The sequence below is a fragment of the Ascaphus truei genome, chromosome 19 (genome assembly GCF_040206685.1).
Source record: "Ascaphus truei isolate aAscTru1 chromosome 19, aAscTru1.hap1, whole genome shotgun sequence".
Taxonomy (NCBI): domain Eukaryota; kingdom Metazoa; phylum Chordata; class Amphibia; order Anura; family Ascaphidae; genus Ascaphus; species Ascaphus truei.
This window is the reverse complement of record NC_134501.1, coordinates 19,760,147-19,832,235: the sequence shown is the minus strand read 5'-3', so window position 1 is coordinate 19,832,235 and position 72,089 is coordinate 19,760,147. Positions and strand designations below refer to the sequence as shown.

Below are 72,089 nucleotides of genomic sequence, written 5' to 3'. Positions count from 1 at the left end.
ATTTTACATGTCATACTCAGTTCTATTGGGGGACAGTTCTATTTTAATATATAAAAGTATACTGCTTCTTAATTTGCCTTTCTCCGATTTATTTGGTTGTGCTGCATTGTGAGCTCTCTTAGGGGAACTCACGCTACAGGAGACTGCGGAGTTCTCCAGCGGACGGCAGCAAGAGACTCGCAGTTCCATTTAAAACAGAGGACAGCGCGAGCGCGGATATCCTTGTGTGTGGTCACTGTAGTATTGGGCTTTTGCTAGTCTTGGTTGCCCTGTGCATGTATTCCGCAGGCATCTGTAGTTATTAAGCTGCTTGGTAGTGCCAGTTACTTTATATGGTTACACAAGGCATTCCTAAAATGGAATAGCACAATAAGGCCGGTTGTTACCCATGGAACGGTTGGCCCTCCGTACTCTTATTCTGCATAGTGGGGCATGGGTATCACAGAGATTTAAGAACTCTGATTGGAAATAATCAAGCGCAGAATCAGTTTCAGATATTAGGCTGATTCTGTACCAAGGGTAAAACCAGCTACAAATAGTTGTAGGTTAAAGTTCCTAAATGGTCTAGTGCAGGGGAGCAACTCCAGTCCTCAAGACCCTCCGACAGGTCAGATTTTTAGGATAACCCAGGGTCCGCACAGGTGCCTTAGTAGCAGGCACTGAGCCACCTGTGCTGAAACAGGGACTGATTTAACCACCTGTGCTGAAGCAGGGATATCCCGAAAACCTGACCTGTTGGGGGTTGGGAGGAGGTGGGGAGGGTGGGGGGTGTAATCACCACTGCTGTTGATCATTGTCACTACAATTTGGTTGTTGCTGTTATAATTCTGTCAATTTCTGTGCTATCAATGAAAACGAAACCAGGATCAATAACCCGAAGAGGTCAACAGTGTGGCAAGGTGACGTCACTCGATTATTATCATTAATATTTTGAATTGCTACTATTGTTCTAATTACTACCATTATTAGCACCATTGTTATTATGTTAATGATGTGATGTATATTGACAAGGTCCCAACATATTCTGCATAGCAGAGCAACTGGGGGTTTTAAAACATTACAACATACAGGAGGTAAGGAAACGCCCTTCTCCGAAGAGCGTGTGAGCTCAACGGAAGAGGGCATTTTTCTTACAGCCACAAGGTATGATGTGGGAATGAGATGTGGGGCGACCTGTCCTTAGAGAAGCTAAGGTGCACGCATGGCTGGTGTTAACATAGAGCAGGGTTGGCCAACTCCAGTCCTCAGGGGCCACCAACAGGTCGGGTTTTCAGGACATCCCTGCTTCAGCACAGGTGGCTCAGTCGTCATGACTAACTCTTGTTTGCAGGGGCCACCAACAGGCCAGGTATTACGGATATCCCTGCTTCAGCACAGGGGGGCTCAATCAGTGGCTCGGTCTTTGACCGAGCCACTGATTGAGCCACCTGTGCTGAAGCAGAGACACGGCGAGGTAGAGCCACGAGGAAGAAAAGATTATGAGTGGGATAGCCTGCCACACTCTCACCTTTCCAACGATATGCGGCAGATTTGAGATTTGCTCCTCTAAGATGAACATCTGATTCCACATCCAATCTCTCTTGACGCGCCGGGAGGCGCCGCGGTCTCCTGAGCGACGTTCTGCAGCGTTTGCGTTCGCCTCATGACCCAGGACCAACGGGGACGAGACGTACGCCGCGACCAGGAGCTGAACCCACAGCAACTTCATCTTCCCTGCAGGCCCAGCGATCTGCAAGACAGCGCACAGTGTTACGATCTTGTGTCTTTAAAACTAACAACATCTGTCCGCAATGCATCGCAAGCACATCTGGCAGGAGACGTCTCAATAAATACAAATATCCTGGCCCCACACTTCACACCCAGGTTTTTGTGATATCCGTGGTGTGATAAAAAGCAGCAGAGTACATGCACATTCCCTGCCCCACCCATCTTTCTCTCCATCACGTGTTATTATGATCAGTTGTTTTTAATATTCCCTTTGGCACGTGTGTGCGGCCTCTGGCCGGGAGCCCTCTGATGATCACAGACCTCTCATATCAGCGACTTTTAGGCCCATGCTTTATCCAACAACTGTTTTATCTCCTTGATAAAGTACGAAACGCGTAGGAGGCTTTTCCTCTATGCCATTGTCTTCCTAATAAATCCTATTTTTTTGCATTACCTGGACCCTTCTCCTTCATTTTTTGCCCATGCGCTAAATCTCATCTCATCTCTGGACTTCATTTTCGGGAGCTGCACGTCTTCTCCAGTAGCAGGATGTGGGGGATTGTGAGTACATATTGAATTGGACACTCCTGATGAATCAGAGGGGTTGGGATCATTTCTCATAGACCCTGATTTCAGGGGCTCTGTGTCATCTCTAGTGTTTCATGGACATACTCACTTCAATTTTATATATGATTGTGGTTTCACTCACTTTTCCTAAATTCTGGAGTTATTCCTCAGCATTGGCCCTGTATTAGAACGCCCTTACCACGTTTTATATCCACATTTATCCATGGAGCACACAACTGTTTATCTCGCAGGCGCAGGGCGGCTTCTCTTAGCTGTTTTGCAAAGTCTAAAGCGTAAGCTGATTTACACGTGCTTAACCCCATAATGTAGAAAGGAAGATCGGGGAGGGGCGCTAAACTCCAGTTTTCAAGCCACTCCCCCCCCCAAAGGTCAGGTTTTCAGGATATCCCAGCTTCAGCAGAAGAGGCTCAATCAGTCCCTGCTTCAGCACAGGTGGCTCAATCAGAGGCTCACTCCATAACTGAGCCTCTGATTGAGCCAGCTAGATATCCTGAAAACTTGACCTGTTGGGGAGGGGGGGGGGGGGGGGGGGGAGGGGGGTTAAGGGGCTTGAGGACAGGAGTTGAGCACTCCTGCAGTTAGGTGACTTCTCCACAGTCAGCCAGACATAATTCCAGAGCCTCAATATACACACCCCTGCCCTGTCCTTGCGGAAACAGATACTGCGTAAGGATAGAACCTTCCCTGCCTACTAGAGCAATGGATTCCTTGCTCCTTCCGCAGTGAAAGGGTTAATAATTTGTGGACAAACAGAACATCCTTTTCAATGCATCTGTAGCGTCTTCCCTGTTTTACCTCCATTGATGGCACCTACAATTGTATAGGAAGCAGGGGGTCTCTGAAGCCGAACCGCATTTATTTCAGCTTTGGGGACCCCCTGCTTCCAGAGATACTTACCCTAGAATATGCCCCAGGTACTGTCCTGTCTCCTGCAGGGGGGGAAAAATGGTGGTTTAAATTCCCGGCATCTAAAGCGGCCAATCGGAAGTCGTAATGTCATCCATCACGGCTTCTTATTGGTCTGCGTGATGTGGGGTTTATTAAAGCAGCAGTCCAAGCTGCCAGGGGTTTTTTTTTTTTAATTATTTTTTCCCCTTTAATATGTGCAGCAATACAATCTACACAATGATAAGTAATTAGCCAAATTGCCGATCGATCTCCTGTGATCGATCGGCGAAGATTCGGCTCGGGGGTTCACTAAATGGCTGTCAGAGCAGCAGAAGAGGACCAAAGATGCAAAGTTCTGTGGGGAAGATCATGTGACCAGGCAGCCACTAGATACATTTGGTGCACTGCTAGAGAAAGGGCAGGGCTCAAACAGGGGTGTGCCAGAGCCTGTTTCAGAAGAGGAAGGGGATGTGACTTTGGAAATGGTTGCTATAGAAACAGAAAATGCTTGTTACATTATAATACATTAAAAATGTAATTCGGAGTTGTTTAAAAAAAACAAATGCTACAAGTATTTTCTCATAGTACAGAACTGATTTATTTAAAAAAAAACACACATGTAGGTTATTGTTTGGTCTGCAGCTTTAACTTGCATCAAGAACCAGAGACACCTTTGGAGGTAACTATCTAAGAAAGCAGAGGGTCGCTGAAGCAGAATTTATTCAGCTCCGGAGACCCCCGCTTTATATAAAAGTATAAGGGGTAATTTTCATGAAATTTTTTTTTTCCTTTAAATGCTTTACAGAAAAATATAATGTTTAAGACAGCCCGGAAATTCACTGGAAAGACTTACATTTAATTTACAATTCCCACATGAAAAGCTAATAAATTGTTAAGCCTTGCACATTCATATTATACACGTCTTACTAAAACTGATACTGGGCTTTCTCATGCAAGGTTAATGCAAGGTTAAATGGATACTAATATCGACTGGATTATGTCAGTTAATAAAAGTAAGATTTGACTCCAGACAGTAATATTTTATTAGTTATATTAGATATATTAGTATAGGCTAGGGGTAGCCAACTCCAGTCCTCAAGGGCCACCAACAAGACAGGTTTTCAGGATATCCCTGCTTCAGCACAGGTGGCTCAATCAGTCAGACTGAGCCACCTGTACTGAAGCAGGGACGGATTGATATGCATTTGCATGTTTCAGACAGGTCTGCAACGCTGTCTTTCCCCATTATCGCTTAGCACAGGGGTGCTCAACTCCAGTCCTCAGCCCCTCCCCCCCACCCCCCCAAACAGATCAGGTTTTCAGGATATCCCTGATTCAGCACAGGTGGCACAATCATTGGCTCAGTCTTCGACTGTACAGTGCATATAGTAATAGAAGAATACATTGTAATTGCTGAGCTACACGGACTGAAGGACATATATATATCTCAAACCATTGTATGTATGTCAGTCTGTCCGTCCTGTGTCTCCCTGTGTCTAGGGGCAATCACATTGGACCTTTGGCCCGTCGCTCCGCCTCAGGCCAATGAGATGGCTCCCTTGGCCCGCCCGCCCGCCCCCGCACACCTCTCATTGGCCGGTGTGGTCTAACAGAGACACACACACACACACACACACACACCCCGCCCAGGTAAGTAACTAAACCGCCACCTTCCCTCCCAGCGCACACCCCTCCCGCTGCCTCAAACCCCTGTGCCTCCCGCTGCCTCAAACCCCTGTGCCTCCCGCTGCCTCAAACCCCTGTGCCTCCCGCTGTCTCAAACCCCTGTGCCTCCCGCTGTCTCAAACCCCTGTGCCTCCCCTCCCAGCGCGAAACCCCTGTGCCTCCCGCTGCCTCAAACCCTTGCGCCTCTGCTCCTCCCTTCCCGCATTGCCTCCAAGCGCACACCCCGGCCGCTAGAGTCAGCGGGGGAGCGTCCGCACGGGAGCGAGAGCCCGGGACACAGCGGGGGAGCGGACAGCCGGCCGGGGGAACGGCCAAAACACGCTACCTCCCGCCTCAGATCCGCGTGGGAGCGGGCGGACGGGTGAAGGAGCGGCCGACGCATGCAAGCGCCCCCGTCTGCAGACGTCCACAACAGACGGAAGGTTTCGGGGGGGGGGGAGGGGGAGGGACAGACGACCGGCAGACAGTGGGGGAAGGGGGAGCAAACGGCCACAGGATACATTAATTGTCACTCACCTCCCGCACCCCCCCTCCATCCCCTCCCCCCCTCCCCCTCCTTCTCTTCCCCTCCCCCCTCCCGCCCCCTCTTCCCCCTCCCCCCTTCCCTCCCTTCCCCCCTCCCCTCCCTCCCCTGTGTGTGTGTGTGAGTGTGTGTGTGTGTGTATATATATAGATATATATATATATAGCAACTATAAATATTTACAGTTGCTTTATGCTTTACTGTGGAGGGTTTTTGTCACTTTTTTTACCCACCATAACCTTAATGACAGTGGTATATATATATATATATATATATATATATATATATATATATATATATATATATATATATATATATATATATATATATATATATATATATATATATATATTGTGTGTGTGTAGCCATGTATCCTCTTGGCTACTAATCTGCCCTGCCTAACACATAAACCCTGGTACCAGTGCAGGCAGTGTTAGGGTTAATCTGGGTTCCATTGCAGTAAACAACTCCCTTGAGTGGCAGGGGTGGGCTTGAGGCCTGTATGCTGCCCTATCAGGGGCTCAGACCTAGGACCCTCCCCCTGGGTACAAAAGGGACTGCAAATCTAAATTTAGTAGTTGTTGGAAGTGTGGAGCCACGGTTCTGGCCACGTTCCTTCCCCTCCTGAAAGGGAGTGGGATACTACCCCTTACTCCTGTATGTGTGTATGTATGTGTGTATATATATATATGTGTGTGTGTGTATATATGTATTTTTTGTTTAGATATATATCCAAGTTGCTTGGATTGCCTCTTTACAATGTGGGGATCGAGGAATTGAAAGTAACAAAAAAGTAACCATTTTAACAGCTAAACAAAGGTTTCATTTTGACACCTCTTAGGCCGAGCTTATAGTGTCAGAGTTGCTGCACACGCACGCACGTCAAGCACACGTCAGTAATTGGCTATAGCAGTTGGCCAAGCGCCTGCGCGCCTGCAGGCGAAGAGGCGCGTGGACGCGGCAGCGTTTTTGAGGAGACCATACATTTTGGATTTGTGATAAAGATGCTGGTGTTTGAAGTGGGACAGCTCAGTTGAAGGCAATCCTTTTGTCTATGCACCAGACACTAAAACTTAGACTGCTCTCCTGGCCTTAAAATCATAGTACAGGCAGTCCTCGTTATCCAACGTTTCACTTTACAACGAATGGCACATCCAACGCTAAGGGCCATTTTTCGACGCCGGAATGCGTTATCCAACACTCACCGCCACTGATTAACATGGGACACTTTACAACGGTTTCACTGTCCAACGCTACTTCCAGAACGGGTTCCGCTGGATAACCGATGACTGCTTGTATTGCATCCTTTATGTGGCAAAGTTTTGCACAAAGCCCAATTATAACCCAGCGTAGACAGGTATAAATCAGGGGATAGTCTGTGCTGGGACAGATGGGGGCTGCAGTTTCATATCTGACTTTGGTCGGTAAATACAAATGGTTTGTCCACTTCTTGTTGCTTCAATTAATTGTGTGATTCATGAGTCAGCAGGCCGGTGGCAGAGATAGATTCAAGAGTCCAAATTGGTTTGATCTGCAGATGATGATATTGCCGCGGTTCCAATGTGACGGCGAGACTCTGTAATCTGCCATGAAAACTTTTAACTCCAATCGCTGGTGGAAGGAAATAAAACATGTCAACGGAAAAGGGCTCTCATTGTATCGGAGATAACTCCAGTACGGTAGCATGATCCATTACTCTCGTACCAATTACTCACGGATAGGCAGAGCTGTATCACAAAGCATTCTGGGAAAGATGTATCAATGGAAAGAAAGCACAAAGGTTTGTTTGTGATGCACTTAAAAAAAAAAAAAAAAAATAGGTTTGAGGCAGAGAGGGTCTCCGGAGCTGAACTGCATTAATTTCACCTCTGGGGACCGCCTGCTTCCCGAGATACTTATCTCAGAAGGGAGTGTCGGTAACAGCCCAGGCAGGGCTTGGTGTGGCTATCGAAATGGCGGTTTAAATGTCCCGCACACGGGGGACCAATAGGAAGCCATGATGTCACCCCCCTGCAGCTTCCTATTGGCCCACATGACACAGGTGCTTTAAACATCGCAGAGATACCAGCAGCAGCTTCTGAGGTAAGTATCTCTGGGAACAGGGGGGTCCCCCGAGCTGAAATTAATGTGGTTCAGCTCCGGAGACCCCCTGCTTCAATCCTATTAAAAACAAACAAAAAAAACAGAACGTGTCCCCAAGAGAGCTGCTTTAAATCAAGAGTTTCCCACATGTGATGCAAATTGGAAGCCAGAGGCGCTGCCATCTCCCTCTAACTAACCGTCTATTTTTTAGGCTGGGAACAGGAAGGTGATCTGGAGCTGAACCCCAAGAATATCAACTGCGACGGGGGCCATCTGTCCCCAGATATTTATCCCCCCCCCCTCCTGGAAGTAGATTTCAACCAGGTAACTCCCCCGGAAAGTATCTCGTGATTCAGGGAGGGGTGTTCCCAGAGATGAAAATAGTGGGGTTCAGATCAGAAGCTACCCCCACTTTCCATCTATTAAAACATGTGGGGGTAAGAAAAAAAATGGGGTAAAGGGTAAATCAGCGTCGGTGTGAGGAGGCGCGAGGAGGCGTTGCATAACGCAGGTTAGAATGAGATGTATCAAACTGCATCACACAGCAAGGCAACTTTAATCCAATTCAGATGTATAAAAGCGAACAAAGTGATGCAATGATTATACATCTCATTCTAATCTGTGTCATGTATCGCCTCCTCGCACTCACGCTCTCTAATTCACAGGCTGACGGGGAGGCGGTCGCTGGAGCAAAGGCGCAGATACACTGATGCGGAGAGACGTAGGTACGCTGACGCTGGAGATACGCAGATACACTGACGCGGAGAGACGCAGATACACTGACGCGGAGAGACGTAGATACGCTGATGCAGATACACTGACGCGGAGAGACGCAGATACACTGACGCAGATACACTGACGCGGAGAGACGCAGATACACTGACGCGGAGAGACGCAGATACACTGATGCGGAGAGACGTAGGTACGCTGACGCTGGAGATACGCAGATACGCTGATGCAGATACACTGACGCCGAGAGACGCAGGTACACTGACGCTGGAGATACGCAGATACACTGACGCAGATACACTGACGCAGAGAGACACAGATACACTGACGCGGAGAGACGCAGATACACTGATGCGGAGAGACGTAGATACGCTGAAGATGGAAATACGCAGATACACTGACGCAGATACACTGACGCGGAGAGACGCAGATACACTGACGCGGAGAGACGCAGATACACTGACGCGGAGAGACGCAGATACACTGACGCGGAGAGACGCAGATACACTGACGTGGGGAGTGACGCAGGTACACTGACGCGGGGAGACGCAGATACACTGACGCAGAGAGACGCAGATACACGGACGCGGAGAGACGCAGGTACACTGACGCGGAGGGATGCAGATACACTGACGTGGAGAGACGTAGATACACTGACGCAGAGAGACGCAGATACACTGACGCGGAGAGACGCAGATACACTGACGCGGAGAGACGCAGATACACTGACGCGGAGAGACGCAGATACACTGACGCGGAGAGACGCAGATATACTGGCGCGGAGAGACGTAGATACACTGACGCAGAGAGACGCAGGTACACTGACGTGGAGAAACGCAGATACACTGACGTGGGGAGAGATGCAGATACACTGACGCGGAGAGACGCAGGTACACTGACACGGAGTGACGCAGGTACACTGACGTGGGGAGAGACGCAGATACACTGACGCGGAGAGACGCAGGTACACTGACGTGGAGAGACACAGGTACACTGACGTGGGGAGAGACGCAGATACACTGACGTGGGAAGAGACGCAGATACATTGACGCGGAGAGACGCAGATACACTGACGCGGAGAGACGCAGGTACACTGATGCAGAGAGACATAGGTACACTGACACGGAGAGACGCAGGTACACTGACGCGGAGAGACGCAGGTACACTGACGTGGGGAGAGACACAGATACACTGACGCGGAGAGACGCAGGTACACTGACGTGGGGAGAGACGCAGATACACTGACGTGGGGAGAGACGCAGATACACTGACGTGGGGAGAGACGCAGATACACTGACGTGGGGAGAGACGCAGATACACTGACGCGGAGAGACGCAGGTACACTGACGCGGAGAGACGCAGGTACACTGACGTGAGGAGAGACGCAGATACATTGACGCGGAGAGACGCAGATACACTGACACGAAGAGACGCAGATACACTGACGCAGAGAGATGCAGAGTGACGCAGGTACACTGACGTGGGGAGAGACGCAGATACACTGACGCAGAGAGATGCAGGTACACTGAAGCGGAGAGACGCAGGTACACTGATGCGGAGAGACGCAGATACACTGACGCGGAGAGACACAGATACACTGACGTGGGGAGAGACGCAGGTACACTGACGTGGGGAGAGACGCAGGTACACTGACGTGGAAGAGACCCAGATACACTGACGCGGAGAGACGCAGGTACACTGACGCAGAGAGACCCAGGTACACTGACGCGGAGAGATGCAGGTACACTGACGCGGAGAGACGCAGGTAAACTGACGCAGAGAGACGCATGTAAAGATGAAAGTGATGCAATTCTGCATCAATTCTGCTCTGGATTTCCCTTGATACATCACCCCCTGCATTTCTTGACGTACCACTTTTCTTCTCCTCAATTAAGCCCTGAGTGATTTCAGTTGGAATTGACAACTTTAAATAATGGGCAGCTTGTCCCTGTATTTATAGTCCGACTTCTCGGAAGTATAGAATGGGATTGTAAATTATTAGGCCAGACAGACTTGGTATCTAACAGAGCTTAAAATATGTTAATGTCATTTTAATGCCTAATAATGCAGCAAAGCAAACGCATAAACTACAGCATACAGTATACAGCCAACACCATTAATACTAACTAAAAAATTAGGTACAATACATCACTATGGCAACCCATCCAGGGCGGCCCGAAATGGGTTAGCTTGCATGTTATTATACAGTATGACTCTGCATCTTATTATATCGCTCTGTATGTTGTTATATCACACTGCGCGTTATTATATCACTATGCATGTTATTATATTGATCGGAGTGTTCCTATATCGCTCTTGATGTTGTTACATCGCTCTGCGAGTTATTATATCACTACACATGGCATTATATCACTCTGCAAGGTAATATATCGCTCAGTGTGGTAATATATTGCCCTCTGCATGTTATTATATCACTCTGCATGGTAACATCGCTCTGCGTGTTACTATATTGCTCTCCATGATAATATATTGCTCTGCATGTTATTTTATCGCTTTGCATGTTATTATATTGCTCTCCATGGTAACATATCGCTCTGCATGTTATTATATCTCTCTCACTTTTTAATATATCGCTCTGCATGTTACTATATCTCTCTGCTTGTTGTTGTATCTCTGCATATTATTATATCACTCTGCATGCTAATATATCGCTCGACATGAAATTACATCAGTCTGCATGTTAATATATTGCTCTGCAAGGTATTATATTGCTCTGCATGATATTATATCACTCTCAATTATAATATATCACTCTGCATGTTATTATACCACTCTGCGTGCTATCATATATCTCTGCGTGTTATTACATTGCTCTGCATGGAAATATATCGCTCTGCATGGAAATATATCGTTATGCAATACACTGTTGGCCATTTTTGTTTATTGTCTCATTTCTCTGACACCGGAAGGTAATAAAGTGCTGAATTATGACAAAAGACTTCTCATATTTCACTATGAAACATGCCGAATGTGCAACTTCTTTAAAAAAAAACACAGAAATAAAAGCGCAAACAGTGTTTTTCCCCCCATTGTGGTGACAGATTAAATAGCCCTCTGACCCTAAATGAGTGGATGCACGTAAAAGGTGGTTTTAATGTCATAAGATAATATTGGGAAAGCAGAACATTGTATTGCTACTATATCCGTTTCTGTATGCTTTGCATAGTAGAAGATCTCGCCTGCATCATGCACTTTGCCGACTAATGAATCCAATGGGTTTTGTTGAGGAAAAACATGTTTTTTCCCCATTGCTATTAATTTGATGTATGATATGTCTAACCCTTTTCTCTGTAATAATCCCTAGCTGCTCAGATGTATGTATACTGTGTATATATATATATCTATATATATATATATATATATATATATATATATATATATATATATATATCTATATATATATATATAGATATATATATACAGATGTACAGATGTACAGATGTATATGATGTGTATATATAGAGAAAGGGGCCTGGCACATTCTAACCGGGACTTCTCACACTTTACTAACAAACGGTTTGTCCGTCCCTAACGTTCTTTTGGCCTCTTTGAAACTACATCTGAACATGAGGTTCCCGGTGGCCCAGATTCACTAAATGGTGCTACGCTTTAGCACACATTAACACCTATCCAAATAAATGGGAGTTAAGGCATGCTAAAGCGTCACACCCGTTGGTGAACGTGGGCCTTTATAAAGGATAAACGCACACATTATTTCTCTGGTTATTACTTTCCTTAGCGCACATTCACGTGGGTAATAACACCGTGCGCTTCCGGACGTGCCGCCTCTATGCATCAGCTGTGTTCCAGGTTTAAGCTGCCCGGCACTGAACAAGTGTAACGCAGGGGGTTCTCAACTCCAGTCCTCAAGACCCCCCCCCCCCCAACAGGTCAGGTTTTTAGGATATCCCTGGTTCAGCACAGGTGGCTCAGGCTTATTATACTGATTGAGCAACCTATGCTGAAGCAAGGAGCCACTGATTGAGCCACCTATGCTGAAGCAAGGAGCCACTGATTGAGCCACAGGTGTATCCAGAAAACCTGACCTGTTGGCGACAGAACCCCTGTGTTAAATGAAATGTCCGTATAAGCATTAAATAAACCAGGGCATTTTCTTTTGTGTGAAAGCTAATTTCAGCAGCAACGATAATTCTCTGAAGAACCCGCTCTCTCTCTCTCTCGCGCTCTCTCTCTCTCGCGCGCTCTCTCTCTCTCTGCTATTTTACTGTCTTTGCTTAATAGAATTCACCTTTTTAATTACAGCTCTGTACCTGCAACGTTAAACATGATGTGGAGTTATCAATCAATTAAGCAAACTGCCAAGTAGCTACATCCTCCACCTCCTGCAATAGCCTGTCCCATTACAGCGTCTCACTGCCGGCTAGTCCCATTACAGCGTCTCACTGCCGGCTAGTCCCATTACAGCGTCTCACTGCCGGCTAGTCCCATTACAGCGTCTCACTGCCGGCTAGTCCCATTACAGCGTCTCACTGCCGGCTAGTCCCATTACAGCGTCTCACTGCCGGCTAGTCCCATTACAGCGTCACACTGCCGGCTAGTCCCATTACAGCGTCACACTGCCGGCTAGTCCCATTACAGCGTCTCACTGCCGGCTAGTCCCATTACAGCGTCTCACTGCCGGCTAGTCCCATTACAGCGTCACACTGCCGGCTAGTCCCATTACAGCGTCTCACTGCCGGCTAGTCCCTGCCCACAGCGTCTCACTGCCGGCTAGTCCCTGCCCACAGCGTCTCACTGCCGGCTAGTCCCATTACAGCGTCTCACTGCCGGCTAGTCCCTGCCCACAGCGTCTCACTGCCGGCTAGTCCCATTACAGCGTCTCACTGCCGGCTAGTCCCATTACAGCGTCTCACTGCCGGCTAGTCCCATTACAGCGTCTCACTGCCGGCTAGTCCCATTACAGCGTCTCACTGCCGGCTAGTCCCATTACAGCGTCTCACTGCCGGCTAGTCCCATTACAGCGTCACACTGCCGGCTAGTCCCATTACAGCGTCTCACTGCCGGCTGGTCCCATCACAGCGTCTCACTGCCGGCTAGTCCCTGCCCACAGCGTCTCACTGCCGGCTAGTCCCATTACAGCGTCTCACTGCCGGCTAGTCCCATTACAGCGTCTCACTGCCGGCTAGTCCCATTACAGCGTCTCACTGCCGGCTAGTCCCATTACAGCGTCTCACTGCCGGCTAGTCCCATTACAGCGTCTCACTGCCGGCTAGTCCCATTACAGCGTCTCACTGCCGGCTAGTCCCATTACAGCGTCTCACTGCCGGCTAGTCCCATTACAGCGTCTCACTGCCGGCTAGTCCCATTACAGCGTCTCACTGCCGGCTAGTCCCTGCCCACAGCGTCTCACTGCCGGCTAGTCCCTGCCCACAGCGTCTCACTGCCGGCTAGTCCCTGCCCACAGCGTCTCACTGCCGGCTGGTCCCTGCCCACAGCGTCTCACTGCCGGCTAGTCCCTGCCCACAGCGTCTCACTGCCGGCTAGTCCCTGCCCACAGCGTCTCACTGCCGGCTAGTCCCTGCCCACAGCGTCTCACTGCCGGCTGGTCCCTGCCCACAGCGTCTCACTGCCGGCTGGTCCCTGCCCACAGCTTCTCTGAGCCTCAGTTGTATTTTGCGGTTTGCTCTTATATGTCTTATTGCCGCGTTGTAAACCCGCTTATTACCTGTCCCTGGGTGGTGGCTGCAATGTGTCTCTGCTGACCCAAGCGGTGAGGTAGGGCAGGGGTGCTGAACTGGGGCCCTCAAGCCTCCCCCCCCAACAGGTCAGGCTTTCAGGATATCCCTGCTTCAGCAGAGATGGCTCAATCAGTCCCTGCTTCAGCACAGGTGGCTCAGTCTTTGACTGAGCCTCAGATTGAGCCACCTTTGCTGAAGCAGGGATATCCTAAAAAACCTGACCTGTTGAGGGCGGATGTGTGCGGGAGCTGGAGTTGAGCACCCCTGCTGCAGGGTGTAATGCAAACACAATTGTAAATTGCACGTCGTCAGCCTTGTAATATGAAAGGCAAATAGGGAAATATACCAGTGCGTAGTTATTTATCATTCAGTGAATGAAAAGGGGAATAATGGCAAAGGTAAGCGACGTTGCTTGGGATTATAGTGCTTTTCCATGTCGTTTCCACATATAGTTATATTCACTGTCTCATCACACTGCAGGGTGTGTGTGTTTTTTTTTATGATGCAAAATAGGTGTGGAATATGCAGAGCAATTAATATATATCTACAGTAATTAAAAGAGCAATTAGGGGGCTTGGGCTTTAATGATGATGCTATAATGTTGAAGATTGCACTGGGGGAAGGCTTTGGAAATACGTTCTCCTGTTTCCGATCATTTGCATATAATTAAAATGCCTTTGGTGTGGCGCCCGCGTCCCTAACGACATGTAAAAAAATGACAGAAATACTCTTTCTAATTTGCACTGGACAAACGCAGGCAAAATGTCAGGCTAATGAGTGTGACAGGTGTTAACTCCCTTCTCTCACCCCGAATAAAACGCTCTGGGTGTCCCTGATAAAGCTTTTTTTGCACAAGTTAAGTGTATTAGGAAAAATAAATGCTTGCTGAAAGACATGATGATCTCTCCAATCATTTGGATGGGCACAAGGAGAAGCTTCCTGCTTCCGCGATTCAATTAGAAAATGCAGAGAGGTACGTTTCTCACTGTCAGGGGATCAGTTCTCGGCTCCAGTCCTCAAGAACCCGCCCAACAGGTCAGGTTTTCAGGATATCCCTGCTTCAGCACAGGTGGCTCAATCAGTCCCTCCTTCAGCACAGGTGGCTCAATCTGAGACTCAGTAAGACTGAGCCACCTGTGCTGAAGCAGGGACTGATTGAGCCTTGTGTGCTGAAGCGGGGCGGGGGCTTGAGTACTGGAGTTAAGAACCCCCTGAAGTAATGATTAAGGGATTGCAGGAGGACGTGCCCCAGGAGACAGATATGCACATGCAGCCATTAGTGCACCGCCGCTGCTGCTGCAGCATAATGAGGTCAGCGTTCTTCATTTCCCCATCTCCCTCTGTATGCATATCATGTACCAGAGCAGGTGCACATTCAGTTCTGCTCTCACCAATTTCGCAGCAACATATTCAACAGACTAAGGTGTATTGGCAGCAAGCTGGGCAGTGCTCATAGCAGCACATGCTACAGAGACAGGTGCTGGGCTTGAAATATTCTCTAACATACTGCAGGGGCAACTGGTTCCCAATTCTGCATTCTTCCAAATACTTGTGTCTGTTTACTGCCTCCGTAGGGGTGAATTCTATCAATCTATATACTCCGAAGATGCCATTGAAGTCAATAGGGATATATTTGTCCGAAAACGGTCACTTTGGAGCACTGTACATGTAATTTGCCACGTGGCTTCTTCTGTGCTGAAGGGGCCTGTTGCCGATTGCAGGGCTCAGCAGAGAAGAGGTTAATGATGCCGCCCCACATCTAACTATCCAGGGGCTGCAGGAAAGGGGAAAGCAATCGGCCATGTAACACGCTCTCTGGTTTCCCACAAACGGTACCCGTAATACATACTGTGCTGCTTTTGTCAGTGGCTGGTTTGGAAGTGAGTAATGAGATTCTACTTTTTTAAGAACCGCAGAACCATGTGGAAATGTAATGTGTTTGCAGAACCCCCAGGAACCGTATCCTATGTATATAAAATAGTATTGCTTTTATTTGTAAATACTAATCTCTCCCTGAGACGGATATACTACAGTAGGCGCACCACAAGATTTGTAAAAGATATAGCAAGTGCACGTGCCATAAAGCAGTAATATAGAGAAATACTTCACCCAAACACCAGCTTTGATGATTAAAGACACAGGACTGCAGCAAATGTGATCAGGAGATTATATTGTTCATAATAACTGATGTATAAATACATGTTTTCAGGTCCAGGTTTACTCGCTGTATTTAATCTCCCTTGTCTGCCCTGGTGAAGGACCCTTAGTGACCGAACTGTTGGTTATTATGGAAAATATAATCTTCTGATGGCATTTGCTGCAGTGCTGTGTATTTTCATCAAACCTGGTGTTTGGGTGAAGTGTGTATGTGTACTGTATGTGTATGTGTATGTATATAATATCTCTCTCTGTCGGTGTCTCATTACAGTGTGAACTTTCTAAACCTTTTTGAGGGAAAAAAATAATAATTGGGCATAATCCCATTACCAACATTTTTCAGAGGTTCCCCCCTCATTCACTTACAACCGGGACCCCCATAGACAGTAACTTTAAAGGAACAATGTACAAATGAAAAAAAAATCCTAAAACATTTGCTTACTCACAAAACCCCCAGTTCCTGTGTCCGCCATTGTTCTGTACTATGAGAAAATACTTGTAGCATTTTTATTTTAAAACACGGAATTACATTTTTAATGTATTATAATGTAACAAGCATTTCTTGCTTCTATAGCAACCATTTAGAAAGTCACATCCCCTTCCTCTTCTGAAAGAGGCTCGGGCACATCCCCTTTTGAGCCCTGCCCTCTCTCTAGCAGTGCACCAATTGTATCTAGTGACTGCCTGGTCACATGATTTTCCCCACAGAGCTTTGCATCTTTGGACCTCTTCTGCTGCACTGACAGTCATTTAGTGAACCCCCGAGCCGAATCTTCGCCGATCGAACACAGGAGAACGGATCGATCGGCAACTTAGCTAATTACTTATCATTGTGTAGATTGTATTGATGCAGATATTAAAGGGGGGGAAATGGCAGCTTTGACCGCTGCTTTAAAGATGAACAATTTATGTGCTATGATTCATCACGGAGGATGCACTGGGTCCGAGCTGGTTATATTGTATCTATAAATGTTATTACAAGTCAAGGAGCTGCTTCCAGGACTGGCCTGTCAGATGTACCACCACGCACCGACGGCAAAGACCGCGCCGGCTACGTGAGCGCATTTTGCCGTCTGTGGGGCGTGGGACCTGTATCCTGTTTTCATTTTCTTCTGTTGAACAAAAACAGGATATTCTGAGCTGTACGTTGCATTCCAACACTTCCTGCTCTTTTACTGCAGGTTTCATTGTATGTTATACCCCGTGAAACCCCATCTGTAGGAACAGAGAGAGATTCCTGATGGTTTGAAAGCCTTGTTATACGAAACCATCACTTGTCCAAGAGGCTGAACTGGGACGGGTTTATGAGAGCCAGCAATAAACTGGGGACGGGGTAGGGGGCTTCTGTCTTTGTTTAAATTACAATATTGATTTTGGTGAGATTAACAAGCTGTGGGATATTCCACCTACAGGTTTATTAGCTCATCTTGGGGGGAAATGGTCTTATATTTGTGTCTGTAATTTCTGACCCTACATCTACCAGAAGAATTCAAGGATACCAAATCGTGTCCCCAATGTGTGAACAAGGTGTACAGATGTGTAATATGTCAGAGGTATGCTTTAAATTAAGCAGCACCCTGCATTTAACATCCAAGTACACCACATCTAATGCGTGTGTCTTCACTTTTGCTATATTTCATGCGAGCCTCTTGGGCGGGCAGCAGCTATAACCCCAGCTCATGCTGTTGTGTATGGCGGAGAGAACGTGTGATGACGTAGGGCTGCCAGGTGTCCGATATTGAACCGGACTGTCCTGTATTTGGACACTCTGTCCAGTAAAAAAAAAAATCGAGGTAATATTGGATATGTGTGTGTCAGGTAATACCTATCTGAACATAGTGACCTGACAGGCTTGGGGGGGAGGGGGGGTGAGATTTCCCTGCACAGGGCTGTTGCTAGGGGGCTGGGCAGCTTCCTCCATCCTGATTGGCTGCTGCTGGGTAATGCAGCGAATCAGGAGGAGTTGTCAGGAGCCTGAGGGTGGGGCCAAGGAGAGGAGGAAACAGCATGGAGTGGAGAGAGAGGCACGTGTGTCTGTGTCTCTTGAGCGTGTGTATGTGTGTGTGTGTGTCTCGCACCTTACATCGTTTGTGTCCAGTATTTTTGGAGAAGCCACCTGGTGATCATAGTGAGGTGGGATATGTACCAGCAGGTGAGTGACCGTCAGAGAAAAGCAATAACATCTATACCTCTTGAAAGGGAAGTCCTGCCTAACTTAATATCAGTAAGCCTATAAAGGATCACAGCCCGTTGGGGTAAATGTTTGCCCGTTGGACTGAATAAAGTCTTTATTATTTATATTTCTGTTCCGTGCTGGTATTTTGGATCACAGCTGTGATCCTTATAGACTTAGCTACCCTCGTTTTACCTTGCACTACACCTGCCTGCACAGGCCCGTTCCCTTGTGTGTGTGGCCATCTTTTCTCGCTAACCTAATACTTATATAGGTGACATTTTGCTTTCGTACTTGCATAATGGAACAAGCTGGTAAACAAATCGCTATTATTGACATATTTGAAGAGTAAAGCAACCCCTTCACTGCCAGAGGGGCTTTTACCGTTCAGAGGTGCAATCCCTGATAAATGGCTCAAAAACAAAATTTTGTAAATAATTTATCATTCTAATTGTCTTCAACAAATGTAACCATGCTTACAGCAAATAATTGGGATGTTTTCTTTTTGGGGGGAAATGAAGCATTATTTCTTTATCCTCAGGGTGTTTTGTCAATAAAGTTGTTCCTTTACCCTGATGCCATCCCGTCCTTATCAGAGAGCCAATAAAGATAAGGGGAGGGGGAGAGGGGGGCTTTGCCTGTGAAAACTCATGTTGAACGCACGGACATCAGACAAAAGGGAGCAGCCAGAAGAAATAACCCCCCCCCCCCCTCCACCCCGAAGTCTCAGCTCACCATGTCTGCAAACTAATTTAATAATACGTCTAGGTGCCCGATTTTGGTAAGAACAGCATCAATCACCTAGATGTGACCCCTTAAACATGTCACTGGAATTAGTGCACTTTGGTCCTAGAAGAGACTGTCCCTTTAAGGGGATTGGGGTAGGCGGTCTTTCACAGGTTTACTTATTACCGGGACGAACCAGTCACCTGGTGCCTTAGGTACTCATCCCGCGACTGACCAACCATCAGTTACCTAGTTACTGGTCTTATACAGTAATGTATTTGTTCATGCTGTTTTTTTAAGCTATGTGTCCCCGTTATTTTTACCATTGTGTTAAAATAAACAGTATTTTTAAATATTGTCCACATCCTCAACCTTTACCCCTGGGGACTCTTTCCTGGTCTCAAGCCGACTGGGGCTATCAGTTCAATACTTTAATGTATATGGACCATCGTCTAACTTAGATAGTATGTTAGGATGTATTACTACAGGTGTTACGACATCAACCACTAGTTACCATCTGTCACCCAGCCTATCTACCATTGATCATATTGTTGTCAACTTTTGAGGTGTACGAGTGCCCGATATTTGGGCTACCTTGTCATCCCCCCTTTTAGGAGGCCATCTGCCGCAGAACCTCTTACCCTATTGCAACTCCCCTAGTGCACCTACACCTCACCAATATTGTACTACCCAGGTCGAGCAGGCTTCTTCATTCTCTTCTGCTGAGAAGGTAGTTATACAGTAATGCCCTATATCCCAATCCACCCAGGGCCCTTGTAACGAGCGTCTTGTAAGGCATTCAGACCCCCAGCATTAAAGAGTTAATAGTCTTCCTACTGGAAATACACAATGGACCATCACACGAGCCCCGTGTGTAGGTAAAGTCCTAATTACTTATAGCAGCACTGATTGTAACTCTGTATAATGTTATAGCTCCTGCTTTTCAATGTATGGAAGTGTGATTACATTTAGGGTATCCTGTCTCCCATTCTTCTATTGGAACAAAAGCAGGATGTGTGTCAGACCAGCTGCCCTGACTAAACTCTTCCAAACAACCGTGCCCCCTACCCGTAATCATGAGAAAATGACATGCACAATAGAGGCGATGGAACAATTATTTAAGGTCCTGTTTTCTATCGATACACCTGGTTATTCTGATGGGTTGCTATGAACTGAACTTTGGGCAAATGTAGGAAAGAAATGTTTGATTAAAGGACCCACAAATATTTAAAATTGTAAAGTTGAGAGGGTCTTTAGAGGTTAGAGTTTGGGGAGCCAGCTTCCTCCCCTCTGCCCCCCGTGTTTTCAGCTGAAAGCTAATTTAAAGAGGATCTGCTCTTTAACATGTTGCTGGCAGCAAATGGATTATCTATTGACCCACTGAATAACTCCCAAAGTATTTACTATAAATTATAGATCAGAACAGGAACTACAAATCCTTGGCAACAACAAGCTTATAGTCAATACTGAGAAAGTGATTTGCTCGAGGTTACAGAGTATATGGTCATGAACTTGCATCAACCACTTCAGAGACCAGTGCCTTAACCACAAGTCTCACCTTACTCTTGGATTTCCTTTCTATCGAAGAGATGTTATGCAACATGTATCAGATGTCATCGGAGAACCAACATTCCCGTTGACCAAATGAGATTAGGCCATCCCCATGCAACATTGTAGCATGCTACCCCAGGGTTGATCTTCCGCATCGAACACCCAAAAAGATTAGAAAGTGATCAAAAGAAATCAACAGCCTCCGCACCCCCTCCCCCCCCTCCCCTTACCTGAGCTGCAAGAGCCAGGAGCGGCCTCCCTTCAGGAATAACCGAGAATGTATTAGAATAATCCACCAGCCACGGAGAAGATAAGTGTGACCGTTTTGGAGCTGGGTTACTGCTGGCTTTCCAGCATCTCCACACTTGTCCAATTTGGGAGTTAGGCGGCCTCCCTCCCACCCTGCAAACTTCCTTCCTCCCATTGTCCAGCTCGTTGCTGAGGGTTGGAAGCCATCGTAGGGAGTGGAGGAAACTAGATAAACTCAATTCAGATTTTTTTTTATTGTGTTTGTTTGTTGCGCAGATCCTAAGAAAAAGTGTACTTATAAGGAAAGCAGAAGTGCAAAAAAAAAACAATTTTCTGTTAGTCGTCCACTGTACACAAGATGGGGGGGAAGAGCTTGGAAAGTACGGTGTTGGTAACCGTCTTTGAAGTGGGTGAACTTGGCTGCGAATGTAGGTATCCCCTCTTGTCGTGACCTTGGTAAAGACACGGGGGGCCTATATTTAGTAACTGGTACCCTAATACCCTTATACACCTTGAACAACACCCAGTCTATTGATTGGAATAGGTAGTGATGTGTCTCTCGGTGAGACTTAGCAACCCCATGTGCCTCAGGCCCCAAAACCTAGAATGTAAACTCTTCAGGAAAGGGCAGATTGTGTCTGCAAACACTTTGTACATTAAAGCAATAAGGCAACACAAATGTGTGAGATCTGCCCCAAATGTGCGGCATGCAGACTCTTCGTGACAGATCATGTCACTAACATCTGTGTTTGAACTTTGACTTTGATAAAGCATCCCCTAGGACGTGTCATTCTTGTGTGCGCTGATATTTTAGATGTATGGGGCTCCTGTAATTACTTCTGAGAATAAATGTGCAAAAATACATGTATATTATGTATAGATGTGCGAGGGAAACATACATTATCTATCGATTACCTTCATATAGACCAATGAATTTGATTGGTGAGAATATGATAAGACATCAAGTCAATGCAGTTTGTAAAGTCATTAAGTGTGAAATGGTCTGTGTGATTGCAGAGGGCTGTCTGGGGGATGATTATTAGGTGCTTGGACCTGATTTATGTGGCCAAACACCATGTCAGTCCAACAGAAGTGTGTAACCATTGCTGGACCCTGAGGATAAGGCTGTGATTATAGTGCAGGTGCGTGAGCGTGCGATGGAATCGCAAGGTGTCCCGAGCGACCCTTGAACTCTGATGAGGAGGCGTGGCTGTGATGTCACCAGGCTGCTTCACCCTCATTGGCTCAACCGCTCACGTGACACGGCCGTCGTGCGAAAAAACGAAATGATTTGTCTCTTCAAAATTCTGCCGCTCCGTCGCGCTTCCTCGCGAGTACTGTGGCTGGCCTGATAGCGGTGCTGTATTTTGTTCACGCCGCACGTGCCGTCGCGCGCACTATAATCACGGCCTAAGAGGGCCGGATTGGTACAAGACCCCGACTATCTCAGCGAAACATGCCCTCCAGGTAACAGAAGTCTGTCTGCTCATCACACAAGACATAAGGTTATCTAACCATAGACACCAGGGTTTCATATTCCAGTACCTGCCCTGAGGAAGATTCATTAAGACTGAAACGTTATCACTGAATACTAAAGAAATGTGTGTAGCACACAAACAAATTGTCACGATTTAATGAGCATTGATAGACTTTGTGCGCCTACAAGGGAATATTCACCGTTTTAGATTGTAAGCTCCCCGGAGCAGGGACTCCTCTTCCGAAATGTCACTTTTATGTCTGAAGCGCTTATTCTCATTATCTGTTATTTGTATTATTTGTTATTTATATGATTGTCACGTGTATTACTGCTGTGAAGCGCTGTGTACACTAATGGCGCTATATAAATAAAGACATACATACCTACATTCATTACTGGTAAATGTTTATTTGGGAGACACAAGAAACAAAAATCCCCCAGTCTTAGATTGTAAGCTCTGCAGGGCAATGAATCATTGTTCCTACGCTGTCTTCTATCAGCGGACGTGTTCTATATGAATATATTTATTGTTCGGGGAAGTTAAACATACATGTTGGCATTTCTTTCATGTGAATGGCACAGATTATCTCCCTGGCTGTATCACTGCTCTAAATGTTTCTTCTTGATACTTTGTATCTGGTGCTGCCCTAGTTGCAGCCAATTTACCGTTTTCTGTAGACCCCCATTGGCTACTCTTGTCCATATGAGCTGACCCCAAATGAAGTAGGTCCCAATGGGAGGCCTTTGTCTGCACCCCTCTCATCTCTTGTACATTGAGCGGCAGCAAGAAGGACTTGACACTTTTGGGGGGTCATTCATGAAACTGCATTAGTGCAGAACGGGGCAATTCCACACAGAAACTCCCATTGACTCCGGTGGAGGCTTCCATAAGAGAGTACCCAGATCGGCACTATGAAAGTTTAATGAACAACCCCCCATTGAACCTGAAAGTAACTAATTATAACCTCGGAAATCTTCTACACTGATTAAAGATGCCTCCTGTGATTCTGTCTAAACCTCTAGTGCATTATTTCTACAAAATGTATGGCAAAAAGCAGCATTAGGGAGAAGGAGCGGCTCGTAGAGTAAAGACACTGACTATCAATCAATGACACTGGGTTTGAAGCAGGGAAACCTGGTTCAATTCCCGGTGTCGGCTCCTTGTGACCGTGGCCAAGTCACTTTATCTCCCTGTGCCTCAGGCACCAAAAACATAGATTGTAAGCTCCACAGGGCAGGGACATATCCGTAAAATTCCTGCGCTGCAGACTATAATGTCATTGCAAAGCGCGTTGAGTCCCATTGGGAGAAACGCGCTATGTGCAATAAAGTTATTATCACTTAAGTGCGTTTTAAACGCTCATGGCTTAAACCTATAATGCGCATTATTTGCAGTCGCGAAGATTTTTGATATGGGCTCACATGAGCAGATTATTATTATCGGTTATCTATGAAACACCAACATAGTCCACAGCGCGGTACAGTGCGGGGAACAGGAGTTATACCGATTAGAATAAATGATGGAACTAGGCACCGGTGCAAGTTTAAACCACCCCGGGACCCTACCTGGGGAGTGGGTGCAGTGGAGGCGACGGAAGGAGCTCACCCAGGTGGTGATTGCCGAAGTTAGACCTGACTTCCATGTTAGGACCACTTGGATGGGCCGCTAGTGCCGGCTAAGGCCTCGTACTGCAGGTAGGGGGGGAGGGGTGAGGGCTTTAGAAATGCCGGAACGCCGTTGGATGGGCCCCTAAAGGAGATGGGACCTGGTGCAGCCAAACCAGCTGCGCACGTAGTTCCGCCACTGACTGGAATGACACACAAATCGATACAAATGGTACAGAGCACCCTGCTCACAAGAGCTTACAATCTAGAGGGAATATGGGGCACAGTTGAAACCAAAGGTCATAGTGAGACAGAGTAAAGCCTCAGGATAGTGTTTGGCAGATATGTTTTTGGGAGAGTATATAAAGGTTGCTGCTTTCTCTCATAGAAGCAATGGGTCTATTAACCCAACACCATGCTATAGCACAAATAGTACACAACAGCACTGAATGTGTCGGCGATTTGTTGAGGAGGTAAGGAGAAGATTGTCCGCTTCCAACATTGGAAACGAGTCTGTCAGTTTTCATCTATAGCTAACCGAGCCTGACAGACGCACTACAACAGATAAACTTATTCTAGCATAGACCGTTACACACTCTCCTCCTTGCCCGTGTATTACTTTGGAGTAGTGATGTGTCTGAGATGCTCCCATGCTGGTCCATTCAAACCGGCAGAGAACCATAGTAACAATTTGTCTTTCGTACATAGCACTGGCAGAGTTTTGCAGCTAGTAATCTTTATGGCGTCTGGAACTCTACGCTGCTAAAATCAAGTTGCACGTTCGAGAAATGCTCTCTCTTTTAATTTCTCTTTCCTTAAGTTGAACATAATAATGTTCTAATAATCACACAAGGTGTATTTCTCATCTCATAATTGGATTCTGTTCACTGTTGTCATACATGCAGAAATAAAGCATCAATTCTAATAATCTTCAATTAAATATTTTGTCTCGGTTTGAGCCACCCAAGTAATGCAATTGATCTTTGAGCCGAATATTGTTCTGCTGTTGTATTATTTAAATTGTTTATGGCTTGCAGCAGTAAAGAAAAATAGCTCTTTCAAAGTTTTGATTCATTCATTATTCAGTGAGGCTAAGCAACTAATGAGTGAACATTATTCAAAGTCTTCTCCTGGGACACTGATTACAATTATGTTTCTCATATTAAAGGAGCATTTCCTTTTATATTCTCCTCTAGGTGGGAAGCAGGTTAGAAGCAGGGTGTCTCTGGAGGTGAACCCCATTAATTGCAGGTCCGTGGACCCCCTGGGTCCCCAAATTCTTACCTTCGTAGGTCATGCCGGTGTCTCCGTGTCTAAAGGTCCTTCGTCACGTGGGCCAATAGGAAGCCACCATGGATGATCCGATTTCCTATTGGCCCGCGTGATGCAGGACCTTTAAACAGTCATTGTGTGCCCAGCCGGGGCGTTCTGCCTGCATGACTTATGGGGGTAAATATTTCAGGAAGCAGGGGGTGCCCAGAGCTGAAATTCACAGGGTTCAGCTCCCTGCTTTATTTATTTATAAAATGTGTTACTAGAAAGTAATACATTGAGAGTTACCTCTCGTTTTCAAGTATGTCCTGGGCAGAGAGTTAAGATGACAAATAATACATGGTTATAAATACAGTTGCATAAGTGAGCAGGGTTATACATTATATACAAGACATTGCATGCACAGTAAGAGATAAAATATATTATAGGCGTATGTAATAGTTACACACCAGATTAAAATGTGAGACAGCCTTAGTTTTGAAAGAACTGAGACTGGTGCTTCCCACCTAACACAAAAAAACAACAACAGCTTGAGGTGGAAACGTAACTTTAAGTGTGTTCAGAAGCCCTCTGGGGTCACTTCCTAGAGCACAAGAGATTTCCCGAGAGCTCATTGTATCTGTGCAGGATACCGTTAAACGAGGGCCTTTCGATTTACTTAAGCAGATGACTTTGTAATGTTTACTTTGGATGAACCCTTCTTCAATGCTGCTACCAACCATATCCATGGAAAATATTATTTACAGTCTCCCAGCAAGAGTTATTCCAGCCATGTCATGTTATTCTGTGCAGACTAAACCCAACATGAGATGGGAGTACCCTGATAACCCAGGGAGAGCTTACAAATGCACCTCTTCCTAACACACGACTTCCTACCTGGTTAACACTCTCTAAATAATGCAATCTGTAACCATTGGTGTATTCAGAGATAGAAAAAGAAATAGAATTTCTACATCTTGTTCTGTTCTTTGCACTGGGAGAATTAAACAAACCTCCCAGACATCAATGGAAACTCCCACAAGCCAGGAAATTACACTTTCATGTCGGCCGATGTGGGAGGGAATGTACCTTTAATACAGAGCCTCTCAGGGTGATGCGCTGTGACGTACAGTATAATGTCATTGAAACACGAGACATCATCTGGCTAAAAATAAGGATTAGCTCTGGATGTTTTCATTAAATGGCGTTTAATCAGTTCGGTGCAGAGTGAGCAGTCATTTCCTGGCTGTCTGTTTCCTCTTCATTTGGCCTGAATCAGACACATTCCCAAGCAGATAATGGATATACAACATGTGCCTTGCAGGAAGAAAATCAGAAGGATATTTTAGTATTTGCTACATTGTATCATGTGTGCTCATATAGTTGTATTGTCCGAGCACCCTCTAGGTACGCGTTACCATTCTTACAGACATTACAATACATGGAATAGAATACAGATAGGGTAAGGGCATCAAGACATAAATGGAACATTGGGAGAAAGGAGTCTCTGTCCCAAAGAGCTTACAATCTAATTTAATCATCATCTGGTCCTAGCCCACGGTAAAGCCAGCGTTGGTTTCTCACCTATAGATATTTATCCCTGCCAAGCTTTGTATTGGGACTGGCTAAATCTTTCTATGCAAGACCTGCTGTAATAAGATTCAGGCAGTCAGGGGAGTTTTATATTAAGCATCCCAATCTTCAAAACCTACACCCCAGTAACCACTCAGGGGTCACGTGGGAAATGTAAGGGTAGTAAAGGCCTCCACTGAGTTTGTTGTGTATTAGTAACGAGTTCCACCAATCATTTGATACAATGTAAGATGTGAATATACAGGCATACCCCGGTTTAAGGACACTCACTTTAAGTACACTCGCGAGTAAGGACATATCGCCTAATAGGGAAACGTCAGCTCACGCATGCGCCTGTCAGCACGTCCTGAACAGCAATACCGGCTCCCTACCTGTACCCAAGCTGTGTGCAAGCGGGGAGACTATAGAGCCTGTTACACATGCGTTATTTACATCAGTTATGCACGTATATGACGATTGCAGAGTACAGTACATGCATCTATAAGTGGTAAAAGGGTAGGGCTTCACTTTAAGTACATTTTCTCTTTACATACATGTTCTGGACCCATTGCATACGTTAATGTAGGGTATGCCTGTAGTTTGCAACGCTGCTTTATCCGGAGGCTTCACAAGACAGAAAAATAAAGACTCTTCACTCCAAATAAGACTTTTTATTCCGCCCAGCATCTCTCCGGGTTTTGCTTTCATTACATTGTTGAGAAACATTTTTTTCAAAAGTGCAGGGTTTCTTTTTCTCTTATTAGATTCAGTGTGTGATAGGTTTGGGGGGTGGGGGCTGACTATATACTAGCACAGAGGTGGCAAACTCAAGTCCTCTAGGGTCACCACCAGGTCAGGTTTTCAGGATATCCCTGCTTCAGCACAGGTGGCTTAATCCGTGGCCCACTCTTCAACTGCATCACCTGTGCTGAAGCAGGGATATCCTGAAAATCTGACGTGTTCGTGACCCCCTGTGGACTCGAGTTGCCCACCTCTGCTCCAGCAACTGTTCCGTTTATTGTTGCCTGTGGCTGTATTTCTGCGCCATTGTGTGCTTCTTCCCTATCTAAACATTTGTAACTGTAGAACCTACGTTTTTACTTTCCATTCAGCTTCTGCTACCCTACAGTGCCCCCCATCTCTACCCTACAGTGCCCCTCACCTCTACCCTACAGTGCCCCCCACCTCTACCCTACAGTGCCCCCCACTTCTACCCTACAGTGCCACCTACTTCTACCCTACAGTGCCCCCCACTTCTACCCTACAGTGCCCCCCACTTCTACCCTACAGTGCCCCCCACCTCTACCCTACAGTGCCACCCACCTCTACCCTACAGTGCCCCCCACCTCTACCCTACAGTGCCCCCACTTCTACCCTACAGTGCCCCCCACCTCTACCCTTCAGTGCCCCCCACTTCTACCCTACAGTGCCCCCCACCTCAACCCTACAGTGCCCCCCACCTCTACCCTACAGCATCCCCACTTCTACCCTACAGCATTCCCACTTCTACCCTACAGCAGCCCCCACTCCTACCCTACAGCATCCCCACTTCTAGCCTACAGCATCCCCCCACTTCTACCCTACAGTGCCCCCCCACTTCTACCCTACAGCAGCCGCCACTCCTACCCTACAGTGCCCCCCACTTCTACCCTACAGCGTCCCCCACTTCTACCCTAGTGTCCCCCACTTCTACCCTACAGCGTCCCCCCCTTCTACCTCAAAAATGATATTTCTTTCTCTTTTTGTCTCCCCCATGAATCCTGTTCCATGTAGCCACTTCTCTGCAAACCCTATTCTAGCATCGCGGTCATTAAATCCTAATCTCCCTATGTGTAAATGAGCAAATATATGAAACGGAACCTGCGGTGTAATAATGCATAAAGCGTTTATGTACAGGATCTATTGGAATTTTCCAAACTTCAATTCATAGCTTTCTTCATATTATCATAAATGGTGATACGTTCCCATACAGGGCCAGCCAGCCAGGCACACAATGTGCTTCATTTGCTGAGCTATGGGGTTAGTTGATATTAACGTCGGTATTGCTGGCGGGGAAGGATTTCCTTTCTCTTGCAGAATAAGTGTGAGCAGAAAGGAAGGAAGTGCACACAGGTCACATATTGTGTTTGATGGTAACAAAAGTTAACCAACACGGGCACTGATTTTCAAGTTAAACTTGAGCTCATAAGTGTTTTGTTGGGAGACAAATATAGAGTATTTGGGAAGTCTAAATCAGTGCTCTGAAATAAGCTCCTTGATGCACGTTAACGTTCTTATTCGTTCTGTTTGTGCCAAATGTATAAACTTACTATTTAGGTTTCTTTAATTTGATGTAGCACCAGTCCTATCAAGGTCCGAAGTTACACAGGTTGAAAAAAGACTGGATAGATATACTGTATAGGTAGATAACCAGACATGTAGATAGATAGATAGATGGATATACTGTATAGGTAGATAGATATACTGTATAGGTAGATAACCAGACATGTAGATAGATATATAGATATACTGTATAGGTAGATAGACAGACATGTAGATAGATATATAGATATACTGTATAGGTAGATAGACAGACATGTAGATTTTTTTATTTTTATTTATAAAATATTTTTACCAGGAAGTAATACATTGAGAGTTACCTCTCGTTTTCAAGTATGTCCAGGGCACAGAGTAAAACAAATAATACATGGTTACAAGTACAGTTACATAAATGAGCAGGGTATACATTAGTATATACAAGACATTGCGTGCACAGTTAAAGAAAATATATATTATGAGCGTATGAAACAGTTACAGACCAGGTTAAAATGTGAGACAGCCTTAGATTTGAAAGAACTTAAACTGGTGGTGGATGTGAGAGTCTCTGGTAGGTTGTTCCAGTTTTGGGGTGCACGGTAGGAGAAGGAGGAACGTCCGGATACTCTGTTGAGCCTTGGGACCATGAACAGTCTTTTGGAGTGTGATCTCAGGTGATAAGTGCTGCAAGTGGTAGGGGTGAGGAGCTTGTTCAGGTAGCTGGGTAGCTTGCCCATGAAGAATTTAAAGGCAAGACAGGAAAGGTGAACTTTGCGCCTAGACTCTAGTGTTGACCAATCTAGTTCTTTGAGCATTTCACAGTGATGTGTGTTGTAGTTGCATTGGAGAACAAAATGACAAATTGAATTGTAGAGGGTGTCAAGTTTGCTAAGGTGGGTTTGAGGTGCCGAGCCATATACTATGTCTCCATAGTCAATAATTGGCATTAGCATCTGCTGTGCGATACGCTTTCTGACCAGGAGACTTAGGGAGGATTTATTCCTGTAAAGTACCCCTAGTTTGGCATAGGTTTTGGTTGTCAGGGTATCAATGTGCATCCCGAATGTTAAGTGGGAGTCAAACCATAAGCCCAGGTATTTAAAACTAGTGACAGGGGTTAGGGTGGTGTTAGCGTTGGTTCTAATCAGGAGCTCAGTCACTGGGAGCTTTACAAATTTAGTCTTGGTCCCAAATACCATTGTTACAGTGTTGTCAGTGTTTAAAAACAGTTTGTTTTGGGAAATCCAATTTTCGAGTCTCAAAAAGTCAGACTGAAGTATGTGTTGAAGGTCAGAGAGGCTATGGCTGTGTGCATATAGGATTGTGTCATCTGCATACATGTGTATTGAGGCTTCCTTACAAGCTGTGGGAAGATCATTAATGAACACTGAGAAGAGTAGGGGCCCCAGAACAGAGCCTTGCGGGACACCACAGGTGATATCTAGGGGGTTGGAGTTAGAGCCTGAGATGGACACATGTTGGGATCTACCTGATAGGTAGGACTGAAACCAGTTTAAAGCATGCTTCCCTATTCCAGAGCTCTGGAGTTTGTTAAGCAGGATAGCATGATCACCTGTGTCAAAAGCCTTTGCAAAATCTAGGAATACTGCACATAATGTAGATAGATATACTGTATAGGTAGACAGACATATTTTTATTTGATATATATATATATATATATATAACTATAACTATAACTAATACCGCATAACTAGGACCTGTATAAACTATCTAGTATATAGTAAGTAACAATAACCACAGAGTGGTGAGGCATGAGCGGCCGGCCGTACAGGTGGGAGGCAATCCCATGCCTCACCCCCACTCTGCGGTTATTGTTACTTACTAATCACTAGATAGTTGATACAGGTCCTAGTTATTCGGCATTCCGATATACCAGGGCGTTTATGTGGTTTCGTTTCACACTACTGAGGGATTTGAGACTGTTTCATTATGTATTTTTTGTGATTTGTTCTTTAATACATTTGTTATACTTTTTGTACACCTGAGTGCTTTATGTGGGATATCTGTATAAAAGCATACTGAAATATAACAATTAATACATAATACAAGTGTTGAATAAACACAAAATAAACATCAGTGACACAGTGTTACCGGATTCCTATTGGCAGTGTTCGACAAACCTATACGTTTGCACGCCCCGGGCGAGTGGATTTAACATCGTGGCGAGCTCCTATCGGCCCAAGCAGCACACGTTTTGTACTAGGTGGCGAGTAGATTTTTTGGTGATTTGTCGACCACTGCTTATTGGCATCAAAAGGCAAGTATTAGTCTCAACCGTGAAACCGGAATCTTGGCAAAGTGTCCACAGAATGATGTCGGTGGGGAAGGGACCGGCTCCCGACTGCAGCAAAACAAACGGTCCCGTTTGGAATAGGAGGAAAGGAGCAATTCTCCTCGGCGGAGCACACACTCCTGGTCTCCACAGCAGATAGATGTACACACGGGAATGCACCCGCTCCCGGTCACAAGGGAAAAGCCGCAAGCCTCCGTCAGCTGGTACGTGGGTACAATGGATGCACACGCCACATGTCTCCGTCAGCTAGTTGCAGGTGAATGATTGCAAAATCACCTGTGTTGGTATACAGCTGCAGTTCTTACAGCAAGCAGTGTTGCTGCTTTGAAATGCTTGTAGCTATTTAAATACGGCTCAAAGAACATAGGGAGAGTGTGAAAATAAACACAGAACTTCGACAAGGGTCCAAGTTCAAAAGTAAAAGAATGAAAGAATAGCACACAATGTATTCCAACGCGTTTCGTAGCTGCTGCTACTTCATCAGGGTTGATTGTGAGTAAGAAAGTGTGCTATTTAAACCTAACCATGGAGGCGGTTTGAACAAAACCAGATGTAATTGGTTGCAGTAGAAAACGCCTCATTGGTGGATACACCATGTTTAATTAAAATGCAGGTGAAATGAATCAGAGGGGGAATTTACACAATTCCACCCCTCCAAAGGAAAGAAAAGGAAAAGATGAGTCTTTGCACAGGTTTATATAGTAACTATAAAATCCTAACTAACATACAGTTCTGTTATAAAAGATTTGAATATTCCTTGAGAACCTAGAATGAGAGAATAGATTGAGAAAACACAATGAGTTAATATAAACTGATTACTTTTTGTTTTCTATATGCTATTAACACTATATCACCCGACCCCATCGGGAACCTGAACGGAGGGGGACCAAGGTTATCCGCAGAGGATAAATATATAGAGAGAGAACACACCAGCCTCTTGACACGACGCCAGAGTACCCAGCTGGAAAACCCTATTAATACAGAGAAATAATGTCCAAATCCTCATTCAGCCCCAAAGGAATCATGGTATTTAAATGAAAGATCTAATAACTCTCTTCCCTAGAGAGCATTTTAACTCTGTCACCTCCCCTTCTGCCTGCTGGAATAATTGGGATACCCTTGTATAGAAGAAATGAAGGGTTTGGTTTGTGATGTGATTTGAAGTGTCTAGAGTCACTATGTTTTTCAAATCCGATTTTTATGTTACACACATGCTCTAAAACAGGGGAGCGCAAACTGGGGTGCGGGCCCCCAGGTGGGGCGCTAGATTTTCTGAGGGGGGGGGGAGGGGGGTGCGGCAGTTATTGAGGTCCCGCGCTGTCCCCCAAGGCATTTTTATTAAATGCCGGGGGGCGGCATGAAGCCTCTATAACACACCTTCCTTCCCTTCCAGTGACACGTTATCATGCTAACCTGGCATCAAATGACGCAGCAGGTTCACGAGACATCATGTTACCATGACAACGTGACGTCACTTGACCCCACGCATCATTTGATGCCGGGGCTGAGCAAGGGGGGGAGGAGGGGAGCGTGAGGCGCCGAGGAGACCAGGCAGGTGTGCGCACGGGGAAACGTTTGCGCACCCCTGCTCTATAAAATACGCCTCCTCAAGTGTCTCTTGGTACTACCTACATATAGGAGACCCCAGGGCACTGGAGGAGGGAGATAACATGTGCAGTAGTACAAGTAATACAATCTTTGATATCATATGTTTTGGCTGAACCAGTACAAGAAAGTTTTTCGATTCTTATGCAAATACTTTCAGGCTAAACACTTGCCACATGTAAAATTCCCCAAAGGTTTAGTGGGTATCCATGTCAGTGCTGAAGTTTTGGGAATCTTAGTCCCTGTGTCACTATTTAATTTTTTCAACTCATAATGCATCTTCTTCGCCCCCCTCCTCCTCTCTCGCCCCCCTCCTCCTCTCTCGCCCTCCTCCTCTCTCGCCCTCCTCCTCCTCTCTCGCCCTCCTCCTCCTCTCTCGCCCCCTCCTCCTCTCTCGCCCTCCTCCTCTCTCACCCCCTCCGCCTCGCTCCGCCTCTCTCGCCTCGCTCCTCTCTCCCCTTTCCCCTCCTCTCTCGCCCCCCTCCTCCTCTCTCGCCCCCCTCCTCCTCTCTCGGCCCCCTCCTCCTCTCTCGCCACCCTCCTCCTCTCTCGCCCTCCTCTTCTCTCGCCCCCCTCCGCCTCTCTCTGCCTCTCTCGCCTCTCTCCTCCTCTCTCCCCTCGCCCCTCCTCTCTAACCCCTCCTCTCTCGCACCGCTCCTCCTCTCTCCCCTTGCCCCTCTCTAACCCCTCCTCTCTCGCCCCGCTCCTCCTCTCTCCCCTCGCCCCCTCTCCTCTCACCCCCTTAACAATGACTACCTGGTTTCGGTAGAGGACGACCGCGGGAGTGGAGCAGGCCGGTGGTAGAGGAGGGCGGTGGCAGGTGAGGGCGGCAGGAGAATAGGACGGATGACCACCGACGCGGAACAGGGCGACGGCAGAAGAAGCATCAGCAGAGGACGGCGGCTGGAGAAGACCACCGAGGAGCGCCAGAGCAGGGCGTCCGGGGAGGAACGCGCTGTGGCAGCGGCAGACACCAGAAGTCAGTGAAGACTTCCAAGTCGGACCGCTGGGGGGCGCTCCTCCCCGGCTGCCCTGCTCAGCTCCCGCTGTCCTCCTCTCCTGGCGCCCCCCTTAAAAAAATATTGTGCCCCACCAGGGGGGAGTGTGCCCCCAGTTTGCGCACCCCTCTCTTACGGCATAGCACTGCTTAGTAAATATAGCCCATATTTTCTACCTGTAATTGTTAAGAAATATTAAAATATTTGAAAAATAATAAAACAGGGTGATGAAAATGGTAAGATAACAGGGTGATGAATAACAGGGTGATGAAAATGGTAAGATTGCTTGGTTTTTTTTGGGTGCTTTTCTCAAAAGCAATTCTACTTCTGAAATTCTTCACATATGGAAGGGAACGCACAGATTTTGTTGTCGCGCGACGTGTCGATGTAACGGCTTCTCCAACAGACTTGGTGACTAATTTGCCGCCTGGAAGTGCTGATCAGGTTGGAAAATTAATTATCGCAGAACGGTGGGATAGAACTTGCGAACTGGTTCAAAATAATATCGTGCAGGGAAAATGTCATGAAGATCATTTTTTTTTTTTTTTGCCTAAAGCAGGGGCCAACTCCAGTCCTCAAGGGCCACCAACAGGTCAAGTGTTAAGGATATCCCTGCTTCAGCACAGGTGGCTCATTCAGTGGCTTATCCTGAAAACCTGACACTGTTGTTAACCCTTGAGGACTGGAGTTGGCCGCCCTTGGCCTAAAGAGTTGGCGTTGGTTAGGCTCCTGCAAATTTTGGATGGATATAGACACAACTCTCTCTCCGGTCTCCATTCCATGCTGTTTCCTCCTCTCCTTGGCCCCACCCTCAGGCTCCTGAAACCCCCTCTTCATTGGCTGCTGCAGGGTAATGCAGCCAATCAGGATGGAGGAAGCTGCCTAGCCCCTTAGCAACAACCCTGCTCTCTCCCTGCTCAGGGAAATCCAGCGGCCCCTCCAAGCCTGTCAGGTGACTCTGTCCAGAGAGGTAATTCTGGTATACACATGTCCAGAATTACCTCTCATTTTTTACTGGACAGAGTGTCCAAGTACAGGACAGTCCGGTTCAATACTGGACACCCGGCAGCCCTAGGCCAGTGAATGTATAAGGCTTTTAAAAAGTAAATAAATCTGGTTGCCTTTTTCAGGCCAGCTTTTCTGTGCATAGATACATTTCCACCCTGGAGCTAACAGGCAACCAACAGACAACAACCTCACTCTGCTCAGGCTCCCCGAATATAAATCAAACGGTAAAATTAAACGCCACTTTTTAAAATAAAATAGAACAGTCCCCCTGGGTCAGCCGGCGGAATCTTCTCTCCGCAGTGTTGTGGTATTTAATTGTGTGATGTTGATCATTTATGTTTTCTTATATACAGAAAAAAAGGACATTCCTAAATAATGCAGGAGTTACCATTTAAAAGCCACATTTATCATCACATCTCGCAGCGCACCGGAGAGCGGATGGCGGGTGGGGTTGTTTGTACACACTCCCGCAAGGGAAAGGATCGGCGTGCTGTCCGGCGCGATGATGCATTGCTTTGGGTTGATGGTGAGGTGACTGGAGTATTTTTTTCTTTACTTTTTGTCCAAGTAAACATGCCTTTTTTTATTTGACTACGAGAGTTTGCCTTTGTCATGGGACACACGTGGCTTTTGGCAAAAAGGGTGAAGCCGTGCGCACCACAAGAAGATGCAAAAAGATTCATGCAAAAAAAAAGTCATTTAATTACTAAAAAAAAGTCACAGAGATCCAACGTTTCGGTGCTGACCAGCTTCCTCAGGGATGGTCAGCACCGAGACGATGGATCTCTGACTTTTTTTAGACATTAAATGACTTTTTTGCATTAATCTTTTGGTGTGCACGGCTTCCCCTTTTTGCCATTCATGCCAGCACCCTGACTACGTGCCCTGCCCGTCGCACTCATTGCTTTTTATTCAAATTAGATTGTAAGCTCCTCGGAGCAGGGACTCTTTCCTTAATGTTACTTTTACAGTATGTCTGAAGCACTTATTCCCATGATCTGTTATTTATATTATCTGTTATTTATATGATATGTATTACTACTGTGAAGCGCTATGTACATTTATGGCGCTATATAAATAAAGACATACAATACAATACAATGTCCCCTTGGGTTAGGGGCATCCCAAGTTGCGTGTTCTTGATACCATTTTTTTGGTTTGATTCACACACGTGTTTTTGACACGACTGGGTTGCGCCGAACGGATATCCAAAATGTGGTGGGCGAAAACAAAATGGCGTTGAGGGACGAATCCCTTGCTGTGGAAGCATTGTATCTAGGAGATAATGGGGAATGGCAGGGTTGCAGATCTGTCTGAGACGTGTGAATGTGCTCATACGTGGTATATTCTAAGAACAGTGGCATGTGGTGCAGGGGGGTAACTACATTATTTGGGCCCCATAAACAAAAAATAAATTTAGTTTTTACCGGGGTCCCCATGTGAGCTGCCTTCCAAGCACCCCCTCTCACACACCTTCCAAGCACCCCCCTCTCACACACCTTCCGAACACCCTCCCCCCTCTCACACACCTTCCAAGCACCCCCCTCTCACACACCTTCCGAGCACCCTCCCCCCTCTCACACACCTTCCAAGCACCCCCCTCTCACACACCTTCCAAGCACCCCCTCTCACACACCTTCCGAGCACCCTCCCCCCTCTCACACACCTTCCGAGCACCCCCCACGCACACACCTTCCGAGCACCCCCCTCTCACACACATTCCGAGCTACCTCCCCCGTCTCACACACCTTCCGAGCACCCTCCCCGCTCTCACACACCTTCAGAGCACCCCCCACGCACACACCTTCCGAGCACCCCCCTCTCACACACATTCCGAGCTACCTCCCCCCTCTCACACACCTTCCAAGCACCCCCTCTCACACACCTTCCAAGCACCCCCCTCTCACACACCTTCCGAGCACCCTCCCCCCTCTCACACACCTTCCGAGCACCCTCCCCTCTCTCACACACCTTCCAAGCACCCCCCTCTCACACACCTTCCAAGCACCCCCCTCTCACACACCTTCCAAGCACCCCCCTCTCACACACCTTCCAAGCACCCCCTCTCACACACCTTCCGAGCACCCTCCCCCCTCTCACACACCTTCCAAGCACCCTCCCCCCTCTCACACACCTTCCGAGCACCCCCCACGCACACACCTTCCGAGCACCCTCCCCCCTCTCACACACCTTCCGAGCACCCTCCCCGCTCTCACACCTTCCGAGCACCCTCCCCCTCTCACACACCTTCCGAGCACCCTCCCCCTCATACAACTTCCGAGCACCCTCCCCCCTCTCACACACCTTCTGAGCACCCTCCCCCTCACACACCTTCCAAGCACCCTTCCCCCTCTCACACACCTTCCGAGCATCCTCCCCCCTCTCACACACCTTCCGAGCACCCTCCCCCCTCTCACACACCTTCTGAGCACCCTCCCCCCCTCACACACCGTCTGAGCACCACCCCCCTCTCACACACCTTCCGAGTACCCTCCCCCCTCTCACACACCATCCGAGTACCCTCCCCCCTCACACACCTTCGGAGCATCCTCCCCCCTCACACACCTTCTGAGCACCCCCCCCTCACACACCCTCCGAGCACCCTCCCCCCTCTCACACACCTTCCGAGCACCCTCCCCTCTCTCACACACCTTCCGAGCATCCTCCCCCCTCTCATACCCCTTCCGAGCACCCTCCCCCCTCTCAAACACCTTCCGAGCACCCTCCCCCCTCTCACACACCTTCCGAGCACCCTCCCCCTCTCACACACCTTCCGAGCACCCTCCCCCCTCTCACACACCTTCCGAGCACCCTCCAACCTCTCACACACCATCCGAGCACCCTCCCCTCTCTCACACACCTTCCGAGCACCCCCCACGCACACACCTTCTGAGCACCCTCTCCGCTCTCACACACCTTCCGAGCACCCTCCCCCCTCTCACACACCTTCCGAGCACCCCCCTCTCACACACCTTCCGAGCACCCCCCTCTCACACACCTTCCGAGCACCCTCCCCCTCTCATACACCTTCCGAGCACCCTTCCCCCTCTCACACACCTTCCGAGCACCCACCCCCCTCACACACCTTCCGAGCACCCTCCCCCCTCTCACACACCTTCCAAGCACCTCCCCCCATCACACACCTTCCGAGCACCCTCCCCTCTCTCACACACCTTCTGAGCACCCTCTCCCCCTCACACACCTTCCGAGCACCCTCCCCCTTCACACACCTTCCGAGCACCCTCCCCCCTCTCACACACCTTCTGAGCACCCTCACACACCTTCCGAGCACCCTCCCCCCTCTCACACACCTTCCGAGCATCCTCCCCCTTCTCACACACCTTCTGAGCATCCTCCCCCCTCTCACACACCTTCTGAGCACCCTCCCCCTCTCATACACCTTCCGAGCACCCTCCCCCTCTCATACACCTTCCGAGCACCCTCCCCCCTCTCACACACCTTCCGAGCACCCTCCCCCCTCTCACACACCTTCTGAGCACCCGCCCTCACACACCGTCTGAGCACCACCCCCCTCTCACACACCTTCTGAGCACCCTCCCCCCTTTCACACACCTTCCGAGCATCCTCCCCCCTCTCACACACCTTCCGAGCATCCTCCCCCCTCTCACACACCTTCTGAGCACCTCCCCTCACACACCTTCCGAGCACCCTCCCCGCTCTCACACACCTTCTGAGCACCCTCCCCTCTCTCACACACCTTCCGAGCACCCTCCCCCCTCTCATACACCTTCCGAGCACCCTCCCCCCTCTCAAACACCTTCCGAACACCCTCCCCCCTCTCACACATCTTCCGAGCACCCTCCCCCTCTCACACACCTTTCGAGCACCCTCCCCCCTCTCACACACCTTCCGAGCACCCTCCCCCTGTCACACACCTTCCGAGCACTATCCCCTCACTCACACACCTTCCGAGCACCCTCCCCCCTCTCACACACCTTCCGAGCACCCTCCCCCCTCTCACACACCATCCGAGCACCCCCCCTCACACACCTTCTGAGCACCCTCCCCCCTCACACACCTTCCGAGCACCCTCCCCCCTCTCACACACCTTCCGAACACCCTCCCCCCTCTCACACACCTTCCAAGCACCCTCCCCCCTCTCACACACCTTCCGAGCACCCTCCCCCCTCTCACACACCTTCCGAGCACCCTCCCCCCTCTCACACACCATCTGAGCACCCCCCCTCACACACCTTCCGAGAACTCTCCCCCCCTCTCACACACCTTCCGAGCACCACCCCCCTCTCTCACACACCTTCCGAGCACCCTCCCCCCTCTCACACACCTTCCGAGCATCCTCCCCCCTCTCACACACCTTCCGAGCACCCTCCCCCCTCTCTCACACCTTCCGAGCAACCTCCCCCCCCTCACACACCTTCCGAGCACCCTCCCCTCTCTCACACACCTTCTGAGCACCCTCTCCCCCTCACACACCTTCCGAGCACCCTCCCCCCTAATACACCTTCCGAGCACCCTTCCCCCTCTCACACACCTTCCGAGCATCCTCCCCCCTCTCACACACCTTCCGAGCATCCTCCCCCCTCTCACACACCTTCTGAGCACCCTCCTCCTCTCATACACCTTCCGAGCACCCTCCCCCCTCTCACACACCTTCCGAGCACCCTCTCCCCTCTCACACACCTTCTGAGCACCCTCCCCCCCTCACACACCGTCTGAGCACCACCCCCCTCTCACACACCTTCTGAGCACCCTCCCCCCTCTCACACACCTTCCGAGTACCCTCCCCCCTCTCACACACCATCCGAGCACCCTCCCCCCTCTCACACACCTTCCGAGCATCCTCCCCCCTCTCACACACCTTCTGAGCACCCCCCCCTCACACACCCTCCGAGCACCCTCCCCCCTCTCACACACCTTCCGAGCACCCTCCCCCTCTCACACACCTTCCGAGCACCCTCCCCCCTCTCACACACCTTCCGAGCATCCTCCCCCCTCTCATACACCTTCCGAGCACCCTCCCCCCTCTCAAACACCTTCCGAGCACCCTCCCCCCTCTCACACACCTTCCGAGCATCCTCCCCCTCTCACACACCTTCCGAGCACCCTCCCCCCTCTCACACACCTTCCGAGCACCCTGCCCCCTGTCACACACCTTCCGAGCACCCTCCCCTCTCTCACACACCTTCCGAGCACCCTCCCCCCTCTCACACACCTTCCGAGCACCTCCCCCTCTCACACACCTTCCGCGCACCCTCCCCCCCTCACACACCTTCCGAGCACCCTCCCCCCTCTCACACACCATCCGAGCACCCCCACCTTTCACACCCCCCCCTCTCGTCCTCACACTCCCCCCACTCTTACTATCCACCTCTCTCCCCTCATGTCTCACTCTTCACCCCCTCCTCACTCACACAGCCCCACTCCTCACTCAATTCCCCCCCACACACTCTCCATTCCCCGCCCTCCTACACACACACACACACACAATCCCTCTCCCTCCTCCTGCACACGCACAGTGCGCAGTGAAGGCCCCGCCCCGTAGCAAGCAGAGCAGAGAGCAGCAACCGGCACCGAATTTGAGCCCAACTCCTGCGCCCGCACCGCGGGGGTTTAGCAGCGCGGTGGTTTACGCCACTGACGTGATGTGCATATTTGTTAAAAGCCAATTTAGTCCGTTACGTGAAGAAATATATAAGAATGAACGATGCACTTGTTGGTTGTTGTATCTGACTACTAACAAGAAACCGTTACTTTAATAATATTATATCCCGACGACGGAGGCTAAGTATTCTGATAATCCAGCTAATGTCTGTATGAGTGCGTTAGGAGTGATTTACATGGACAGTCCGAGCCGTGATGCCATCTGTCCTGTACAAGCTTAAGATCTTGTATATTTAATTAGTGCTATCAACCTTATACCAGCCCTGTGGTTTGAAAGATCAATTGACATAAGTATTTGGGATAGCAAATTCAATTTCAAATGCTTTCCTCATATTACAGTCTAGTCGCTTGTTACATTGATTCCTTTTCCCTTTCGCGTATCGTGCTTTGCAGTAGCTTCAGCACGGAATGGGTTCAAGTAAAATAGACACAGATACACACACTGCTTTGCAGGTACACCTGAAATCAACGACTGAGCCACCCGTGCTGAAGCAGGGCTATCCTTAAAACCTGTCCTGTTGGAGTCCCTTGAAGACTGGAGTTGACCACACGCCTGCGTTAAGGAACTAAAATCCTGAATATAAAATATAGCGTCTGTGCTCAAATTGACTTTGATTCCATAAGCCAATGCGGACTTAATATTGCTTTATATATAGTATAATATATAGTGCTTTATAATAGTATAATATATAGTGCTTTATAATAGTATAATATATAGTGCTTTATAATAGTATAATATATAGTGCTTTATAATAGTATAATATATAGCGACATGCTTTATAGGTTTATGAACGTTGTTGGCGTTAAGGGTATTTTCTGTCGCAATAATCAACTGCTTAAACGGAGCAACAAAGTTAAGAGAAAAGAGAGAGGGGTTAGGCCGTATAGTGCCCGCGATGGGCAACGCCGCCCAAATACACTGCCGCCGCCGCGTGCGCTTATAGTAAGCGCGACGGCGACAATGCGACGGAGCGACGTCGCGTCCCGAACTTTGGTAGCTGCCAATATTTTATTTTTCAAGGGCTCTCGCCACATGTGACAGCCCCTGAACCAATCAAATGCCAGTACGCCCGCGACGCCGCCGGAAAGCGAAATATAACTTTCGCTAACGGCTGACGTCGCCTGTCGCGGGCACCATACGCGCGGCCTTAGACTGGATCTCCTACAAACGGGTCACGTTGACTTACCCCACTCTGTGCAAAGTAAATGTGAAAGCAATGAATATATTCCCGGGCGCAGTATTCTGCCGTTCCCATTTATTGCCAGGCCCAGGCAAACAGCCAAATGCTACCGTGGCTAAGTAACATCTGGGAAACTGATCCACACTTATGGCCGGCGGTGATGTAACTGCAAGAAACGCCCGGGGTGTGGGATTCACCAAATCATGCATGTTATATGCTGCGTGCAAGTGATCCTCGGCCTAGCCACGGCACAGGCCCGCGCAGCGCCAGTCTGGGAAGAGGGAACGCAATGGGGTTTTAACCCCTTCGCAGCCAGAGGGGATAGCAAAGCGCTGCGTTTGTGGCCTTCCTGGTAGAGAGGGGGTTAACACTTTGACTGCTGGTGCAGTTTGTGGCACTGCACTGTGGGAGGGATGCGTGGCCCCTTAGTATTGAACAGGTGGATACACTTTTGATGATATGCACAGTCAGGGAGTTTTAGATTTCAATAATCACTCGCTTGTCTCAGACAGCTCTGCAACCCTGCCTTCCCCCGTTATCCCTTAGCACAGCGGTGCGCAAACTGGGGGGCGCGACCCCCAGGGAGGGCGCGAGACTGCCAGCGGGAGGGCGCGGGGTTTACAGAGGCCCCGCGCGGTTCCCGAAGGCACTTAAATTAAGTGCCAGGGGAGCTGCAGGGCCTCTGTAAACCTTTACTTACCTAGGCTCCGGCGGCTTCCTTCCTGCTATGGCAACGTGACGTCATGATGCCGGAACGCAGGTAAGTGGGGGTTAAGGGGGCGCGGGAGTGAGGGGACCGCCGGTAGGGGGGTGCAGGGAAAAAAGTTGGCGCCCCCCTGCCTTAGCATACAGTGCTTCCACTGCAGCCAGGGATTCTGGGTAAATGACATGCAAATGAGCACAGCGTGTCACTTTTTGATTCTTATCCATTTTAACATGGACCCCTAGAAGCTTATGCCTGCCGCATTACACAGCTTTCTCAGCACAGCCGGGGTTACAGAAGTGCAGAGCCAATAATCACTTCAGAAATTCCCATTGCTCATGTTATATAATTGCTCTCGGCGTTCATTTCTGGGTGTTCGTGCTCTGTATCAACTTTAAGGAACTCTATGATTTAGTGCGGAGCATAATGTTTTATATTTAACCCATTGACTGCTACGCACACACTTCATTTTCTTAGTTCCCAGAGCCCACTTGACCCACCCCAAATTCAGGCTTGTGCACAGCATGCTCAACTGAAAATGTACTCGCCAAGTAGCTAATGATCTACATGTTGCCAGTTCTCAATGCAAGTGCTCCATTCCGACCTTCTTGAACCTGTCCTCTGATTTCGATACAATCCACCCCCCTCTTCTCCTGCACGTTCTTTACCCCCTGGCACTGCTCTCTCCTGGTCTTCCCTTCCCCTCTCTCACGGTTCCTTCAGTGTTTTTATTTACCATCTCCTCTGCCTCTATGAATCTCTCTTTAGGTGTACAGTAGGGGCCTGTAAGAGCGGGCCCTTTATGAGCGTGGCCCCGTATGAGCGTGGCCCCGTATGAGCGGGGCCCCGTATGAGCGGGGCCCCGTATGAGCGGGGCCCCGTATGAGCGGGACCCGGTATGAGCGGGGCCCTGTATGAGCGGGGCCCGGTATGAGCGGGGCCCTGCTGTACCACAAGACATTTTTGTAGGTCCCCCTATGCCTCTCTTTATATTCATGCTCCCTGGGCGACCTTATTAATCACTTTGGCCCCAGCTATCATCTCTATGTTGAAGACACACAACTGTACAGTAGTTATCTACATCTCGCCTCATACACACACACACACACACACACACACACACACACACACACACACACACACACACACACACACACACACACACATACCTCTGCTGGTCTGGTGGCTCTGTAGTTACAATGCCGGACCGGCTGCAGCCCCATTGGATGGGAGCAGTCACGTGACCGCTCCTCCGCTTCCCCGAGCGGCAAATTTCAAACTGGCCTGTCTTGGGGAAGTTTCTCAGCCTCCGCACGCATCAGCACGCATGCGGAGAGAGAAACTATAGCCGCGCTGATAACAGATGCAGGGGCTTTGTGCATCTGTTCAGCGCGGCTCAGCAACGCTGAGTTCACTATGTCCTGGGCCTAAGATGTAACTCCTCATACACGCTCCCAAACCAGGCCCCATTGTTCCTATCACAGTCAATAACAATACTATCCACCCAGTCTCATCATTACGCTGTTTGGGGGTTATATTCAACTCCACCCGGCAATTTCTTCCTCTGCATCTTTGCAAAGATACACCCCTTCCAATTGTCCTCCACTATTAAAACACGAATGCGTGCCCGTATTCTCTCCTATGTGGATTATTGCAACATTCTGCTATCTGGCCTCCCTTACAATCTATTACAAATCCTCGCCTGCTCTTCTAAACCCATATATGCCGCTGACTTCCTGAAATCTCTCTGCTGGCTTCCTAATAATCTATGTATATGCTATAAAATTCTTCTTCTTTCCTTTAAGGTTCTACACTCCTGCACCCCCATATATCTCAACTCTGATCTCTTGTTATACTCCAACCCGCCTCTTACGCTCAAACTAAGGTTATCTCATCTTTGCCCATTTACCTTTACAGCCTCCCCCCCCTCCATCTTAAACCCTTTTAACTCCTCTCTCTACCTATGGAACACTCTCTCCTACTCAATATTCATCCAGAACCTTCTCTTTCCATTTTTAAAGTCCCGCTTTAATACAGAGATGCTTCTATTGTGATATTGGGTGATATTGTGAGATATTCTGCGTTATCACTGCCGTTGAGTCCTATGGAACCTCTGTTATATTACGGGCAGGGTCACTGACAGGGTGAGGAGAGCCGGGGTCCGGTCGGCCGGCTGGCTTGATGCTAGTTTTGCGACCGTCCAAAAGTCACGCCCAACTTCTGCATCGGGCAGCGGGGGCCTCTTTGGGCTGTAGGGTCCCAGCTCTCCACAGCTGTGGGGTCCTCTCTAGTCACTCCCCTGATGGTGCCTCTGGCCGGCAATTGCCGGGAGCTTGGCCTGCCCCGAAGTTGGGGTCAAACTTCTACGTTCAACCGCGGGCCGGGGCCCCAGCTCTTCTACGTCACGGGCAATTACATAAGTGGAGGCCTCCCCCACGGGAATGTTTTTGGAGATGGTGAAGAGTGAGAGGGGGGGGGGGGGGAGGGATAGAAATGGTGGAGGAGTGAGAGAGAGAGATAGTGAGGGGGAAGGACAGATAGGTGGGGGAGAAGAGTTACAGAAAGAGGGAGAAGAGGGGGGAAGGGGAGAGAGGGGGGGAGTGAGAAGGCGAGAGGGGGGGGAGTGAGAAGGCGAGAGGGGGGGAGTGAGAAGGCGAGAGGGGGGGGAGTGAGAAGGCGAGAGGGGGGGGAGTGAGAAGGCGAGAGGGGGGGAGTGAGAAGGCGAGAGGGGGGGAGTGAGAAGGCGAGAGGGGGGGAGTGAGAAGGCGAGAGGGGGGGAGTGAGAAGGCGAGAGGGGGGAGTGAGAAGGCGAGAGTGAAAAGTGAAAGCTTCACCCAGCAAAATGCTTCAGCACGATCAATGCCTATCAACCTACCCGAGCATACGTTTTTTTCGCATGTACGTTGTGATGTTCATGTATTAGCAGTTTCTAATGAGATACCAATGATCCTCTGTAAACTCCAGCAAACATATATTGAGCCGTACAGTCAGCAAACCAGTTTCCCGAGGTTAATATAGCATATTCTCCTGTAATGTATTGGAAAATAATGATCAATATTGTAGCACAGGGGTGGCCAACTCCAGTCGTCAAGGGCCACCAACAGGTCAGGTTTCGGGGATATCTCTGCTTCAGCACAGGTGACTCAATCAGTGGCTCTGATTGAGCCACCTGTGCCGAGGCAGAGACTGACTGAGCCACCTGTGCTGAAGCAGATTGAGCCACCTGTGCTGAAGCAGAGATTGATTGAGCCACCTGTGCTGAAGCAGCGATATCCTGAAACCCTGACTTGATGGTGGCCGTTGAGGACTGGGGTTGCCCACCCCCTGTTGTAGCCCATTAATATGTGGGAGCTGTCCATGCAGGGCTGCGGGTTTTTTGTGTTGCTGAATGCAGATATGTCATTTATTTAGATATATGAGTGTACTTGCAAAGTAATTTGTAACCCACGAGACAGGGTGAAGAAATCAACATTTCCCCCAAGGTCACTTAGAATATATTGTGTTAAGCGTTAAATGAACACGTTTTGACAGATTGTAGGGTGTGAAATATTTCACTCCCAAAGGTAAAACTAATTAGCTCGCAGAGAAAAGTGAAACACTGGCGACCTACAGAGACTATAATGATGATTATTTGTTAAAATCATAGACAATATGTATTCTTCTTGTATTTGTTTGTAGAGGCGGTGTCAGCATACAGGCATGTTAAACTATGGCGGGGATAAAGGTGTGATATAGTGGTGATCGCACAATAGTTCCAAAGAGCTGACAATCTAATTGGAAGGGATATGGGGAGGGACTCTCCCCCTGCCCTCTGAGGCTTTGTTCTTCTCTGTCCTATCCTTATAGCTCTGCTCTCATATCTCGTGCTATACCTGCTCACCTCCTCCACTTTTGTCAGTGCTGTCTGCTCTTTGTCCCAAGTGTCTCGACTGTTCTGTCCCTACTGAAATCTTTCTCCTATACTACCCTTACCTCTAAAACTCTCTCCCCCCCCCCCCACCCAAACACTATCCAACAAGCTCCCTCTCTCTCCTTCTTTAAATGAAATATCCCACATGTTGTTTTTTAATCAGTTCTGTAGTATTAGATAATACTAGGTTTTAAAAAAAAAATGTTATTCAACTTAATGCCATTTTTAATTCTTTCTGGTCCATATATCTGACAAAATATTTTGCCACTTGCGGTCCAATGTCGGATCGGGAGGAGGGGGGAAGATGTGGAGTGAGGCGCCGGCAGCCGCACTGACCATTGCACAATCCCCGCCAGCAGCCCGGCACCGATTTCCCCCGCCCCCCCCCCCCAGCCTGGCACCATATCCTCCCAGCCCGGCACCGATTTCCCCGCCCTAGCCCTGCACCGATCCGCCCCCTCCCCAGCCCTGCACCGATCCGCCCCCTCCCCAGCCCTGCACCGATCCGCGCCCCCCCCCCCAGCTCCGCACCGATCCCCGCAGGCAGCTCCACAATGCCCCAGCAGCTGACACCAGAGGTAGATGGGTAGGGGGGGGGCTGTGAGTGTGGTGTGTGAATGTGCTGTGAGCGTGCGCAGTCAGTGTGTGCAGTGTGCTGTGAGTGTGTGCTGCGTGCTGTGAGTGTGTGCAGTGTGTGTGCAAAAAAAAAAGCTGTATGTGTTTTTTTCCCCGAAAATTAAATTAGACCTGCTGGCGCACTTAGTGAAATTTAATTGGACCGCTTGGCAGCAGCGCTGGATTTCAAAGCAGGAGTCTTAAAGACACCAATTCAAAGTGTGAGCTCACACGTGGCCGTGTGAGTATCTTTGGTTTTAGCTTTATTATCTTTCCCTTCCCCCATCATTCGGCCTTTTGTGTGGAGGATTAGAGCTCCGTTTGTGAACTCTTACGTAGGAGGAGGATAAAGATACCTCCCCCAGGACTGCACTCACACTTGCCCGTGTGAGTGCTTGCAGGATTTGCTGCATTTATTGTTTATAACCATCTGAACAGTACCTGTTGTATCTTTGTATTACCTGTCCCTCAATCTTTATTTATCTCTTACTCCGAGGGTGACACCATAATTTGAACCCCGCTGAGAGATTGAAGGGACGTGCATTCGGACGAAAGCAGAGAAACAAGCACAGAACGGAAAAAAGGAGAGAAGAAATAAAGAAGGAAGAAGAAAGAAGGAGGAGAGGAAAGAGACACTTACGTGACAGTACTTACACAAGGCCGTGTAAGTGTTTTTGATATTATTTCACTTTATACACCACCACCTCGGTACCTATTTATCTAGGATTATTTTGATCCATTTACATTGAATATATACACCTACCATCTCTCAAACCTGTGCTCCCCCCCTGTGTTCCCCTTTGTCTCAATATATATTTAAAACCAGAGACAGATCATAAAACACAGACAGAGCTCAGTGCACGTCCAGTGAAACTCATACACGGTACAGTGCCTAAATATATATGTATAAATATCTATTAAATAAAATGGTCTTTTAGTTTAACATTTTGGCCAAATTGTTGTAAGCCCCTGAGCCACTACACGGCAGACCACATTCTTCAGGGGTCCCTAACACTAATATAAATTTGTAATAACCTATGCAATACCAGGAAGAATGATTTATAATAAATCTGTCAATATTAGTTGCAAAGTTCTAAGTCTGATTGAAGCTTTTATTAACCTGAACATTACCAGGAAAAGCACTCTGTAATAGATTTGTCACAATCATACTGCAAGCAAGCAAGCAAGGAGGAGAATTTTATAATGTATATGGAAATTAATAGGATGCCATCAGAGAGAGAGTTCATAAGGTTAGAAGTAGATACATGCCTAGAAGAGCAGGAGATGATTGGGGCAGCAGCGTTTTGAATGGATTGTAAAGGAGAGAGATGTGAGGCAGGGAGGCCATATAAAAAAAAAGTTACAGTACTCAATGTGGGAGAGAAGAAGGGCATGCATTAGTGTTTTAGTGGTAGTGGAACATAGGAAGGGGCGTATCTTAGGAATGTTGCAAAGGAAAATGCGGCAAGATTTAGTAACCGTGTGTATAAGTGGGGAGAAGCAAAGGGAGGAGTCGAATATACCCTAAGCCTCGTGCATGCGAGACTGGGTGGATGGTGGTGTTATTGACTAATGGAAAATAAAACGATGGAACCGGGTTAGGGAGGGAATATGAGAAGTTCTGTCTTAGCCGTGTTAAGCTTGTGGCGACAAAGGGCCATCCAGGCAAAGCTAGCCGATAGGCACCCTGTAATTTTGCACTGAACTGAGGGTGTAGATCAATATAGTTGTGTATCATTGGTATAGAGATGATAGGTGAATCCAAAGGACTCAATGAGGTCACCCAACGAGAGGGTATATAGAGAGAAGAGTAAGGGGGCTTAAAACGGAGTGTGGTACTGTACACCTACAGAGGGTTCTATAGGGGTTGAGGAGGAGTGGGCATAATAGACACTGAAAGAACAGTGAGAGATGAAGGTGGAAAACCAGGAGAGGGCAGTGCCACGGATGCCAAGAGAGTGAAGAATGTGCAGGAGAAGAGGGTGGTCACAAGTATCACAATCCGAGGAGAGGTCAAGAAGAATCAGAAATTGGATCATTATTTAGGAATATTATCTATCTATCTAAATCCCTACACAGGCGACACGTTTTATCCGAGCACGGCTAGCACCGCAAGCCGGGGGATGCCCCTGCGTGCTAGCCGCACTCCCTCAGCGTGCCGCGCATCACCGATGTGCGGTCACGCGTCATCGGGTGCCTGCGCCCCCTGCACGCGCGTCCAGGGCTCCCCGAGGGAGCACTGGTGTCCCGCGATGTGGGGGACGGCGGCAGGGGGTTCTGGGGGACCCGGCAGACCCGGCAGCGGGAGGGAGAAAGCCCTGATCGGAGGGCGCTCTTCCGCAGCTTCAGCGCGCGCCCGGCACCCTCCGGCGCGCGCCAGGTTACTGCTGCGGCCGAGAACGGGCAAATGCTCGAATAAACTTGGCCGCAGCAGTATCTTCTGGGGATCCGCTGTGCATTTCTGTACAAGATTAAGATTTTGATACATATTCTATTCCAGAATCTGTGACCTGTGCTTCTTCCAGGACAATAAACACATTGTAGTGAAGGAGCAAAAAATATATTTTTGATTGCCATCATTGGGAAGGCACATCATTTTTTTCCCATACATATGCTGTTAATTTGCCTAAAATAATAATTTTAAAAAATGGTCACTCACATGGCCCCAAAAATCCAGATGGACAATTACAGGTCAGAATAACAATTTACAAAGGAATCCAGATTTTTATACTACTCTATGAAAATGATCAGTTCTAAAAATATTAACCATGCTCAAGGAACGTGCTTCTATGTAATCCGAGATAAATATATCAATAAATATATAGATGCAATGTAAAAAATAGAGTATTTGAATTGTTTGGAATAGATATAAAGGAACCTACAGGGATATTTTGCAATGAGCACAGACTCTTCTGGCAGTGAAGGGGTTACATGCTTGCATAGACAACTCAATTTAATTTAATGCCAACCATATAAACACGTAACCCTTCGCATAACATTGCTGTTTCAATAGAGGGCAGTGTTATATTACAGTTGATGCACATTGCTAGCATTTTCTGTTGTGTAATTTATACCTGTAGGGTGGTTGTCTTTCCATAGTCTCCCCATTAAGGTTATTACAGGAGTAAGAACACAAGAAGAACATATAGGGGGTTATGCACTAAGCAGTGATAAGTGCTTTTAAGTGAGATAAAAAGCCATTATAGCGTGATACTGTCTGCTGTGAGATTCACAAAGCAGTGATAAGTCTTTTACGTGAGATAAATGCCTTTATAACGCGATTCTGCCTTTTGTGAATCTCACAAGGCAGTGATAAGTGCTTTTAAGTAGCCATTATAGCGCGATACTGCACTGTTATCACTGCTTTGTGAATCTCATAGCAGGCAGTATCACGCTACAAAGGCAGTTATCTCACTTAAAAGCACTTATCACTGCTTAGTGCATAGCACCCATAGTGTTTGTGGGACTGTAAGTGCTAACTGCAGCTTTTAAATGTGGAGTTTGTTACATCTGTAGGGTCTGTGTCGTAAGCGTCGCAAATTGTATTGTATTGTATTGTATGTCTTTATTCATATAGCGCCATTAATGTACATAGTGCTTCACAGCAGTAATACACGTGGTAATCAAATAAATAACAGACAATATAAATAACAGATCATGGGAATAAGTGCTTTAGACATAAAAGTTAAATTTCGGAAGAGGAGTCCCTGCCCCGAGGAGCTTACAGTCTAATTGTTTAGTGCAAGATTGGCTCTTGTCAAACGATTGCTCTTGTGTGAGTCTATGTACTTACCTCCAATATCTCCATGTCCGCCAGCAGCGCCACAAATAAATACATTGTGACGGTGAGAGGCGGTAATCTGGCAAACAAAAACGTTTAACTCCAATCACTGGGGGAAAGGAATCAAACATGGCAACAGAAATGTTACACACTATACAAGCCGTCTCCAACTCCAGTCCTCAAGGGCCACCAACAGGTCAGGTTTTAAGGATATCCCTGCTTCAGCACAGGTGGCTCAACCAGTCTCTGCTTCAGCACAGGTAGCTCAATCAGTCTATTCTTCAGCAGTCAAAGTCTCAGTCAAAGACTGAGCCCCTGATTGAGCCACCTGTGCTGAAGCAGGGATATCCTGAAAACCTGGCTTGTCGGTGGGCCTGAGGTCTGGAGTTGGCCACCCTTGTACTTTACTGTACATTTAGTTCAATGTTTTATATATTTTGTTTATAAATAATATAACCAAGTGTAAGACTCACTACACCCCCCCCCCCCCCTATTCGCTGCAGTAGCTACATCATGTGGTTGTGGAATCTCCTTCTCTTCGGGTGTGCTGAAACAGGGGCTGCTAATGTACGGCTGCAGTCTGCAGTGGCCCCACATCAAAACCCTCCCATGCTTTGGGATCAATTTCAACATATGAATAGAGATCATTTGCCTCTTCCAAGATGGCTGCTGTGCAACTTCCTGTCCGTGAGCCATTTAGAGACAGTGATCTCGTAGGCAAGTCACTGGCTCGAAGTTACTGCCCGTGTCCAGCATGCAGCCATTTTAAGCTCTCTATAATGTCGGAGGGGAAAATATCTTCTGAATCTAGGAGCTTCTTGCAGTAAGACCCCACTCCCTCATTTAAACAAGCAAGGGGATTATTGGACTACTGTACAGCAATCCCCCCCACACAATCCCCTTTCCCTGCAGAGATATGTAACTGACAGAGTTGCATAACTAGTTTTGGTAATAGTGAGCCATTAGTATATGGCTGGAGATGGAAGTGTATTTCTGACAAACATTTTTAAGTTCCCTGCAGAAAATCAGCCGTTACTGTTGTCTTAACTGTGTGCATTGCAGTGGCCATTTTAACCTCCCAGGGAGGCACATTTTCAGCGACTGATATCTACAGAATTTAAAAAGGGAGGGATTGCTCCAAAAATCTGCAACAACAGGATTTTGCCATGGTAAACAGAAAGGAGACATTTCTTCATGGTAAGTAGAGAGAATTGCTGTTTTAAACCTGGGATTTGGGCACTAAACGGTAATGGATCCCCACGCTAGAACCAACTAATATTTGTAATTGTTCCCCTAAATCCCCAGGGAGAATAAGCGGCTACAACCCTGGTTATCAAGGAAGAAACAACATATATTACTCTGGTAAGCTTTATCCCAAGCACAAAACAGAGCCGACTTCTTTTAGAAACAGTTTGTTTATATCTAAATTCCTTTTTGAGACACGTGGAGGCTTGGGGAGGCAGCCCCTTAAATGAGCGCGCAAATATGAGGTTCATTAACCCATTGGGTGCCTGGGGGCATAGTCACTACGTCATGGGGACTGGCACTCCGAGGGCACCGTGATGTAGTGACTACGCCGTGCCTAGGAAGGGTGTTTAAAAAAAACAAAAAACTTAGATCGTGTCCTGCGTTCCCATGGAGTGCAGAACGCGATCTAACCAGTAAGGTCCCTTCAAGATGGCCGCCGTGGTCACATGACATCACATGATGGCACTCAAGCACCATGCGCCCTATGGCACTCAAAGGTTTAAATGAGCACTAATTGTAAGGGGTTCTGGCCTGGTGCCCGGCTCCTGTTCTCGCTGTCTCAACAAAATGCTCTGCGTGGAATCGGGTGCCATGTTACTTCAAGATTTATCTGTGTCTGAACTTTCAAAGCTGTAAATTTCCATCTAGTCCCCTTCACTCTGCGTCCGTCTGATTTATTCATCCAAAAAAGAGTACTTACTTTCAACATTTTAGACAAAGCAATTACGCATGAATATGTTTAATGCATATTACTAATTGGTATCTCACATTTTATTCCTTTCAACATGTAGCAGTCGAAGAAATTTCTCTATTGTAATTAATTGCGATTTAAGTTACAAAAACTGTTTTAAAATGAATGAATTTAAAGAATTTCTAATATATATATATATATATTAGAAAAAAAAAATATATATATATTTTTTTTCATATTCATGAGGGAAAAGCCCATTCGCTTGTTGTTGCTTGATGGAAATTAAAGGTAAAATCACTGGAAAGTAGGGTAACAATTTCTGGCAAAACTGGTCCAATTCTGAGGCACAAAGTGCACCAGATGTATGTAAGAAATAAACCTGAATTAGAGGCAATGGATTTATAAGGACATTTGAGGTAGTTTTGCCTCGTATCATAGTTAAAGTTTATCTTGCCTGTGTTCCTCTCAACAGGAGTGTATTTATCAAAGTCTTCCAAATGCTAAAATGGGGCAAAAATGTGTGCAGAAGAATTGCACCAGATTAAAGGAAAAGTGTACAGCGAATACAAATATCACTTGTGAGCAAATGCACATGTCTCAGACAGGTCTGCAGCCCTGCCTTTCCCCGTTATCTCTTAGTATACAATGTTTCCACTGCAGCCAGGGATTCTGGGTAATGACATGCAAATGAGCCCAGTGTGTGTCACCTTTTGCTTCTTGTCCCTTTTAACATGAACCCCTACAAATGTATGCCTGCCACATTACACAGCTTTTCAGCACAGCCTGGGTTAAAGAAGTACAGAGCCAGTAACCCTACTCACAGACAACTATTTTGACCTTTTTTGGGTCTCATCAGAATGGGGGGATGGATATAGTGGCTTTCCCATGTGAAGCTGGACGGGGCACAACCAGACATAAAATAAGGTTTTGGTGACAACAATTAAAGGCGCACAAACCCTACTGCTTTCAATTCCGTTCATTTTCTTGATAAACCTGGGTCTGTATTTTGTGTTCCAGTTTTGCCAACATTTGGCAGCTGGGAGATTTTGATAAATAACACTCCACGTGTTCTGGCACACGGACGGCCAACTCCAGTCCTCAAGGGACACGGACAGGTTACGTTTTCGGGCTATCCCTGCTTCAGCACAGTGACTGAGCCACTGATAGAGCCACCTGTGCTGAAGCGGGGCATTCCTGAAAACCTGACCTGTTGGTAGCCCTTGAGCACAGGAGTTGGCCACCCCTGTTGTAGTACAATGATGGGGGGGGGGGGGGAGGGTGAACCTATGTCACGGGTGCAACTTGTGCCATCCGTAATGATAATAGAACATGTTCCAGCTATCCCATAGCATTCAATAGTCCTGCCTGCACTGTGTCCCACGATGAATGATAACCTAGCACTGTAGCATGAGTGAGAAGGGGTATGTTTGTTATTTTGATGCAGAATAAAACAAATTCCTCCCTGGCTGTGAAATGGGCAACAATGTTCTCCCTATTGAACTGATTTAGGCTTTCTTCTTTCCTGTTGAACGGTTTCTCATTTTTCTTGTAAGATCCATATTATTTACTTACCAGGAGGTCTAATTGCACTATATCAGAGGGTAGTGCCAGCAGAGGGTGGTAGAATGCCAACTTAAAAACCCTCCACTGGTTTCGCAGCCAAGAAAAGCAGCATTCGTCCTGCATCTACTAGCACCAATATTTACAAATGTATTGCGCAAAATAAAACTTGGAATGTGAAAGAATAATATCAGCTTTCAGCCCGTCTACAAATTGTTTGCAGGTGTTCTACAGGAGAAGGTATGGCCAAGTGTAATGGGGCGATCTTTTCATTCTGACTGAGCCACCTGTGCTGAAGCAGGGAGATCCTGAAAACCTGACCTCTTGGTGGCCCTTGAGGACAGGGACAGACATCACATAGGTCTAACCAAGCGCACATTATGCCATACTAAATACTGTACCTATCCTCAGTGTATCAATTTAGTACGTATCATACGCCTGGATACACTCGCAAGGAGAGTGTCTTCAAGTGGGCTCTCAGAGGCTCCTTTTTCCTATATTTTTAGGTAGCTACTATCCGTAGCGCTTGATCCCCAATATTTATTAGGGACTCTATTTACACCTACCCACCTTACCGTAGGTGGGGTATATAGGATACAGTCACGAGCTGTTTATCATCATTTAATTACGTTTTAACCCCCTATTTTTTATTCAAGGTTATCAATAAAGTATATTTTAAATTTACAACATTACATTCCGAGTGATTGAGTGCTGCAAGACTGGGTCCTTTTTCTTCTGTATGATATTATCACGTCTCCATCCAGTCAGCACCTCACTGTGGTCTAACACTAGCTGTGCGGGTTCCTTTTGCGTGTAGCGTGGCCCTTGAGGACTGCAGTTGGCCACTCCTGAAGTAGAAGACCCTCCGTTGAGACCCAGCGCCAACTCCTTTGACCGTGGGCATTGTCACCCGATCTCCTTGGGTATCCGACACCCGAAACGAGATTTGTAAGTGGTTTGGTATAAGGACATATAACGGGTCTGCGAATTCTCTTCTACTTGGCAAACGGTTTTTGTTTCTTAAAGATACATTTTGATTTTTATAATAAGGCTTCTCCATTAATAGACGGGTCAAGCTGACATTTAACGAGGAATAAAAAGAGCGTCTCTTCTCTCTAGCATCAAGAAAAAGAGGAGGTGTGAAGTTGCCAGGGCATTTTACACTGATCTTCCCTGGCTTTTGTGAAGTTCCTTTGCTGTCATTTTTGATTAAGATTCTGCTTTGTCCCCATTTGATCTTTTTTAACCACCTGGGCAGGCAGTGTATGTGCCAAGTTTGCCTGCCGGATTAATACTGCATGCTTCTCAGACACACGCGGAATCTCGCTAATATCTCTCAGACTTTTTGACGGATTAGTACACATCCGAGTCCCTTTTTGTCACACAGGGACAATCATTTTATGTGAAACACATCATTACTTTTTAGAACTTGGAATAAATCAGCAAATAGCTTCATAGTTTTACGTTTTTGTTTTTCATGTGTCAGTAAAGAGAAAGGAGGCACTGTATACCAGGAGGGAAGGAACGGCCTCAATACTGTGTGCAAATTATTCTTTCCTTTAGTTAAGCCCGTGTTTAGCATTGAGGAACAATCAGATCTCTGCTCCAGGCTTGTAACAATTAGTAGGCAAACCTAACCACTTCAGTTCAGGATGGATCAGTAGCATGTTGAAGCATTAACCCGGAAAGGACTTACGATATTGTGGATATATATATACATACACACACACACACACCCCGGTCGCTGGGGGCAACCCGAAATTGCCCCTTGGCGATTGGCCCATGCAGTGTACGTGCTGCTGTTTAATTTCCCCACTCACGCTGAAGGAGGGGGAAAAAAAGCCGGAGGCGCGTTCATGTTGCTTTTGGAGATTACCCCGCCTCAGGCTCCCTGAGCAGCGCTTTCCCTCCCCCCCGCCTCCCTGAGCTGCGCTTTCCCTCCCCCCTGCCTCTCTGAGTAGCGCTTTCCCTCCCCCCGCCTCCCTGAGCAACGCTTTCCCTCCCCCCCGCCTCTCTGAGCAGCGCTTTCCCTCCCCCGCCTCTCTGAGCAGCGCTTTCCCTCCCCCCTGCCTCCCTGAGCAACGCTTTCCCTCCCCCCGCCTCTCTGAGCAGCGCTTTCCCTCCCCCGCCTCTCTGAGCAGCGCTTTCCCACCCCCCCGCCTCCCTGAGCAACGCTTTCTCTCCCCCCTGCCTCTCTGAGCAGCGCTTTCCCTCCCCCGCCTCACTGAGCAGCGCTTTCCCTCCCCCCGCCTCTCTGAGCAGCGCTTTCCCTCCCCCGCCTCACTGAGCAGCGCTTTCCCTCCCCCCGCCTCTCTGAGCAGCGCTTTCCCTCCCCCGCCTCTCTGAGCAGCGCTTTCCCTCCCCCTCGCCTCTCTGAGCAGTGCTTTCCCTCCCCCCGCTTCTCTGAGCAGCGCTTTCCCTCCCCCGCCTCTCTGAGCAGCGCTTTCCCTCCCCCCCGCCTCTCTGAGCAGCGCGTTCCCTCCCCCCGCCTCTCTGAGCAGCGCTTTCCCTCCTCCCGCCTCTCTGAGCAGCGCTGTCCCTCCCTCCGCCTCTCTGAGCAGCGCTTTCCCTCCCCCGCCTCTCTGAACAGCGCTTTCCCTCCCCCGCCTCTCTGAGCAGCGCTTTCCCTCCCCCCACCTCTCTGAGCAGCGCTTTCCCTCCCCCCGTCTCTCTGAGCAGCGCTTTCCCTCCCCCGCCTCTCTGAGCAGCGCTTTCCCTCCCCCCCGCCTCTCTGAGCAGCGCTTTCCCTCCCCCCGCCTCTCTGAGCAGCGCTTTCCCTCCCCCGCCTCTCTGAGCAGCGCTTTCCCTCCCCCGCCTCTCTGAGCAGCGCTTTCCCTCCCCCCGCCTCTCTGAGCAGCGCTTTCCCTCCCCCCGCCTCTCTGAGCAGCGCTTTCCCTCCCCCGCCTCTCTGAGCAGCGCTTTCCCTCCCCCCCGCCTCTCTGAGCAGTGCTTTCCCTCCCCCCCGCCTCCCTGAGCAACGCTTTCCCTCCCCCTGCCTCTCTGAGCAGCGCTTTCCCTCCCCCCGCCTCTCTGAGCAGCGCTTTCCCTCCCCCCGCCTCTCTGAGCAGCGCTGTCCCTCCCCCCGCCTCTCTGAGCAGCGCTTTCCCTCCCCCGCCTCTCTGAGCAGCGCTTTCCCTCCCCCGCCTCTCTGAGAAACGCTTTCCCTCCCCCCGCCTCTCTGAGCAGCGCTTTCCCTCCCCCCGCCTCTCTGAGCAGCGCTTTCCCTCCCCCCGCCTCTCTGAGCAGCGCTTTCCCTCCCCCGCCTCTCTGAGCAGCGCTTTCCCTCCCCCGCCTCTGAGCAGCGCTTTCCCTCCCCCCGCCTCTCTGAGCAGCGCTTTCCCTCCCCCACCTCTCTGAGCAGCGCTTTCCCTCCCCCCCGCCTCTCTGAGCAGCGCTTTCCCTCCCCCGCCTCTCTGAGTAGCGCTTTCCCTCCCCCCGCCTCTCTGAGCAGCGCTTTCCCCCCCCCACCTCTCTGAGCAGCGCTTTCCCTCCCGCCGCCTCTCTGAGCAGCGCTTTCCCTCCCCCCGCCTCTCTGAGCAGCGCTTTCCCTCCCCCCGCCTCTCTGAGCAGCGCTTTCCCTCCCCCCCGCCTCTCTGAGCAGCGCTTTCCCTCCCCCGCCTCTCTGAGCAGCGCTTTCCCTCCCCCGCCTCTCTGAGCAGCGCATTCCCTCCCCCCGCCTCTCTGAGCAGCGCTTTTCCTCCCCCCCTCTCTGAGCAGCGCTTTCCCCCCCCCGCCTCTCTGAGCAGCGCTTTCCCTCCCCCCCGCCTCTCTGAGCAGCGCTTTCCCTCCCCCCCGCCTCTCTGAGCAGCGCTTTCCCTCCCCCCCGCCTCTCTGAGCAGCGCTTTCCCTCCCCCGCCTCTCTGAGCAGCGCTTTCCCTCCCCCGCCTCTCTGAGCAGCGCTTTCCCTCCCCCGCCTCTCTGAGCAGCGCTTTTCCTCCCCCCCTCTCTGAGCAGCGCTTTCTCTCCTCCCCTGTCGCGCCCGTCAGTCATGGCAGCCAGAACCTGCCTCCGCTCTCGCGCATCCCTCCCAGGAGCTCCCCCTTGATTGGCTGGCTGGCGGCGGCCTGTGGTGTCCTGAGTGGGTGAGCAGCGCTGCCAGTAGCGTTGATAGCGCGGCACTAGGGGGGTTGTGTCACATTTTGGCGACGCAGGTGGAAGTGCTGCCGAGGAGGAGGACAAGGGGTGAGAGAAGTGCCTGGGCAAGTAATTACAGCGGGGCCCCAGAGGAGATCAAACCCTCAGTACCTGTCTCATGTGCGACATCCCTTGTATCGTGGGTGTCTGTGTGTGTGTCTGTGTGTGTCTGTGTGTGTCTGTGTGTGTCTGTGTGTGTCTGTGTGTGTGTGTGGGTGTCTGTGTGTCTGTTTATGTGTGTGTGTGTGTGTCTGTGTGTCTGTGTGTCTGTGGGTGGGTGTCTGTGTGTGTCTGTGTGTGTGCCTGTGGGTGTCTGTGTGTGTTTGTGTGTCTGTGGGTGTGTGCCTGTGGGTGTCTGTGTGTCTGTTTATGTGTGTGTCTGTGTGTGTGTATGTCTGTGTGTCTGTGTGTGTGTGTGTCTGTGTGTCTGTTTATGTGTGTGTCTGACAGTATGAGTGAATGTAATACCCTTTACATTTTCCCTATTCTTTTGACTTTGAGTGCATTCTAAATAGGGCTTTTTGTGGCCTTTTGGTCACTATCCAAGTGTCTCTATATGTGTTTATTTTCCCTTCTGCACCTAGTTAATTTTATTACTGTCTTATGGTGAGAGATTTGATACCATCTAATTGTCAAGGTTGATATGGCTTATTTGGCATTATTGGATCTAATAAACATGCCACTTCTATCTTAAACCTTTCATAGTCGGAGGCAACACAAACAAACACAATCTTCATTTCATTTATTTACAACGGTTTCCTGCATTTTTAAAACCAATTAATACAGTAGCAAGTAGTTAATATAGGGCACCATTTATGTATAGAATTAGCATGCAAGTTAATGTGCTCTACGTGCATACAACACGTTTCTGTGAGATATAGACCCCTTTTTACTAGAAATATTCAATAAGACACCTCTGAGGTTCCAGAATGTCATCGTGGAGAGGCAGGACCCAAACTCCTAACGTAGCCATTCTTTCTCTGCTTGTAAGCTTTCAGCACCTGAGTTTTAGAACTCATTAGTGTTTTCTAAGGCTGGAGCTGAAATCCTTGCACTTCAAAAGGTTCACACACAGCCTCCCAAATCTGGTGTAAAGGGACAGTGTTGGCTAGTCCAGGGGTAGCCAACTCCAGTCCTCAAGATGAGGCAGTCGTTGACTGATTGAGCTACCTGTGCTGAAGCAGGGATATCCTGAAAACCTGACCTGTTGGTAGCTCTTGAGGGCTGGAGTTTGCCACCCCTGGGCCAGTCCAATTTAGACCAGTATTATACTGATTGGTCAGCACAGGCGGACAATCCGAAGGTCAGGACAGCAAACACATTGGTCCTTTAGAACCCGACGAGCAAAAAAAGTAAAAGAAATTAGTACTCGTGCAAAAACAGCGCCTTGCAAATCAGAGGAAGAAACGTCATGCCTTTCCATGACTTCTTTATTAAAGCTGCAGTTCAGGCAATATCCTGCACGTGTGTTATTTTTTTAATAAATCAGTTCTGTAGTAAGAAAAAATACTTTTAGCATTTTCTTTTTTAAAAACAACAACTTTGAAAGACCAATTTTCTTGTTTTCTATTTTAACAAGCATGCTTGTTCCTATAGCAACGATTTACATTCCCCATATTTAAAGATGTCGCCAAACTTTGCCGATCAATAGACGGAGAACGAATTGACCGGCAGCTATGCAGTTCTTTAGGTAATTAGAGATTGCCCACATGAAACTATTGAAGTAAAAAAATGAATTAAAAAAAAAAAAAGACTGAACTGCAGCTTTAATGGGCCTGTAACAGGGACTTACCCCTGTCTCAATGAGGCTTCAATAGAAAGCCTCTAGTGGTCTGAGTAATCCAGCAGGGAGCTGGTTAATTGCAGCCAAAGTCAATTAACCAGTCTCCACCTTGCTAATCAGACAGGTTAACAATCCTCCTGCTGGAAACTGCAAGAGAGAGACTCCTGAGCACAGTCACAACTGCGATACCAAAGGAGATTATGCCCTGAGCACAAGGCTGTGCTGATATCAAGACCCCTGGAACCACACCTCTCTCTATTCCTGGGCACAGAGGACCCAGGAACCTGCCAGAGGCTGGCCCCTCAGTAGACACCAACCAGACTCAGACACTGCCACAAAGGACCCCTGCTTACAGGTACCTCTTGAAACTTTGGGGGTTATAGGTTGGAAAGAGGCGTATCCTCCCAGCCCTGCAGATAGGGACTGGGGAAGTGAGTTGGCCCTCACACAGGGATAGGCTGTTTTATTTCTTTTGTGGTTTCTGCATTGTTTAAAGTGATGGGCTGAATAAAGTCAGGGTTTAATTTCCCCCAAATCTCCCTGGTCGTACCTCTGCACATGTCTCTTACAGCGCCCGTTTTGGCACCCGACTTCCAGCCAAGAGACTTTGATTAATCATCCCCAGTGCCTACAAGGTGATTGGAAAGTTGTCTTTCACATTGTGCGAACGTGTCCTGCCTGGTAACACAAAACCACAATCTGTGTTCGCGTTCTCTGTGACATTTTTCTCTATTTCCCTATCTCATATTGGATACACGTCTCCAAGAAATGTGTCTACTTATCTCTTTTTTTTTGCGTGTGTGCAGACAAGTACATCAAGATAAGGAAGCTGTCAAAGATAATTTGTTGCTTGTTTCACACAGAGACCACTAATCATCTCTGGCTCTGTGTCCTGATGTTAAACATATTTTCTAGCACCCTTCCATTATCACTGTTTATGCCAAAATATCACTGTCCAACAAATATCAACCTACGTTCCAGTGCTCTCCACAAAGAAATGTCGGATGACATTAGGAGTGTTCTCATCCAGCACGTGTCACTAATATGATGTTACTGTACAGTGTCTCCAGGTAACAGTGGCTTACAGAATGGCTCATGAAACAGACACGTGGGAAGAGAAGGCAGTGGTCAATACTTCACCACATAACGCGGTTCCTCCAGTTATCTATGGTTTAGGTGAGGGTTTTTTTCCCCCTCTCAAATATCATTTGCATCATGCAGCGCTCGTCAACGCGTTTTTCAAAGAGTCCCAAATAAGACTCATAAATTGGGAATCAGTATATTTATTTATATATTTTTTGCAGTAATACACACACACACACACACACACACACACACACACACACACACACACACACACACACACACACACACACACACAGACACACACACACCCACACACACAATGATCTTTGTATCTCGAAAGCTTGCACAAATAAAAGCATTTAGTTAGCCACAGAACAGTATCGACTATTTGTTTTTGATTATTAAGCTCGGCTAATTTGGTACACACACACACACACACACACACACACACACACACACACACACACACACACACACACACACACACACACACACACACACACACACACACACACACACACACACATATATCTATATATATATATATCTATATCTATATGCAAATATAACTGTATGCTCATCTGCATGTCTTAGGCAGGTCTGCAACCCCGCCTTTCCCCATTATCACCCAGCATACAGCACTTCCACTGCAGCAAGGGATTCTGGGAAATGACATGCAAATGAGCACACAGTGTCACTTTTTGCCTCAATAACCATTTTTAACATGGTTCCCTATAGGCTTAAGCTTGCTGCATGGTCACAGCTTTGAGCACAGCCAGGGTTAAGGTGCATACCCAGAAAACCACCCACAGACAGCTGTTTCGACCTTGATGGGTCTCATCAGTGTGGGGTTGATTTTACTGGGAATGCAAGAGAGGCTATGGGATAGGCTAAACCATAATACTGAGTTAAGTTATGGTGAGTAAAAAAAGTGACAAAAACCCTCCACAGGAAAGCAAATATGCAAATATAACTGTATGCTCATCTGCATGTCTTAGGCAGGTCTGCAACCCCGCCTTTCCCCATTATCACCCAGCATACAGCACTTCCACTGCAGCAAGGGATTCTGGGAAATGACATGCAAATGAGCACACAGTGTCACTTTTTGCCTCAATAACCATTTTTAACATGGTTCCCTATAGGCTTAAGCTTGCTGCATGGTCACAGCTTATATATATTTAGAAATAATAACATAATATCAATGTTAAATTGTTACATTGTTTAAATGTTTGCAGCATGTAGGGAGGTTGCCCATGATATTGTTCCCCTAGATCAGGGGTGCTCAACTCAAGTCCTCAAGCCCCCCCCCCCCAACAGGTCAGGCTTTCAGGATATCAGCACAGGCCGAATACTGAGCCTCTGATTGAGCCACCTGTGCTGAAGCAGGGATATCCTGAAAATCTGACCTGTTGGGGGAGGGCGTGAGGACTGGAATTGAGCCCCACTGCTCTAGATAACACAACATATCCCAATATAACTCAGAATATCACTGAGTTTCCATACGATTTGATGACAGTGGTGATGCAATATATCACAATGTATCCTGACATGTCACCCCAGAAGAAAAGTGAGTTTCAGTGCGAAAAGTTTCATTGAAACTGCAGGAGCAACTGGGGGGAAATGAGCAGGTGCAGATAATCCTCCCGAACCTTTCGCGGGTCGGGATTTGGTCTATGGGCTGCGATGGACGACACAGGAATGGTCTTGTGGTCAAGGAGCAGGACCTGAGTTACGTTGGCAGGAGTCATATTATCTCATGTCTCCGGCATCCAGGAACTCGGGACAGACTCATTGTGCACATAACTGTAGTACAATCTATGTAGAGTGCGTACCATGTGTTAAGAGAATTAATTTATTCATGTTCATATCTTTGTTACATTGTTACATTGTTACATAGTTACATAGTTACATAGTTACATAGTAGATGAGGTTGAAAAAAGACATACGTCCATCAAGTTCAACCTATGCTAAATTTAGACAACAGATACTTATCCTATATCTATACTTACAGTATATTGATCCAGAGGAAGGCAAACAAAAAACCCCAGTGACACCGCATCTAATGATATCTCATAAGGGGAAAATACATTCCTTCCCAACTCCAAGAATTGCCAATCAGATTACTCCCTGGATCAACATCCTTCCCATGTTTACTTATTTTTGGTATATCCCTGTATACCTGTTCTTTCTAGAAAGATGGCCAACCTTTTTTTTGAACATATTTATTGATATGATTTTCTCCAGTCTATTTAACGAGTATGACAGCAATGGCCAACTCCAGTCCTCAAGGGCCACTGTCCTGGAACAGGATGGTATATTTTCTATATATTTTCTCTGCTCTCACACTACCAGCTCTCCCTAGTTAAGTTGCATGTTTTTTCCCTGCTCTGAAGCAGCCAGAGCTGTGCACATTGCAACATTATTGTTACAAGTAATCCCCTTTACCTCTTGTCAGTTGCCCTGGCAACCTACCAATACTCACAGTTTGAGATTGGTTTAGTCCTCTCCCCCTGCCTTATCTGCATATTGTTATGCCCCTTAGTGTGTTCCGGTCTGACAGGAAAGTGTGTTCTCTGTTTCCAACAAGCAGCCAAAGTTAGTAGACACTTCTTCCACTGCTCCCTCAGAAAAGGAATCCTTTTTACCTTCCCCTCAGAGAAGAACTCCCCCATAGCAGGACACCTTCCTCTCGTAAGGCAATTCTCCTCACAAGGGACATTTGCTATTACAATCCACATTTAAGAACTTTTATATTTCTGTTAACTCCCCTCAATAAAGTTGAAGAAAATAGAAGGACTTTGTGTGCTTTAAAAGGGGACGAGTTAAGCTACTGTACATGGACTTACTCACATGCTACATATGAGCCTGGGTCCAGAATAGCCACCATCAGGTCAGATTTTCAGGATATGCCTGCTTCAGCACAGGTGGCTCAATCAGTGGCCCAGTCATAACGGATAAGGTGGAAAGACACCCGCTCAGCCTTGTAGTGGGAGAGAAGGGTGCACTAGGGGAATCAATAATCACAGCTGCATTCATTCGGAACCCCTTCAGTCTACATCTGAATCGCCCCAAGGGCGCAGAGCTTTTGGCGCAGCCGATGGGCAGCTAAAGGGTGTGAGCCGTTTGCTGCCGATCGCTGATGTTTGTTGGTGTTCAAATTGCTGTATTTATATCAGAAACTTACCAGCCCTTTTATCCCCTGCACCCAATTTCCAACTCTAACTGTCCATGAAATGTCTGTGAATTGAACGTATAACCTCTGTTCATTTAATGTAACCATGTATTGTTATAACTCTGTGCCCAGGACATGCTTGAAAACGAGAGGTAACGCTCAATGTATTACTTCCTGGTAAAATATTTTATAAATAAATAATCAATGACTGAGTCACTAATTGGGCCAGATGTGCTGAAGCAGGGATATCCTGAAAACCTGACCTGTTGGATGCCCTTGAGGCCTGGAGATGCCCACCCCTGCTATAGATACTCAACATCAAATATCCAGTCTTCGATCACTAACCAGTCTTCCATGAAATATTATTATTCTCTGGAGGTGTATATGGAGGGACATCAAAAATATGGTGGAAGAGGCTATGTAAATTAAAACATAGATACAATTTGTGGGTCAGTGGCACCTGCACGGGTTTTTTTTTTTTTTTTAATTGAAACTTCTTTGCTGGCACTTAGTAAACTTTCATGGCACAATTCTCCTTCATGGAGACGGAAGTGTGTAACGGAAGTGACGTCATTGGACTGTATGCGCAGAAGAGGCCATCGCCATGCGCAGAAACGTCCGTCGCCCGCACATGCGCAGAGCCGGACACACACACACACACACACACACACACACACACACACACACACACACACACACACACACACACACACACACACACACACACACACACACACACACACACACACACACACACACACACACCTGATATAGAGTTACCGCAGTAATCAGAGAGTTTCCAATAAAGCGAAACTATGGGAATGTTGCACAATTGAACAATTTCCACTGCTATCAGATGGAGAAAGGAACAAAGTAGTGGCAGGATTCAGCTGCGCAATACGGAAAATGTCCAATAAATGTTCTGTTTCCCCGTTTACTATCTTATACTATATTAGTGAAAGCACTGTATGTTTGCCTGCCTGCCTGCATGCATGCCTGCCTGCTGGATGTCCGGTGTCCCTAGGGGAAATCACATACCCGCCGGAGCCTCCGCCTCTTCCTCCCCGAAATCAGCCTCCTCCTCTCCCCGTGTCTCCCGCGCTTTCAACCCCCCCCCCCGCCCCCCCCGGCGCCGCTACAGTCAGCGGAGGAGCGAGTGCCCGGGACACAGCGGGGGAGCGGCCACAACAAGCTGCCTCCCGCCTCAGTTCCACGTGGGAGCGGCCGGACGGGTGAGGGAGCTGCCGGACGGGTGAGTGAGCGGCTTTCACCCACCCCTCACCCCCCTTCAAATCACCTCCCCTCCACCCCCCCCCCCCCCCGGCGCCGCTACAGTCAGCGGAGCGAGCGAGCGCCCGGGACACAGTGGGGGAGCGGCCACAACAAGCTGCCTCCCGCCTCAGACCACGTGGGACCTTCCGGACGGGTGAGTGAGCGGCCTTCACCTCCCCTTCACCCCCCTTCACCTCCCCTCCACCCCCTGGCGCCGCTACAGTCAGCGGGGGAGCGAGCGCCCGGGACACAGCGGGAGAGCGGCCAAAACAAGCTGCCTCCCGCCTCAGACCACGTGGGACCTTCCGGACGGGTGAGTGAGCGGCCTTCACCTCCCCTTCACCCCCCTTCACCCCCCCCCCCCCCCCGGCGCCGCTACAGTCAGCGGGGGAGCGAGCGCCCGGGACACAGCAGGGGAGCGGCCACAACAAGCTGCCTCCCGCCTCAGACCACGTGGGAGCGGCCGGACGGGTGAGGGAGCTGCCGGACGGGTGAGTGAGCGGCCGGACGGCTGAGGGAGCGCCCTTCACCTCCCCTCACCCCCCTTCACCTCCCCTCACCCCCCTTCACCTCACCTCTCCTCACCTCCCCTCACTCCACTTCCCTTCCCTTCCACCTCCCTCCACCCCCCCCTTCACCTCCCCTCCACCTCCCCTCCACCCCCCCCTTCACCTCCCCTCCACCCCCCCTTCACCTCCCCTCCACCCCCCTTCACCTCCCCTCCACCCCCCCCCCCCTCACCTCCCCTCCACCCCCACCTTCACCCCCCCTTCACCTTCCCTTCACTCCCCCCTTACAACCTCCCACCACCTCCTCACCACCTCCACCCCCCTTCCCACCTCCCCCACCCCCCTTCCCACCTCCCCCACCCCCCTTCCCAACTCCCCACCACCTCCCCCCCCTTCCCACCACCTCCCCCCCACCCCCCCCTTCCCACCACCTCCCCCCCACCCCCCCCTTCCCACCACCTCCCCCCCACCCCCCCCCTTCCCACCACCTCCCCCCCACCACCTCCCCCCCACCTCCCCTTCCCCCCCCTCCTTCCCACCACCTCCCCCCCTTCCCTGAGGCGGAGTCACGGGCCAAAGGACACACAGGGACACAAACACACACAGGGACACACACACACACGTAGACACACACACGTAGACACACACACACAGACGTAGACACACACACGTATACACACACACACGTATACACAAACACACACACGTAGACACAAACACACACACGTATACACAAACACACACACGTAGACACACACACACGTAGACACACACGTACACACGTACACACACGTACACACACGCACGTAGACACACACACACGTACACGTAGACACACACACACATGTACACGTAGACACGTACACACACACACACACACACATGTACACGTACACACACACACACACACATGTACACGTAGACACGTACACACACACACATGTACACATATACTCACACACATGTACACGTACACACACACATGGAGACATACACACACACACATGGAGACATACACACACACACATGGAGACATACACACACACACACATGGAGACATACACACACACACACACACGTATACACTCACACACGTATACACACAGGTATACATACACATAATGTATACACACACACACACACATGTATACACACACATGTATACACACACACATGTATACACACACACATGTATACACACACACATGTATACACACACACACGTGTATACACACACACACGTGTGTACACACACACATGTGTACACACACACATGTGTACACACACACACACATGTGTACACACACACACATGTATACACACACACATGTATACACACACACACATGTATACACACATACACATGTATACACACACACACATCATGTGTATACACACACAAACATGTGTACACACACACAAATGTACACACACACACACACACACACACACACACACACATACAATGTATACACACAAACATGTATACACACACACAAACATGTATACACGTGTATACACAAATGTGTATACACACACACGTATATACACACACACAATGTATACACACACACGTGTATACACACTCACGTGTATACACACACACGTGTATACACACATGTGTATACACACACATACGTGTATACACACACACGTGTATACACATACACACACACGTACACATACACACACACATGTATACACACACACACATACAATGTATACACACAAACATGTATACACACACACACCCCAGCACCACCACATCAGCACACCGGTATCCCATGCCCCCCCAGCACACTGGCATTCTCGGCTCCCCACCATTCCCAGCCCCCATCAACACCATCAGCACCCACACATCGCCACCTTTGCACCTCCCCCATCGGCACACCCACATCCGCACCCCCACATCAGCACCAAACCCTCCCAAATCAGCACACCAATACAATCACCATCAGTACAGCCATAGCAGCACTACCACCGCACATGGGCCGCGTGGACCACTCCCCACCCAAATGCCACACCCACACCACAAACATCCCGGGCAACGCCGGGGCTCTCAGCTAGTGTTTAATAAATATTTGTTTTAACTTCATATTTTGGCGCTGGTCCCCTTCTTCAGCTGTGCTCCGCATCAATCCTTGGATTTCTCTTCTGCAATAAACGTAGAACACTCGATAGACGAGAGTATAATCCCTTCCAGAGCCTAAGGCCGCGCTTATAGTGCCGGCGACGTCGCCCGAAAACAAATGCATTGCTGCCCCCGGGTGCGCTTATTGTAAGCGCGACGGCGACAATGCGACGGACCGACGTTGCCGCCGCGAAAACTGGTAGCCGGCAAAATTTGATTTTTCAAGGGCTGTTGCCTCATGTGACGGCCCTTGAACCAATCACATGCCCGGAAACCCGCGGCGCCGCCGCCCAGCGAAATATAACTTTCGCCTGTGGTGACAGCGACGGGTGACGTCACCCGTCGTGTCGCCGTCGCCTTCGACGGCACTATACGCGCGGCCTTACTCTGACGCCTCGGCTCCTTCCCACAACACAGAGACTATATAATATACACAATTTCCCCGACAAAAGAAAGAAGTTTCACTTAAAATGCGCGAGCTCAGCACACACACCCTTTTTTCTTCTTCTTCTTCTTCTTCTTCTTCAGAAAGCTAGATCAGGTTTTCATATAACACGGGGAACAATATCTAAGTACAGTTAGCTGAGAATAGCTGCTGACTCGGGCTGTTCTGCAGCACAGCATAATGCAGGGATTACAGTCCTGGGTGTGATAGCCGGTCATTAACATCAGCACCCGAGGTAATGGTACAAGAACGCGGCTGCACTTTATTACACTCCTACTGTCACTTAATTGCTTGATAATAGGCTTTCCTAGCAAGAGGAGCCGACGGAAAATTAGAAGGGAAAACACTACAGTAGTGTTTTCTAATGCAGAGGTGCTTAATTCCAGTTCTCAAGACACCCCCCCCCCTAACAGGTCAGGTTTTCAGGATATCACTGTTTCGGCACAGGTGGCGCAATCAGTCCCTGCGTCAGCACAGGTGACTGAGCCTCTGATTGAGACACCTATGCTGAAGCAGGGATATCCTAAAAATCTGACCTGCGGGCCGGCCTCAGAATGCAGCAGGAGCTGAGAGCTGGGGGCGGAGCTCACATGACTGGGACGGGACAGGCAAACAGACTAAAGACTTGTGAAGGGGCGGTCACCGGAGCGTGGGGGTGGAGCTAAGTGGAGGTGATGGGGGGGGATTTACAAAGTAAGGGTGTGTGTGTGTATGGTATGTATCGCCATTGGGTGCAATAAAGTGTTATCTGTATGTATATTGTGTGTGTGTGTGCACGTGCATATATGTATAGCATGCACTTTGTGCATGTGTTTATGTAGTGTTTGTTCATGCATGCTGTGTGCATCTGATGTGTGTATTTGGTCTGTTATCGTGTGTTGTGTTTCTGATGTGTGTACATATGTATATGGTATGCATATCTGGTGTGTTTGTTTATTGTGCTTTTGCATGTGTATGGAGCTTGCTTATTGTATGGTGTGTACATGTGTACATGTGTGCAGGGTGCATGTAGCGTGCATCTATGGTTGGTGTGTGGGCTGCCAGCCAGCAAAATGTCAGGTTTTCAGGATATCCCTGCTGCAGCGCAGGTAGTGCAGTCGAAGAGTGTAAGGTCCCGCGCTGTGGGGACTCCTGCTCTCGGCGCCCCCTTACCTTTTGCCGCCGCTGCCCCGAATCCCCAGCGGCGTTCCTCTGCCGTCGGCGTCGCCCCCGCGGCTGCTCTCCCTCTTCCGGGTCGCGTGCGTCATCATTACAGGGGCGCGCGGACCCAAGCTTCTCAAACCCGACATCCTGAAGGTAGTCCCGCCTCCTCCTTACAGGCCTGCGCACTAGCGCGCTCCCCATCCCCAGCTCTACCCGGGTCAGCCCCAGGCTTCTCTCCCCTATCAGGATGAATCCCTGGACTGCACCTCCGCTCCTCCCTTTCCCCTGATAGGCCCCTGCCCACTATTTAGTTTGGTCTCCCCATTCTCCCAGTGCTCTGCATAGCTACTGTACCTTGGTGCTGTCTGCTTCTGCTTGGCTCTCTTGTTGTTTCAGCCCCTGTTCCTGTCCCTGGATTCTCTGCTGACCTCCCTGGATTTTGACCTTGGCTTTGGATTTCGACAACGCTGCTTTCTGGACCCCTGGACTTGGCTTACGGACACTTTCCCCCACGCCGACTTCTATACCCCTTGGACTTGGCAAATGGACCCTCGACGACGCAGCTCTCTCTACTCCTTGACCCTTGGCTTACGGACACTCTACGATGCACCCATCTCTACTCCTTGACCATTGGCTTACGGACTCGACCATTCTACTCCGGATTTGACAAGTACCGAATTACTTCTATTTTTGTCTCCGGACCAGCTACGCTACTTACCACAATCCGGCCGCGCCCCCGCTTGCTGTTAGGTGTGTGGTATTTGTCCGTTCCACCTCATTACCGGGGTCTCGTCTGGTTTGTGGGCAGGCCGAGCGTTACATTATGCAGAGCCCGTCAGACCCAGACCCCCCTGAGTTGGAAGATACCCTGACCACTATCTCCAAACACTTTACCTTTCTGGATAATAAGGTCACCGCCCTTAACCAACAGGTTGCTACCTTATCCTCTCAAATGCCCCAGGCTAACGCCTCCAGTTCCGCTATCCCTCCCACTGTTTCCCTAGAGGGAGCTAGCACTTCTGAGTTACGCATCCCTACGCCTGGTAAATATGCTGGAGACCCGCTTGCATGCCGTGGGTTTTTAAACCAGTGCGAGATACAATTCGAATTGTCACCTTCTCGCTTCCCCACGGATCGAACCAAGGTAGCTTACATTTTTTCCCTCCTCACCGGGGACGCTTTGGCCTGGGCTTCACCGATCTGGGAGCTAAGACCTGAACTCACTCACAGCTTTCCCAACTTTAAGAGAGAATTTTGTTTAGTTTTTGATACCCCTGGACGTAGTGATACGGCTGCTTCTTCCTTGTTCCACATCTCACAGGGGCGGAAATCTGTGGCACGATACGCTCTGGAATTCCGGACAATCGCAGCTGAGACTGATTGGAACGATGGTGCACTCTCCGTGGCCTTCTGGCAGGGACTTTCAGAGTCTTTAAAGGACGAACTGGAGGCTCGCGAGAGGCCATCTTCTTTGGAGGGTCTGATCTCTTTATGCATCAGGGTAGATCAACGACTTCAGGAAAGGCGGGCCGAACGTCAACGTCCTCGTACTGCCTTCTTTATGCCTTCTGTTTCCAGGTATCCATGCAACTGGGCAGCCATCAGCTTTCGTCTGCGGAACGACTTCGTCGGAGGAATGAGGGCCTGTGCTTTTATTGCGGATCTCCTGGACATATCTTGCCTCGTTGCCCCTTGAGGCCGGGAAACACCAGCACCCAGTGAGGTATGAGGGGATTTCACTGGGTACAATCTCTTCCTCCCCATCTGCCTCGCAGGAGTCTCCCAAGTGCATCTTACTCCCTGTCCTCCTTAAGCACGTCAGCTTCCAAATCCCTGCCCTGGCCTTCCTCGACTCCGGATCCGGAGGGAATTTCATAAACCATGCTTTTGCTATTCAGAACAGCATCCCTCTCCAGGAGAAAGCCATTCCGGTCGGGTTGGAGGCTATCGATGGGCGATCCCTTCAGCCAGCCTTTATTTCCTTGGAGACACTTCTCATTGAACTTTCTATGGAGGGTGGACACTCGGAATTCAACCTCCCCCGTCGGAGCAGGTTTTTTTTTTGTGAAAAAAAAGGATGGGACGCTTCGTCCGTGCATCGATTTCCGCGGGCTAAATAAGATTACCATCAAGAATGGCTACCCGTTGCCCCTGATCCCTGAGCTCTTCGATAGGTTG

At 48.5% G+C, this 72,089-nt stretch overlaps 1 protein-coding gene and 1 long non-coding RNA gene across 2 annotated transcripts in view; one reads left to right on the top strand and one right to left on the bottom strand.

The window, feature by feature from the left end:
* The window catches only part of CDH5 (cadherin 5), a 45,259-nt gene extending 24,281 nt beyond the window's left edge, over nt 1–20,978 (bottom strand). The window contains exons 1-2 of the mRNA XM_075576760.1: nt 20,761–20,978; nt 1,508–1,729 (exon numbers count right to left, since the gene is read on the bottom strand). Coding sequence (XP_075432875.1) covers nt 1,508–1,708 — 201 coding nt within the window. The 5' untranslated portion in view covers nt 1,709–1,729; nt 20,761–20,978. The remainder of the gene's footprint in view (nt 1–1,507; nt 1,730–20,760) is intronic.
* Nucleotides 20,979–47,066: 26,088 nt separating this feature from the next.
* On the top strand, nt 47,067–54,572 carry LOC142470233 (uncharacterized). Its single transcript, XR_012789246.1, has 4 exons — nt 47,067–47,620; nt 51,800–51,934; nt 52,043–52,099; nt 54,460–54,572. It is a non-coding gene; the product is annotated as an uncharacterized LOC142470233 (long non-coding RNA).
* Nucleotides 54,573–72,089: the final 17,517 nt, after the last annotated feature.